The 72,089-nt window shown below is 30.9% G+C and overlaps 2 protein-coding genes and 1 pseudogene across 2 annotated transcripts; 2 read left to right on the forward strand and 1 right to left on the reverse strand.

Moving 5' to 3' along the window:
* Window positions 1–4,599: 4,599 nt before the first annotated feature.
* Window positions 4,600–7,226, forward strand: LOC130981259 (F-box protein SKIP1-like). Its single transcript, XM_057904862.1, has 3 exons — window positions 4,600–4,629; window positions 6,119–6,486; window positions 6,821–7,226. The coding sequence occupies exons 1-3, from the start codon at window positions 4,600–4,602 to the stop codon at window positions 7,224–7,226; spliced, it is 804 nt and encodes a 267-aa protein (XP_057760845.1).
* A 14,790-nt stretch (window positions 7,227–22,016) lies between these two features.
* On the forward strand, window positions 22,017–23,740 carry LOC130982391 (1-aminocyclopropane-1-carboxylate synthase 7-like). The gene is made up of 3 exons (XM_057906382.1): window positions 22,017–22,274; window positions 22,360–22,643; window positions 22,742–23,740. Exons 1-3 carry the CDS (start codon window positions 22,089–22,091, stop codon window positions 23,604–23,606), a joined length of 1,335 nt encoding a protein of 444 aa, XP_057762365.1. The 5' UTR covers window positions 22,017–22,088; the 3' UTR covers window positions 23,607–23,740.
* An 18,905-nt stretch (window positions 23,741–42,645) lies between these two features.
* On the reverse strand, window positions 42,646–42,759 carry LOC130983453 (U6 spliceosomal RNA; annotated as a pseudogene).
* Window positions 42,760–72,089: the final 29,330 nt, after the last annotated feature.

The raw sequence follows: 72,089 nt of genomic DNA on the forward strand, positions 1-72,089 counted from the left end.
AGTAGATTAAAAATCAGCTCATTATTTACATTATTTAAATTTTTCATTATCTACTAGCAAAATTTATATATAATTGATCAGAAAATCCCGTGATCAGACTATGTATTAATCATGTATATTGTTTGCTGGAATATGGTTGAATAGGGACATAGGTACGAGGCATAAAATATATCCATCCAAAAATGCAATCTTTGGAGCATATGTCTGGCAACATTTTTGAATTTTGAAGGGGAAAAAAAGAACAAATTGAATAAATAAATAAAGTTTAAGACAATAGGAGGGATGATCTAAAATCTAAATACAAACGCAAGTTGGAGTTTTATTTTTTAATGATATAATAATAATGAATTAAGGCTGAATTTGGTTCATGATGCATTAAATAGAGCGAATGAAGAGATCGACAGAGGTGGTTTAATTATTCCACACCAAACTCTATTCTATTTTTAAAATGTGGTTAAATATACTTTAAAAGTAACTATATTTTTTCTAGATAATCATAATATTAATTAAATTTTTGTTTCTGATTATTTTATTGCACAAATTAAATAAAATACTATTACTACTTCTAAAATATGACTAATATTAAAAAGATAAATTTCATGATAAATTTAGAAGTAATCAAATTTATATGTGTTTGATTCTATAAATAAATGAAGATTTTGAAAACATTATATAAATTAATTATTTTATTTCTAAAATATGTTCAATTGCATTTTTAAAAATTTGTTAAATTAAGAATATTTTTTTTATTGGTTACGATATCTCCAATTCAGCAGGTAATAAATTGTTGTATGATTAGGATTTAGGACAAAATTCAAAATTTTCACACTTATTTAAACAAATAAATTAATTAAATTGACTAACTCAAATTGATTAGTTAAATTAAAAATATATTACAATGCATTCATATAATTAAATGAGGATATAGATATGATTGTCGTTTACATATCATTAATAACTTATGGATTAATATTGGGTTAGTTAAATAATAGAGAAATTTATTTTTTTCTTTAATGCTAGCATTAAGTTTGACCCTGAATGTGATTATATCATTATTTTTAAAAATTTAAATTCATAAAAATATATATAAATAATTATATCTTTAAAATATTTTATTACGCAATGGTATTTTTTTTGGAGGTTTGCATAAATTTTTACATATACATATATATATATATATATATATATATTAATTTGTTATTATTTTTTTATTAAAAAAATTATTTTTTTTAATTTTTAATTAATAAAAATTTTGATACTATATTATGACACTATTTTTAAAAAAAGTTTAATAAATTAATAAGGAGATAGGTACAATCTATCAGATTATATTGTTTCTTAATCATATATATATATATATATATATATATATATATATATATATATATATATATATATATATATGCAAAGTTTCTTAGTATTTATATATGTAAATCAGATCATTGAAATACATGAAAGTGTATCCAAATATATAAATCCTCATTTTAGGGAAGTATAAGGTGTGACGATATTAATATTAAACAAGTATGTATTATTACTAATAAGGTTAGAGGCCGCATGAGTGGACAGGGTTTGGCCACACATGTTGCTTAGCTTTTCCAATAATTGCATCTAATTAACAAATAAACATTAATACAATCAAGAACAGAAATTGTCATATAAATCCCAGAGACAATTGGCGCTGGCATATTGAACTTGTTCACGAAAACGTGTAAGTTAATTGCTATACATTGAATTACCAAAAGAATTTTGTAGTTTTATGCCTGCATTTGAATAGCAAATAATATATTTGCCAATACTTTTAATAATTAGCTCAATATTTTTAGTTTATCAGTTTAATAATATATTTTTTATTAATATTTTTAAATATTATTAATTAACTAATAAATAAAAATAATAAATTTTATTAACCTTCTAATATTATTTTAAATAATATCCAAATATAAAATTGATGTTATATATATAAACGTTTAATAAAATAAAGCAGAGTGGACTCTTATAAATGTTTACAAAACATATAGAAGTTATTATATTATATTAGATAGTAGAAATTACTTGCCTTAGGATATAAATATTTGCATGGTTGGATTTCCATCTTCTAAAATGAAAAGATGAGTAAAGTAATTAAACGAGAATAATCTCTCTAGGTGAATAATAAAAAATGCAAATAACATAAATAATAGATTGTATTTTAGGTCTATTAATCATTTAAAATAAAAATTATTTTTTATATTTTTTTAAACAAAAAAGTTGTTAAAGTTATAAGTATGAGTATTGTAATAAATTAGGCTCATATAAAAAAAAAAGTAGTGAATAGTTTATAAGATGAGAAATTTATTAATTTAATATTTTAAAGTTTTGAGTTGGATATAATGTCAAGACTTTTTAAATTATAAATGTGAGGATTGTAATGAATTAGATCCACATAAAAAAAAGTATTCTCTCAGTTTTTCTTTAAAAAATTTTCATAGTGACCCAACGAAAGTAAGTATCATTATATTATAAAATTACTTCTTCTTAAAATTTGAGCAGATAGAAGAAGCCATATAAATAATTAGGGTTTATCTATAAAAATGTTTTTTATTAAAAATATAAAAAATTTAAGTTTTCAATGTATTTATTTTATATTCATTAAAAGAAAATATCTAAAATTTTTTATTAGTGATAAACTTATCATATGATTTAAATTTTTAATGTATTTGTTTTATATTCATTAAATAAAAATATTTAAAATTTTTTACTAGTAATAAATTTATTATGTGTCCTTAAAGCACATATTAGCTAAATTCAAATAGTTATATCTCTAACATTTTCTTACACAAAAATTTTATCTTTGAATTTTATGTAAAATGTGCATAGTTTTTCTTTTTTTTTTATTTGTCTTATGTTTTTTTTGTTGGAATTTAATAAGAATTGAAAATTTTTTTGTCATAAAAATTTTGATATTATATTATAAAATTATTTTTAAAAAAAAATTAAATTGATAATAAAAAATACTTAAATAATTATATCTCTAGTTATTTAATTAATGATTTCCATTGTAAGTGAATGTGTGTCTAATAGAGTACAAATAAAATGTTATAAACCAAGCAAATAAAAATGAAGGAAATAAGCTAAGTTTGTTGAAACAAAAAAGGAAGAAACTTGCAAATAATTTAAAAGACAACAAAAATAAAATTAAAAAAATATTCTATTAACCTTTATAGTTATATTAAATCTATAATTAAGGTCCTATACTTTTTAACGTTTATTATTAAAATTATTTAATTAAAAATTAAAAAAAAAGAAACTAATGAAATAGTTTAACCAATAAAAAATAACTGAATCTGACTAGATCAATAGCATATATTTGTCTTTTAAACTTGCATTAAGATATTATTAAAATGCCCACTACGAATATGCTTAATTCAATTAATATATTGTAGAGGTAGTATTTGACCAACGTCTGACCAACTCAATATTCTATAGTAATCTCTCTCAGACATAATCCTAGCATGATTAGAACAAAAATTCCCACGTGGCATGCAATCATTGGCGCTATATCTTCTGAGAAGATTTTCGTGCCATTTAATTGGGATACAAATCATTACAAATTCCTTTGCCAGGTATTAGTTTTATTGGACAATTTTTTTTACGTACTTTTCAATTTGACCGATTTAAAATTAATTTATTTTAAATTTAAATTTAAATTTTATTTAAGAATCTGTTATTAGTTAATAAATTAATATATGTCTAAGATAAAATTTAAATTTTTAACATTTATTTAAATAGACGAATAAAATAGTTACTCAATCAATTTAAATTAATTTATTGGACAACCATTTTATTATCTTGCAGTTTAATTAATTCTTAATTTTCAACCCCTTTTCCGGTTCCATACATGTACTAGTATGTATAGTGTAGTATTAGCACTTATCCTCAGTATACTTTATTTCAAGCAAAATATAATTAGATTCTTTCGTAAACTTTAATTTAGTTAACATTGCATGCATGTTTACTTCACATGTCAGTTTGTGATTAATTAATTAAGCTAATAAAGTAATAATTAAACATAAGATTGTTCTTATTGAAACTAACACTAGCTAGCTAGGGTACTTTTACTTAATTAGAGACCCCAATAATATTCCAGTGTAGGATTAGGAATTTAATGATTGTATTCAATCCTCCCCCCTTCCCCAAAAAACTACTTGATAGAGGTATGTCAGGTGTGGTTTAGCACTAATATATTATATAGTTAACCAAAATACCAAATACAATTAAGTCTACAATATATGAAAATTGTCTCAAATCTACTTTTTTTTTAATTGCCATGGTATTCTCTAATCTTACCGTTTAAAGACTTCATCACAAATCGAAATTTTATTTAAGGATTTGTCACTTATTATAATTTATTGCTATATCATGTATGCACATTAAATTAATATAACAAATCTTAATCACAAATTTTATTATAATAATTTAATCAATAATTTAATAAAATATCTAACAAAATTTTAAACTCACAAAAAATATAAAAAAATAAAAAAATATACTAAAATGACCTCTGATAATGGCTATAAGATGGTGAAAGTGTGACGATGACAAGAGACGACAACGACAATGACAACGTGCATCTTCAATGGAGGAGAGGTGCGTGGAAGGGGAAGGGGAAGAGAGAGAAAGAGAGTCTTCGCAAAAGTGAGGGAGAAGAGTTTCACATTTAAATTTTACCCCGATAAATTTCTACTAGAAAAGTGCATAAACGTTACATTTCACTAAATCGTTATACCGACGTAAAATCCGTTGATAAATTTGGTGCTAGTAAAATAAGATTTTGCACTACTGAATACTGTTAGATTTAGTAGCAAAAAAAAAAATTGACAGTAATCAGCTTTGGGAATGAAATTTATTTGCTCGTATCCGACGCAAAAACCGTTGTTGAATTTGCTAATAATACTCGTTACTAAATTCAACGGTAAATTCGACGGTACTCATTATATTTTTTATAGTGAAAATTGAGTGATTTTTAGAAAAAACTTTTCCTTCTTCTATATCATGCTAGGTCTCACTGCATATGTTGTCTCGGTTGGAATCCAACCAAGATTATATACAAGATAGTAAAGTAAAAGGTTAAGACGTCAAATTAGTCACTAAAAGATAAATTGTTATTTAAATTTATTTTTAAAAGATTTTATTAATTAAGTTAATTTTTTAAAGATTATAAATTAATTATTTTTATCTTTTTGTCACTCTATTAATAATTTCTATCAATAATTGATGATGTAAAATGTTAATTGATAACATACATTATACTTAACATGTTCAACTGAATACTGAATAAATATTTTTACGAAAATTTATTAATTTAGTCGTTAGGTTATATTGGGATTAAGTTTATGTAATTTAAAAAAATGACTAAATTAATATATTTAAGCAATGTTTAATTGAATATACTAAATATTATGTATGCTGTTAATTAACATTTTATATTATTAATTGTTGATGAAAATTATTAATAAAATGATAGAAAAACAAAAATAATAATTTATAATTTTTAAAGAATCAATTTAATTCATAAAATTTTTTAAAAACAATTTCAAAAAGCAATCCGTCTTGTAGGGACCGTAAATAAGGCTGGAAATGAGTTGAGCTCAGCTGAGCTAGACCAAGTTCAAGTTCGGCTCACAAAAATTAAGCTTGGCTCACGTCTCGGTTCATTAACAATCGAGCCTATTTCGTAAGCTCAAGCTCGACTCAACGAAAGCTCACGAGTTGGCTCGAACTCACGAACTGGCTCAAATAATAGAAAGATAATCCATAATCCTATATCAATAAATTATAACTCATATATATTAAAAAATAAATTTAAGGTTTAATTACTCTGTTGGTCCCTATAGTTTTACGAATTTTTCAATTAGGTCCCTACACTTTTTTTTCTTTTAATTGGATCCCTGCACCTATTTTTTTTTTCAATTAGGTCCCTACCGTGACCAAACAGTTAAATTTAATGGAATATTCCGTTCCTAATTTAAAGATTCTATAACTTTCTGTGAAATCCCTAATTCTCTTTTACTCACATTTACCATTTTATCCTCCCACACTTAGCAATTGTTCGTTCTCTCTCTTCTCCCAAACTTAGAGAAGAAACCTGTTCACATTCACTGCAAAAGAACAAAGCAGCGAGTCAGGAGGACCAGACTGGGCCGAGTTGACTCACGAGTGCCTCACCAACATCTTCTCCCGACTCACCATCCAGGACCGATGGCGAGGCACCATGCTTGTCTGCAAGTCATGGCTCCGCGCCTTCAAGGACCCTTCTCTTCACACCATCTTCAACCTCGACCCCCAATTCGACCCTCCCCCCGAGCTTCTCACCTGGTGGGCCCCTGATTTTGAGCGTAAGATCGATTCCATGCTTTCTTCCATCGTCCGATGGAGCCATGGATCTCTCATCGAGATCCGCGTTCGTCACTGCTCCGATCGCTCTCTCGCTTTGGTCGCCGAAAGGTGCGAACTTGCCTCTCAATTTGGATTCCCATTTCCTTCAATTTTTTTTTCGTTTGGAGAGTCATGGATAATGGTAACCGTATGCATACTTCTGTTTTTCACCCCCTTTTTCTCTTTCTCATTATTTTGTATTTGGAGGTTCAAATTTTTGTGCTTTTAATTGTTCCGTGTGGATTTATGATTTGATTGTTGGAAACTTGAAATTGGGCATGCTATAATTTACTATTTTCAATAGTTTCTTATATGGTGGTTTCAAGTTTCTAGTTCAACATGTGAAGCTTTACCTTGGTTCTTGCTGCTTGCCTACTTTGAATATGATTGAACTGCATTTCAGTTGCTCAAATCTTGAGGTGTTGTCGATCAGGAGCTGTCCTCATGTTACTGATGACTCTATCTCTAGAATAGCTTTGAGGTGTCCAAAGCTTAGGGAGCTTGATGTCAGCTACTGTTATGAAATATCCCATGTTTCATTGGCATTGGTTGGAAAAAATTGCCCCAATCTTAAGGTTCTCAAGAGGAATCTCATGAATTGGCTTGATCCCTCTCAGCACATTGGGATCGTTCCGAATGAGTATCTAAATGCTTGTCCACAAGATGGAGAATCAGAAGCTGCCGCCATTGCGAATTCTATGCCTCATCTAGAGTCTCTGGAGATTATGTTCTCTAAATTATCAGCTAAAGGCCTTAGTTTGATATGTGAAAGGTGTTCAAACCTTGAGTTCTTGGATTTCTTTAAGTGAGGGTCATAATGGTCAAATCACACATTTTTAACGTTTTTGTAACGTTTTCTGTCAGTAGGGACCTAATTGAAAAAAAAAATAGGTGCAGGGACTCAATTAAAAGGAAAAAAAGTGTAGGGACCTAATTGAAAAATTCGCAAAACTATAGGGACTAACAGAGTAATTAAACCTAAATTTAATACATTGCCTATCTATCTATCATAAATTTTTTATGTATGTTTTACATCAAAATTATATATAAAAAATGACTATAAAATTTTAAACAATTAAAAAAATTAATATATATATAAAATTATATATTACTATTTATTATATATATTAAACTATATATTAATATGCATATTTTATATACATTTAACCTTTACTTTTAATAGTATATATATAATCGAACTAGTTTACGAGCTAATGAACTGAATTTATTCAAACTCAAGTTGACTCATTTAATTTATAAACTCAAATCTAAGTTTAAGTTCGACTTACCAACTCAAGAATTTAACTTATCAAATTATTAATAAATCGAACTCAAGTTTACTTATGAATTGACTTAACTCATTTCCAGCCTTATCGATAAAGTAAATCTTGGCAAAGAGAGTTTACTAACCAACATTTATATGTAATAATTACTAGCGAAAAATAAATCTTGAGATTTTAACCAATGAAATAACAACAACAAGAACAATGATGATGACCATAAAATGTTAAACTAACTTGATACTAATTAAAGATTGGGCTTATAATTTTATCGAGCTAACTTGATCTTTCACAAGTATCATGGAATTGGCAACGTGTAAATCTTTTAAAAGAGTCAAAGTATTTTTGTTATTTTTATTAATATTTATCAATAATAATTTATATTTATATTTATAGATATTTTATATATAAAAAATATATAATTTATATTTATATTTATCAGAATTTTATTAACATATATTAATACAGTTTATATTTATATTTTTTAAAACTTAGATACATAAATTAATAAAATTTATTTTTTTTAAATAATTTAATATTTGTATTAATTAATAATGACTAAAAATACTAAAAAATACTGATTTTTAAGAGTCTCTCTTTATTTAAATAGTTGATAAACCACAAAACACTATATAACTTAATTTATTAGTATTGAAAAAACTTTTGACTTAAAAAATTTGTATACTTATAGATCTATTGTAATATAATATCAGAATTTTTATAATTGAAATATTTAGAGTTTGATATTAGTTATTTCTAAAAAAAATAATAACACAAGACAGATAAAAAGATAAAAAGAAGATCTATATAAAAATTTAAATAAATATAAAAAAATTTTTATTTAAAAAGACATATTAAGGATATAATTATTTGTGTGTTTCTTTCTATAAATTTAAATTTTAAAAAACTTATTTAAAGAATAAAAAATAATTTTTTTTAAATAAGTAATTAGATAATCATAACAGCGAATCAGACGATATCACATCTTAATCCAAAATCTTAAGTCAAATACTCCATGCTATATAATTCTTATTTAATAACAGTTTCAACTGACGGGAGAATTTAGTTCTCACCCTTAATTTATAACTAATTAACAAGTAAGAGACAGCAAATGAAGCAGGAACTTTAATTTAAACAAATTGAACATACTTTGCATTGTAACTTTTAGAACCAACATATTGAGCAAATTAAAAGTCAAAACCTAGCTATATATAGGGCTTATTATTTTTGGTCCCTAGCTAGATCCAGTTGATGCTGTTGTCATCTGCATATATACGGAGGTTATAACCGAAAGCTTCAGGATTTTTTTTCTAATATAAAATAAAAAATTAATTAATTTTTAAAATAAAATATTTTATTTTTATTTTTTAAAATATTTTTTTTTATAATTAGGACAAGTTTGCTGTACTCCCAACAAACTATATATATAAATTATGGTAAATGCTATGGTGTCTAAAAAGTAGTTGCTATTTATTAAAGAGGATTAAGAATTATTATTTAATTTAAAAGATATAAGAATAAATAATTTTTAAAAAATCAAAACTTACTACAAAAAATTAGGTAAAGTTTAGGTAAAAACTCATAGGCACCATAAAATTGGCCATAAATTATAGAGTTCGCCGTACCCTGACGAACTCTATAACTTATATAAAGTTTGCCGCACTCCCAACAAATTATATGTTGAGTTCGGCACACTATAAAATGCTGGTGGGACTATTTTATTTGTCCTTTTCATTCCTTTCTTTTCTCAAAATTTACTTTGTTCCTTCTTTCTGTCTTTTGACATTCATGAAGTTTGTTATCCGCGACATTCTCAGTTTCAGGTCAGTAAATAATGTTAGTTAGAGTTACTCTTTACATATTAGTTAAAGTTACTAGTTAGAGGTTGTATGTTAGTTAGAGTTACAAATTTATTGTTTACATGTTAGTTAAAATTACTGTTTACTGTTAACTATTTACATGTTAGTTAGATTTTTTATGTTATTATTTTCAAGTATAGTTGCTGCTTATTGTTTATAACATATTAATTAATATAAGTTGTTAGTCAATTCTTAGTTAGTTTAAGTTGTGAATTACAAGATAATTAGTTGCATAATTAATTAAGTTAGATTAGAAAGAAATATGATTAATAAAATTTAGAATTCAATTAGTTATTAATTAGGGTTGTTTAGGATGTTAGTTGACGACGTCATCTTATTGGGTTAAATTTAAATTAGTAAGTTTATAAACTGAGTAAGAACTAAGGTTGACAATTATAGAAAGAAATATATTTTTTAACAATTTAGTTGACGTAAAAGGAACTGAGTTCAGTATATGTGATTTTATTTTACTAGAGTGTGGTTAGATGGAGCAGTAGTTATTGAGCTACGAGGAGATGATGTATAGATTGGATCAGGTTGAGCACATTGCTGGCAAGCTTGATCGAATGGTACAATTTTTTCACTGTTGCTTATTGTATTGCAATTAATAAACAATGAACTTGTTATTTTATGTGTTCACCGTCCCTTTTTTTAATTTTTTGTCTCCGTTTGGTAGGCGCCTCAGATCTTGCGCACCAGGAGAAATTTGATGACACAGCTGACGGAGCAGATTAGGCTATATCTTAGACGAGCCGGATTTGAGTATGTAGCCTATATGGTTGAGTTCGAACATAACTAGCCACTTGTATCGACATTGATTGAGAGGTGGAGGGTTGAGTCCCACACGTTTCATCTACCATGTGGGGAGATGACTATCACCTGCAGGACGTGGCCTATCAGCTGGGACTTAGGATCGACGGTGATCCTGTAAGTGGATGCATAGGTGGTTGGGAGCAGCACCATCAGAAACGGACCATTGAGGATTATGTCAGCAGCTTCTGGGTGTTGTTCCCAACGCAGATGACAGACAGTCACAGACCAAGTGGATTGTGAAGCTCACCTGGTTCCACAACATGGTATGCAGAGAGCTGGAGAAGGACGCCACAGAGGAGCACCTGTTGAAGTACACGAGAGGGTACATTATGCATCTGATAGGGGGTATCCTATTCCCAGATGCATCTGACTCTCGGGTGCATATCAGGTGGCTCCCCCTACTGGAGGACCTTGAGACATGTGACTGGTTATCGTGGAGCTCAACTGTGTTGGCATGGCTGTACCGCCAAATGTGCCATGCCACGGAGCATGGTCAGCGCAATTTGGGTGGGTGCGTTAGCTTGCTGCTGTCTTGGATCTATCACTATATTTTGCTGCTACGGTCCGATGGCTTTGATATTCGTCGATTTCCACAGGTCGAGAGGTATTATAAATACTTGTAATAACCCTTAGTTAATTTATTAATTAGTTAATGAACTTGAGAGATAATGTGGGATTGTGTTTGGCATTGTAGGTGGATTCAATACCAGCCAGACAATGTCAGAGACGAGAGCAGGCTTAGGCATTACAGGCGTACCCTGAATGAGATTAATATGCTGAATGTAAGTGATAAATATTTAAGTATTACAAATTTATTTTAATTAAATACCTATTGCATTTGAAATTTGAATGTCATCATTAATTTACGTTCTATGAACAGGTTGACTGGACGTCGTATGCTGACCCACACTTGATTGATTTAGTTCCACTGGCAACAGAGACTATATCAGCCCGCCAACTCACTGAGCCGAGGAGGTTGGCTAGACAGTGGGTCTCTTTTAGGACCTGTACCCAGAGACTACTTGTCCCTCAGACCCCCTAAGTCACATCAGTCTAAGACTGGACCAGTTAGCAAGGGCAGAGGCCGGAGGCTAGTGTTCGTTTTGACCTCGGGACACAGTTTCAGTTGCCATTCAGCTCATCAGAACTCGGAAACCATTCCACTCCCCTCTCCTGAGAGATATTAAAATGACACTCCCCTCCCATCTATTTATAAAATGTACATTTCTCTTCATTATAATTTTTAAAAAGTATCCTCTTAATAAATCTATTTTAATTTTTTTTGTGTTAACTAACGTTAATTTTATCTATTTTTCAAGAAAAAATAAATTATTTTTTTACAAAAATACCCTTTAATAAAAATTTTATTTTTTTTGTCATTGAATTTTACTTACCAAAATACCCTTTAATAATTTTTTATTGATTAAATTATATTTTTACCAAAATACTTTTTTAAAAAATTTAATAATTAATTTTTTTTTTAAGATACTCTTCAATAAATTTTTTAATGATCAAATTGTGATTTTACCAAAATTTTCGTTAACCATTATAGTTATATTTTGCTATTAATTTTCTGATATCAATATAAATTATTTTAATATTAAATAAAAAAATATTGGTAAGATTATTTTTTTATACCAATATATATTAATTGTTATACATATTAACAGTGGTAAGATTTTTTTGTTTAATATTAAAATAATATATATTGATATAAAAAATTAATAGTAAAATATAAAAATAATTGTTAACAAAAATTTTGGTAAAATCACAATTTAATAATTAAAAAATTATTGAAAGGTATCGTAAAAAAAATTTAATAATTAATTAAATGATATTTTGGTAAGTAAAATTTAACGATAAAAAATAAAATTTTTGTTAAAGGGTATTTTTGTAAAAAATAATTTATTTTTTCTTAAAAAATGGATAAATTTAATATTAGTTAACACAAAAAATTGTAAATGAATTAAAGAAGAGGTTTTTTAAAAGTTATAAGAGAGAAAAATATACATTTTACAAATAAAGGGGGAGAAAAGCGTCATTTTAGCATCTTTCGGGGGAGAGAAGTGAAATTTTTCCTTATTTTTAAGTATGACAGCCTAATGACTAATCTGTCACATATCTTAATTCTATTTAAGTGTTTGCTGCTAGCTAATATGCTATGATGTATGGATACTGACACGAACATAGAATACGATACGACACGGAACACGCCGACATACAAATTTTAAAATCTTATAAGACACGGGGACACACATATATATAAATTATGAAGTATTTTAAAAAAAATAGTAATGATATTTTATTAATATTAAAATATTAATTAATTTTTTAATTATTTTTAATATATTATGTTGATTATATAAAATATTTAAAATATTTTTTATTTTAATAAATAATAATATATATTATTTTTAAATTTATTTTAAGAATATATGTTAAGAATAAAATTGAACATGTTAACACGTGATGATATTTAAGTGCGTTCAAATGTGTTTAGAGAAAATTTTTTTATGTTTTATTAAGACACAATCAAACATAATAGACATAAGTATCAATGAATGTCGTATCCAAAATGTATCTGATTTAACAACTTTTTTCTTCTTTCAAATAACCATGTTTTTATTATCACATCCGGAAAGAAAACTAACATAAAGTTGATCTGATTAGAATATTAGTTATTTTTTTTAATTATTGACATCGAATTTAGTCTTAAACATGCAATATGTGAAAACTCATATGTAGACTCAGTGACGGATCTAAATAATTTTGACAATAAAGACAAAATATATATAATATAATAATAATTTAAATTTAACTAATATGTGTCCTAAAAACACATAACAAATTTAGTATTAGTGAAAGATTTTAATTTTTTTTGTTTAATAACTACAAAATAAATACATTAAAAATTTAAATTTTTTATATTTTTAATAAAAATATTCTCAATTTGTAATATTAATATGTACCTTTAGAATACAAGATAAATAAACTCTAATAAATTTTATAATAAAAATATTATATTACATAAAAATCAACTATCTATAAAATTGTTTATGAACCATAATGTATTTGTGTATAAATATATTTATTGTTTAATTCATTTTCAATATGTATTTTGTATTTCAATATGTATTCTATATACAAATAGTTACTTTTTATGTACATATAGCATAATTATTGTTATAATTATATTTTGTTATCGTAAAATATGATTAGTCTTCAAAATATATAATTTATAAATTAGAATACTAAAATAATAATATATAATTTATAATTCTATTTTTTAGGTTTCATATTTTTAAAAAAATTGAGTAATATTTTTTTTAACAATACAATCTAAATGTCTCTTTATATATATATATATATATATATATCACTAAACAATTATTTAAAAATTCACTTCTCATATAATCAAAAGCCAACTCTCAGTGATATTCATAGTTAAAAAAAATTCGATTAATATAATTGCTACAGAAAAAACTATAACTAATTTAAAAAAAATCTGTTGAGTTCATTTTTAAGAAAGAACGCTAGTCTTGTTTAAATTGAGACTATTAAGTACTAAAAGTTGAGTAAAAAATTATTGCGAAGTCAAATTCAATAATTTAATGGGGGCAAATAAATATTATTATCATATACTACTCAAAAAATTTTTAAATTGTAGTATTCACATGAAGTTATTTTTGAATGGCTGACGCGTGTTACTATTTGGTTTGAAAAAATCGATTTATTTTATACAAATAGTTTTAAAAAAAAACCGGTTTGGATAAGATCAAATAACCACCTTTAAAAAAATTTTCAATTCTTTCTGTATGTTATCTCTAAATCCCTAAATGATGAATTTGGTACGTTCTTCTTCTTCATCTTTCTTGACCAATCTTTCTTTAAATTTATCTTTTACTTTTATTTATTTAATTTTCCTCAAATATATGTATATAAATTGTTTAAAAAAGTAAAGTTAAGTATTCTAAAAAAACAAAATAATTCACATTTTTTGTCTGTATAAGAATCATGAAAAAGGAAAAATTAGAAATTGAAAAAGAAATAGGAAAAAAAATAGAATTTACATGGAAGGAAGAAATTAAGTTTACGATACGAATAAAAAGTTATAAATGGCACAATTTGTCTCTGTTTTTTCTGTTTCTATTTATGTATTTCTGAGGAGCTTTGTTTTGTTTTCAATGACTCAAATTTTCAGTGGCTAAATTCCTTCTCTAATACATATTTTAAATTAAGCTGTAAAAATATGTTCAATTACAAATTTACAGTTAAATTAAATTTCATGGTAATCAACCAATTAGCTTTCACATTAGTTATAAAAAATTGAAAGAGAATGAATTTCAAGAGCGTAACGAAGAAGAAGAGAGTAAAAGTAATTGTTTGTTCTAACTTAAATTGATTTTTTTCAAACCAAATAATAACACTGTATCAGCAATCCAAAATCAATTTCATGTGAAGTCGACTGTAAATAAATTTCTGCTAAAGCAATAACTAACTTAAGGGAGTCATGTCCAATAAGAAGATCTCAGATGATTACCAAGTTCAATTTATTGCTCTCTAATTCATAAATAAATAAAAAAGAGATAACAAATTAAGATTAAGAAGTGAGAGTCCACAATGCAACTACAAGACCATTATAAATTAAAAAAAAAAAATGGATGCATGATATGGGTATGTAGACCTTGCTTGATATAGTTGTGTTACAGAGCCAAGTAGCCGCCCATATATCGTCATATGATCCCTTGAGTCACGTTGTCTTTAATAACCACTAAGATTCACCATCTCAACTCCATATCTATTCTTGATCCTCTCTTCTACTTCTAGCACATGCATATTCATCGAGCCCCACGTCCTTAATTTAATTCATTATTTTTTTATAATTAACCATATACATATTCTTCTCTTATCATGTCATGCCTTCATCATTTTTATTATTACGTAATATAAAAAGAAAAATTCTAAACCACCTAATAATTATTCCAAAAAACAATAAAATTCTCAACAAAAAGAATATTATTTTTATTTTTTATTTTTATGAGATTGATTAATTTTTTTATTAATATTTGTTTGAATTAATAAAACATACTTATGTGAGATATTAAATTGATAATTTATTTATTAAATATTAATTAAAATTAATAGATTTTTTTGGTTGGAGACATCGTTGTCTGAGAGTAGTTGTCCGAGGTTATTTAGAATTTTTTTATTCTTTAGTTTATTATCTTTTTTATATATAATTGGTTAAATTTATCATGTAAGAATTGAAAAATATTAACATCTTTATTTTTTTATTTATAGAAATTAAATGAAAGATAATATTTTTTTAATATTTTTACTGTTATTTAAAAAAAGTTGTAATATATTAAGATTATGTTAAGTTTTAGGTGTACTCAATTTAAATTAATCATTATAATTCATATACACTCATTAATATTAAAATACATATTTTATTTTATAATAAATAATAAAAAAGATGACACAATATTTTATCTAAAATAGATTCAACAAATAAGTGTATTTATGTAACTAACTAGATACATATAGGATTAATTTCTACGTGGAAGTGTTTTGCGTTTACAAACTTTACAAGTTTGAAAAAAGCAAAACCCATTAAACGCGCTGCTTATGTTACGTATCTCTTTAACAGACTTTTAAATCAATTCAAATCAATTAACGCGCAAATATATAACTTCTATTTTTTAAAAGATTTCGTTTTTTTTTTCGAATTTCTTGCCAAATTTGTTGGATCTCCTTCTTACTTCGGTTTTTTTTTTTCAATTTTCATGATTTCTGAAACCAAGCTTTGAAATTGTTTTGAAGATAATGGAACTTCAGAAATACACTCAAACGATTACAGAAATATACCAAAATGATTACAGAAATACACCCAACGGTTACAGAAATACACCCAAAGAATTACAGAAATACACCCAAAGAATTTAAGAAATACACCCAAAATATGGGGGAGACAATATATTTCTTCTTGAAATCTTTTAATGTTTTGCTGGTTAAAGATGAGGCACATGACAGAGACAATCTAAAAAAACCTAGAAAAACAGTAAAATAGTACCTTGAATAATGTTTCTTCATTTTTTCTAGTGATTTTTTATGGAGATTTGTATCTTTTCTTATTGATTTCTTCAACTCTTCGCGAAGAATTGGAACATGTCTTTTGTTTCGAATGTTGCTTGAATCTTGACGGTTTGCGTTTTGATTGAGGAAGAAGAAGAGGAAAAGTGCGAATCTTGACGGTTTGTATTTTGATTGAGGAAGAAGAGGAAGAATGCGGCATAATGAACGCGTGCGTTGGACGCTCAATTTTAAAGGAGTGGTGCGCGTGTTTTTTCTTGGACACCAACTTGTATAGCTTGTAAGGCAAAAATGCTTGTATGTGTAATAGGCCTCATAGATATAATATTAAAGAATTAAAATTTAACTTTTTTAAATAATTTTTAATAAATAGATAAGACTAGTAACAACAATTAGAAATCTCATTTTTATTAATATATATATTTTATTCAATTTCTATAACTAGAAAAATAAAAATTACTAATATTTAGCAGTTTTTATATAATAAATTTAATTAATGTATAATAAAAAAATTATAAAAAATAGAGAATAAATTTTAAATAATTCTAACAATTATTCCAAAAATACAACTAAGTCTCTGACAAAAAAATATGCGACTCTTAATTGGCACATAAGGAATAAATCAGTTGATTAATGAACCATGTAAACATGCTTTATTAATTAAAAAAAAGATTGATAAAAAAATTAATTAATCTCATAAGATTAAAAGTCAAGAACTGAAAAGATTTTTTTTTTTTTTTGAATGGCTGGTAATCCTCAACAAAATTAAGATTTAGCTAATATATATTCTAAGAACGCACAATAAACATATGATTAGTAGAAAATTTTAAATATTTTTATTTAATAAATATAAAATAAATACATTAAAAATTTAATTTTTATATTTTTAATGAAAATTTTCTTAAGTTATAAATTAAAATTAATTGTTAGCTAAACCAAAAAAAATTTATTAGGAACCAGATCGGTATTCACCCTGCCTAATATTAAACAACACAATCCCGACAAATATCTTTAGTTTCCAAACCCCTAAGCCTTGTTCGTTAGTTGTGCATGTAGATATAATAAATTAATTTTTTTGTATATCCATATCCAAGTGGATATCCTAGTTCCTAAGCTCCTAATAATTGCACCTTTATAGAAGGTCAAATGATCATTAAGCATCATTGGATCAGTCTTAATTGCAATTAGTGGAATATTCACTCACTGTTTAATTCTGCTATTTCAATAATTAATATTGAACTTAGGCCTACTTACAATTATTATAGAAGAACCAAAAAAGAATTGCACGTTTTGTTAATTTTCGGACACATAATCTGGCGCTAGATACTTCTCGACAGCAGTATCCAAAAGAAATTCACTTGGCAACCATCTTCTTCCTTTTTTTTTTTTTGGTTAAAATTGTTTTCAGATTTATCGATTCTAATTTTTTTTACTAATTTTAGTATCTTTTAAATTTACATAAATTTTTTATATAAATTTTTTTATTAGTCTCATACTAAATTTTTTTTCTTAGAGTCAACAAGAATCGAATGGTAGATATTTATATCATAAAAAATCTGATATTATATATAAAAATATTCTTTTTAAAAATTAATAGTAGAAGATATATTAAAAGTTGTATTTTTAATAATATTTTTATTAATTGTTTAAACTTTTAAAATAAATAATTTTAGATTAATTATTCTGTTGATCTTTATAATTTTACTAAATTTATAATTAGATTTTTATAATTTTTTTTTCAATTAGGTCTCTATACTGCTTTTAATTTTGTAATTATATCAAAAACCTAATTAGATCTTTGACTACATATTTTTGAAAAAAATATTCCGTTAATTCTAACGTTTTTGATATGAAAATGAGTTAATTATTACAAAATTAAAAGTAATATAAAAAGTTAATTAATATATATATATATATATAAATCTAATTATAAATTCAATAAAATTAGAGAGACGAATAAAATAATTAAATCATAATTTTATAATAATTCTCTCAGCATAATAATGTAAGTATGACAACATAAAGAATAACATCACTAGACTTCAGTGACCTATATATGTGTATTACATAAATATTTTTAACCTATCATATAATAATAATAATAATAATTAAAAGATGTGTTAAGTGAGTTGCACGTAGATGCTCCAAGCGATTTGTTTTGGTATGTATTTGATATCCTTTAGAAGTTTAACCAAAATAGATTATAGTTTCTTCTCTAAATTAAACCTTGATCCGGTTTCCATGACAGGAGAAGTTTTAGGTGGATAGAAAAATTATATAGTGTGAATCTTCATACGAATATAGTAGTTGTTAAATGAAATAAAGTAGAAATATGCTATTTGTTTATCCACAATTATATATACTCTTAGGTCTTTATCATCTGATTTGCAAGATCAATGTAGTTATTTATTCATTTAAATTAAAAAATTTATAATAATAAATCATTGTGGTATATGGGAACTTGATTACATTTTTTTATGTAGAAACATGATTAAATATTTTTAAACTAGAGATCGAAACCTCATTAAAAAATTTAATTAATCATAAAAAATTAATCAATTTTTTATACTTAGGTTTACAATCAACAGTATCACCTTAATTACAATAAAAATTAATCAAATTATTATTAGATACGAGTATAAAAAAATTATAAAAATTAATTAAGGTAAATTAATCAAATTATAAAAATTTCACTCTATCTAATTATTATTAAGGTAAATTAATTATTAGGTTTACAATTAATTAAATTATAATAATTATTATTAACCTAATTAGATACGAGTGAAATTTTATGCATTGTTAGTATAAAAAAAATTATATAAATAATTAATTATGTATTATTAGATTAATAAAAATAATTAATTTTAAAATATATTATTTAAAAAATCATATAAACTTATAAATATGATTGAATAATAATTATATAAATTTTTTTTTATTATTTATGTATTAAATTAAACCATTTAAATAATATTTTAATGTTATCTAATAAATAAATGTGAGACAATCAAGGATATAAAAATTAAACCAATCATTAAATCAATAGTAAAACTATAAGTTTAAAGGTTCAAAAATTTAATCAATATTTACCTGAGATTAAATCTGATATAATAAATAATATATTTATATAATATATATTTAAAATATTTTTTATGTATTATTATTTTAAATAAACTAGTAAAATATTAAAAAACAAATTAATTTTGATTTACTGATTTTTTGACCTTTTTTATTTTTACCGATTTTCTCACAACTATTTTTTATCCTAAACCAAATTAATTTAATGGTCCGTATTTGATTAATCTGATTGAACTCTCGATCATAACCATGGAGACAATACATTAGAATTAGTTTTCCTTCTAATAACGGGAGCTCTTGTTTGTACTTGTATTTGAATATACATGCATAAAAGCATACTACTAGTTTTAATTTTCTTTTTTTCTTATAAGAATTGTTATGGGTGTATGTATATCTACATGCACAAAGGTAAAGTTAACGCCTATGATGGGTTTGACTCAGCTCCCTGCAATCTTGCAAAACAAACAAATAAATAGAAAATTTATTGCTACAAAAATTTAGGAAGTGAAGGAGTAAACAAGTCAACTAAAACAAGTAGCACCCCGCATGGTTATTGATGCAATGCAACTTGATGAATTCTACAACTCTTAGATAGATATACAAAATATACAGCTATAGTCAATCCCGTAATTAAGTTACTTATAATTCACATAACAAGGTAGGGAACTTTTAAGCTTTATAAAAGTTATTAAATTCTGTTGTTGTGTTATTAATGCAATGTGGGGTCGGAATATATTCCTAAAGAGCTTCTATTTTTGTCGTAGCTTCTTGCAAAATCAGAATCTTAATCACTCTTTTGGGTTACGTGGTATCTTTGTCATGTCATCAAGACACTTTAACTACTATATATACCACTAATAAAATAGAGAGATAGAGCTCCTCAAATTAAATCCTTGTTTATTAATAATAATTTGTATTATTAGAACCTCGTCTTAAGGACCTTGATGCATGATTTGGTTTCAAAAAGGAACTTTTTGGTGTTTGTTTGGTAAGGAGATTTGATTACCTAGTCATAGGTTGAGAATATTACCCGTTTTTTTTTTTATGGAGAATTAAACTCACCCAATTTTTTTAAATGATTCAACAATATAATTATTATATTAAATAACATTATAACACAAATTATTAACCATTTGAATATTGGATATAAAATTATTCAAAATTCTATTTAATTATTTAAGCTTTTTAATAAACATAATTTTATAATATGATATTAATTAACATTTTTATAACAAAAATATTATTTAAAATTTAATCTTTATTATCAATTAGCTCTCATTATTCTTAATTAAAATAAAAGCTCATAAAATAAGCCTGACTTTTGAATTGTCCATATATGGTTTGTATCAGAAAAAACTCTTTACAACAAGATACATTTAAAATATAAGATTATTTATATATAAGATGATTCAATTTTTATATATAATATCTCTCAATTTAGTCAATTAAAAATTTATTATTAGTTAATAAATTATTGTATATATAAAATAAGATTTAAATTCTTTAATATTTTTTTAAATGAACAAGTGAATTAACTACTTAATCTAATTTATAACCTTAGATGAATTGATAGAGTGGTATTAGTTGTTTGAATTTTTTTTTTAACAATACTTACGAATTTAAACTAGTCCTTGTGATAGTAATTACATTTATATTCTAAAGCCACATCTAAGATTATCAATTGAAAATTTTTTTTACAAGAAACATATAAAATTTAAACATTTTTATAAATAATTTTTAGATTTTCACTTTGAAAAGAAAATTTGTTCAAGATGTAATGTTGATGACTTAATGAACCAAACAAAGAGAAAGAGTGAAGGTTGAGAGAGGAGAAAATGAACTCTTCTTATTTTTTTAAAGTTTTTTAAAATAAAAACCTAAAAAGTATTTATTAAGTAGTTACATTTATGTACTTTTTGTGTACTCATATTATAAAATTAATTATAATTGAATTTACATTATTGTTAATAAAAAATAATTTAGATAACATGTAATGTAAACTGTTAAAATGTAATTACATTTATATTCTAAAACTACCATTAAGATTATATATACTTAATTGTATTTGTGTGTGGATCTTAAAGGTTGAACCTATATAATAGCATGAAGAAAATCAAGCCTCAAACCACTATATATTTTCTGTGTGTGGATCTGGTATGGCATGCAGATTGCAGAAGTTAGCCACACAGTTGTCACAAAGTCTCTCAAGTCTTAACAGATAAACTATTTTTTGTTAAAAGCCTTAAAAGGCATTAGTAACGCTCTGATTTGCTCACACTACAGAATCAATCAATCAATTAATTAATTAATATTTAATATAATATATTTTTTTCCTTTGGATTGTTTGTTCTCAACGCGCCATCCAAGTTGAACTAGTGATCCCTTTCTTTATGTCTTAGGTCACAGACGCTATATATATACGCCAAAACTTGCATATAATTTTCATCATTCATTCAACACATCCTCTCTTGTTTCTCTCTCTTATAGACCCACTTCAGCTTTCACCTTTCTGAAATCAAAGATACACACTTTTTGAACATACTCAATCATGGGTCTTAAAATTGAGCAACAACAACATCAACAACCTTGTGTAGAGCTTTCAAAAATTGCTATCTCTAATACACATGGTGAAGATTCTCCTTACTTTGCTGGTTGGAAAGTCTACGATGAAAATCCGTATGATGAATTCACCAACCCCTCAGGAGTTATTCAAATGGGCCTAGCAGAAAATCAAGTAAGTTTATTAATTATTTCCCTGTCTTTTATTATAGTAGTTTTAACATGATAATAATAATAATTATTATGATGAATTTTGTCAGGTTTCATTTGATTTACTTGAGAAGTACCTAGAAGAACATAAAGAGACAAAAGGAGCATTAGAAACAAATTTTAAAGAAAATGCATTGTTCCAAGACTACCATGGACTAAAATCATTCAGATCAGCAATGGCAAGCTTCATGGGAGAAATTAGAGGGAATAGAGCAAAGTTTGATCCTGATAGAATTGTCCTCACTGCTGGTGCAACTGCAGCCAATGAACTCTTAACCTTCATCCTCGCAAACCCGGGAGATGCTCTTCTTGTTCCTACCCCATACTACCCTGGGTAAGAATAAGAATTCGAATGATTTCAAAGTTATACTTTAATTCTACTTCAATGTGAAAGACATTAAGACTAATGATTTGATTGGTCTAATTTTGCAGATTTGATAGAGATTTGAGATGGAGAACTGGTGTGAACATTGTTCCAATCCATTGTGATAGTTCAAACAACTTTCAAATAACAGAACAAGCATTGGAATCAGCATACAAAGATGCAGAATCAATGAGTTATAGAGTGAGGGGAATTCTGATAACAAATCCTTCAAATCCTTTGGGCATAACAATCCAACGTTCAGTTCTAGAGTTGCTTCTTAATTTTGTCACAAAGAAGAACATCCACCTAGTCTCTGACGAAATCTACTCCGGCTCGGTATTCTCCTCGTCCGAATTCGTCAGCGTGGCAGAAGTTCTTGAGTCGCGAAACTACAAGAACTCTGCTGAAAGGGTTCACATTGTTTATAGCCTCTCGAAAGATCTTGGCCTTCCAGGATTCCGTGTTGGAACAATATATTCTTACAACGACAGAGTCGTTACCACTGCTCGACGAATGTCGAGTTTTACACTCATATCATCACAAACACAGAATCTTTTAGCTTCAATGCTGTCAAACAAGAGCTTCACTAAGAGCTACATTAAGATCAATAGAGAGAGGTTGAATAAGAGGTACCAGATGATCATTGAAGGATTGAAGAGTGCAGGAATTGAATGCCTTAAAGGGAACGCAGGGCTGTTTTGTTGGATGAATCTGAGCCCATTGTTGGAAGATAAAACGTCAAGAAAATCTGAATTGGAGCTATGGAATGCAATTCTTCACGAGGTGAAGTTGAACATCTCACCTGGTTCTTCTTGCCATTGTTTAGAGCCTGGTTGGTTCAGGGTTTGCTTTGCAAACATGTCTGAGAACACTTTGAAGATTGCATTGGAAAGAATTTGCAAGTTTATGGAAAGAATAAAATCACAACAGTAACAAATTAAATAATTATTAATCTGTTTCTCTTTCCCTTCTTAGAGTCCTTTTTTTCAAATGGTTGGTGGCCATTTTGATATATCATAATTCTTTACTTGGGTGATTAATCAGTTAATTAAGGACATATTGTGAAGCTAGCTATATATCCTATGACTTATCATCAGTTGAAATTAAAAGTGTATTTGTCTTTATTTGCTTGCTTATTTGGTTAAGCAAGTTTCTCATCAATGATAATAAATTCTTCTTTTTCTTCTTCTTATTAATTATTAAGTTGGTGGGTTATTAGTTATTACTATGTTAATTAATTTTATGAATCTATCAATCTTTGTCTCCAAACTTTAAATTTTGAATTATTTTATCTTTGACCGAGTATTATATATACAAATCTAGCAGCCACTAGTAATCAATATCTTTGATTCTGAGTTGGGAGTTTTGAGAGTACATAACAACTAGCATTTAACTTTGAATTTTTGTTTAAGATAACAGTGGTAATATAGAAAAATAAATATAATATTTAAAATTTTATAACCAACAAAATAGAAAAATGAGATTCTCAAATTTTTACAAAACAGGTACAATTGATAGAAAAAAATAACATAAAAAATAGATAGAAAAAAATTTTAGGACATTTCGGCAAAATCTATGATGCACGGATACTGAGACTGGACACGTTGACACGCGAATTTTAAAATCTTGCATGACATGGGGACATGCATACATATAAAATATAAAGTATTTTTTAGATAAATTATAATAATATTTTGATATTTTATTGATATTAAAATATAAATTAAATTTTTTTATAAATTAATAATAGGTTACTTTTTTTAGTCCCAATTTTCTTACTAAATTTATAATTAAATCCGTATAATTTAAAAGCTTTTAATTAGATTCTTGTAATATTTTAAATTTTATAATTAAGTCTTTGTCGTACAAAAAATATTAGAATCAACAAAATATTTTTTTAAAACTGAAAATACCTATATTTAACCACTAAATCCTTAAATTTCAATGTCTTTTTATTTTTAAAATATTTTGTTAACTCTTACATTTTTGACTTGATAAATATCTAATTATAAAATTTAAAATAGTATAAAAATTTAACTTAAAATTTTTAAATTTTAAAAATTTAATTATAAATATAATAAAACTATAGAGATTAAAAAAATAATTGAACCTTAATAATATAATATACAATAAAATAAAAAGATGAATATACAAATTTTTTTTGATAAAACTACCTTATCTTGATGATTCATATCTCTGACCTGAATAGGGCCATCATTTATATAAAAATGGCAAAAATATTTTTTTTCTAAAATTGTTTATTTGAACAAAACTAAAAAGAATTCTAAAAAATGGGTTAATAATAAGAGTGTGAACTATGAATAAAATTGAATCAAAAAATAAATTAAAAAATCTAAAAAAAATAATTAACTTATTCAAACTAATAGACCAAAAAATAATAATTCTAACTAATATTAATTTAAACAATTAATGTATTTCTTAAATTAATATAAAATAATTTTTTAAAAATCTCAATTTTATAATAAATTTATTCAAAAAATTCAAAAATAAAATGAGAATTGCTATACCAAAAATAAAACCATTAGTAAATTTATAAATAAAAATAAAAATTCACTTCTTAAAAAAATATTAAATTTACAAAATGAAAAAATATCAAAATAATAATAAAATAAAAACAGAAAAGATAATGTTATAAAATTTATATAAAAAATTAATAACAAGATTAAACCATCTTTTGATAAAAATGTTATTAAAATTTTAAATTTTAAATAAATTAAAAAATTAATATAAAAGTTAGAAATAACAATTTTAAAAATATAACTACATTTTTTAATAAAGACAATATTTTTAATTTATACTACGTGTCAAAAATTTAATACATAATAATTTATTTTATTAATAAATTCAAATATTCTTATTTAAAAATATTTTAAACGTTTTTATTTAAATTTCTGCCATGAATAATTATCTATTTAATCATGCTATATACTTTATTGTAAGGATATCTAAATTGACTAAGATATATATTATATTAAATTGCAATATGCTCTGCCCCTATTGTTGTTGTGGGGTATAAATTCAATAGCAAAATTAAAATTAAAATGGTCTACTATATGATATTATTGTCTGAATAATTAAGACTAATGTATTATATTAATTACAATGCTAATATCACCACAAAATTTAGGTGTTTATGTTAGGAAATTATTTAATTTTCTGACTTATTTGTGGGCAATACATATATCAATTATAATCACAAATGATGCTATTTCAAATTAAATGACTTATATAATGATGATCTCATTTATTGTTATAAATGCTAATTGAATAAGTCATTATTACTTTTGATTTGGAATTAAATGAGAATAAAACCGGATATTATCTTTTGTTCCTTAGATAATTATCTTTTTGGATTTTAGATATATTATCTTTTGGGCTTTAGATACTATTTTATTTTGGGCTTAAGGGTTTAATGGGTGCCATGCTCAAATATAAATAGACCTTCAGGATTTCGGTCCCCAATATACCAAAGCCGCCTTTGTTACTCTTTCCCCATCAAAAGAGTTGCAGTACAGCCTCCTAGGAATACAGAAGGCTTTGGTTGAGGAAGATCGAAAGAACCACAAGATCCAAACTCTTCCGATCATAATTCATGTTTATGAATTCAGGTACGCTTTTGGTGATTCAATATGGATGATCTGGGTTATTGAAAATTAATTATTCCAACAGTTTATTGATTGAAAATTAAAAAAAAATTGAATAAAAATATGAAAAAATAGAATAAAATAAAAAACATATTTATTTAATTATTTGTTTCTAAAATTTTCAGTTATGACTTTTAAACGATTTTAATTTCAAAAATTCTAGTTTTTGTTTTAACATTTTGAATTTTTATAACTCTTTTTTTATGGTTATTTTTTTCTATTATTAATTTTTTAATTTATTTTCTGTGCTCATGTATTATTGCTAGGTTTTCTATTTTCTAACCAATTTATCCAAACATCTTAAAAAGGTGAAGATACATGTTAATATGTTGATTAATTTTTTTAAAAAAATAAAATTTTATTAATTATTTTTATTAAAGAAATAACATAATTTTTTAATATGAATATTAGAATAAGATGAGATCTCTCAAATTTAATTAAAAAAATAAAAAACAGTACAAAATTTAAAAAAGTAAAAAAAAGGAAATAAAAGTATTAAACAAGTATATTTAATTGGTTAGAAATATTTTGTTTAGTATTGAGCACGTGTTCACTGAATTAAAAAAATTATAATAAATAATAGATTAACTTTTAGTATTTTCTAATCTTATTTTTTAATGATAGATTTATATAAATACAATTAATTATCTTAAAATAATAATTTATTTCATGTTTAATATTGTATAAAAATAAATTGTTAACTTAATAAAATACTTAAATAACTAAAATTATATATTTAATAAAAAATAGAATATTATATTAAAAATATATTTTAAACATAGATCAATTAAATATATTTTTATTATTTTCAATGTTTAAAAAATAAATTTTCTTTTTATAAATTAATTATATTTCTTAAAAAGTGAAAAATTAAAAACAAAAATATAAAGACAAATAAAAAATATTTTTTTAAATCAATTGGTACTTCAACTTATTATCGTAGAATAATTCATGCAACATACAACCGATTTCTATTTATCATCATCATTAGAATAAATAATTAGTTAATTAAATGTTAACTATAAAACCATGATTATCACATATCTTTTGATTGAAAAGGTCATATAACCTATTATATTTTTTGTAAATTTATCGTTACCACGTGGATGAAGCTACTAACACACTTGGTTAGAGTGTATTTTGACTTTTGTTTACTTATTTTTTTTAGCAATTAGAGGACGCTTCACGCTTTGACTTTTAAAGATCCTAGTTTAATTAATTAATAATGGATATATTTAGAAAGTCATATTTATTAATAAGTTTTAACATGAAATACTACTAAAATTTAATCATATCATATTATATTTATTAAATCTATCAAAATATCTCTAAAAATAAAGGTTAGAATCCAATAAAAAATAGTCAACAACCTTCTTTTGCCAATAGAAAAAATTAAGAATATATAAAAGAGAAATGAAATAGAAGAAGTTGTAGGGCTGAATAGAAATTATTTAGTCAGACTCAAATGTTGGTCAAAATAATCACCAAAAAATGTTGGTCAAAATTAAGTTTATCTAATTTAAGGTATATAATATTAATTTAATTTTAATATTACTAAGAACTTGATTGGTACCAATATTAATAAGTTGGTGGACATCTCCATTTCTTAAGTTGCTTGTATGTAGGTAAAATGATGAACACAAAGAATGAAAAACAATTTAATAATGAATTAATAGTAATTCAGTTTCTAGACTTTTCACCAGTCCATTGGAAAATGAAGAAAACTATGTCCTAAAGTCCTAGTGACATTTTATAAAGACACACATATACATATATAAGAAGCTCACAATTCAGAAAGTCTTAATAGAAAAAAACATCTAAAAACTAAGAGACAAAAAAAATATTTAATGACGTGTATGGCCATAACACAAATGATAAATTTTTTTTTCAACATATATAGAATAATGTATCAAGGTAGTTGTTGCATGTGAAGAGAATTTTAATTTTATAATTTGATAAATATATTTTAAAAAATATAATAATATCATAATAAATTAGTTAAATAAAAATGAGAATTTAATCATTATTTTTTCTATTATTTTAATTTAAAATTATTAAAATAATTTTTGAAAATTTTCATGATAAATCTCATGACATGTATGTTGTTATTATTTGAATAAAAAATGTATATATAAATATATGATTGTTAATTTATTTTTAAAATATTTTTATTTTAATATGTATTTTATATAAATAATTAATTTTTTTTTTTGTTGACAATTTCTTGGCACCTAGACCAAACCTTCTCTACATTCATGAGAATTGTGTGGTGTATATTTTTTTACATAGAAATGAAAGTCAACCCATTATGTGGTAGCTAGCTTGCTTGAAAAAATGAGCTACTGAACTAACAAAAGACCAATCATAGAACACCAAAGCAGCTCCATGTGGCTCATGAACTCGATAATAAAATTACTTAAAGCATGCAAGGGAAAGAGAAATTTTGTGAGGAATTGGATTCTTGTCATAACTCCCAACCACTTCTTTGGACTTTAGCTTACAAATGATACCGTACTAACACTCGTAAAATTCTTCACTAGCTAATGTATAATGCAACAGAGTCCAAGGTTTTAAATTACCGGTTGTATTTCTAGATGAAAAGATTTGATTATACTTGTGGTTGTAAATAAAATTAGTAAATATCTATGCATTTGTATCGTAATTATTATTACTAGTTTATTAATAAGTATGTCAATTTATCTTTTACAAATCAAATATGTATATTAATAATAACTGTAAAATTAGTCAAACTAATAAGAATCTTATATTATTTTAACTAAAAAATTAAATCTATAATTCAAACATAAAAAATAGTGAAATATATATAAAAGAGTATTTTAGAAAAAAAAATTAATTATGAACCAAATATTTTTCATGTTTCATTATTACAGGATATGTGCCTGTTATTAACTTTTTACATGAAATGAACAAAAATATGTTATAGCTTAGCTTATACTCTAATTAAAATTTATTTAACTAGTTATAATTTAATGGAATTAGGATTTTAATGGTCAAATTGTTAAGATGTCAATGTAACCATAATTTAAAAGCTCTAACAACAGAGATATAGACATTCTCAAAACCACTGTATTAATTAGATTACTATGGTCACAATTACAGTTGTCAGTTTGTAATTTAAAACCCTGAAAAGGAGTGAAATGCAGACCAAATAAAAGTTCCGTGATGAAAACTGCCAAAATGCCAGATACTACTACTGTCATAAAGCTCATATATTGCGAAAGAAAGAGTTTAGCACCACAACAATGAAGTTTGTTACAAACAAACAAAAATAAAAATAAAAATAAACATAAAAAAAACAAAAATAATGAACACATACTCTATATAATACGGTGTACTCTATATCTTAGTCCAAGACTTTTGTCAAGTTCATGTACATGTTATTTTGTTATTCTAAATCACTCCCTTTTTCTAATTGTAAAAATATGTCATTGTAAAAAAAATTATGTATGTAGATATCAATCTTAACTAACTAATTAACATAAGAATATATATATATATATATATATATATATATATATATATATATATATATAATGATCCCTGGTTAGTGGTTAAAGCAGTTAAATAGATGTGCTAGCTTATTATAAGAAACCAGTTAAAATTAAAAATAGATAAATTAATTTAGTTGGTTTTTTACAATAAAACATTTAGTTGGTTCAATTCAATTCGATTAGATTTGTCTAAACTAATTAATTAAATAATTGACTTATTTTTTAATTATTTTAAAAAAATAAATTGAAAAAATATTAAAAAATTTAATAATTTTTTTACTTAATATCCAAGTAAAAAAAAAAACTATTATACATGTGTATCTTTTCATATTAAATTTACTAAAATCTAACCATATAGTTAACGAATTAGTAGTATAGTAACAAATAATTTATTCAAAAAATAAATAACAAATAATAAGAAGTTATTTTTTTCTATAAAAGGCCTAAATTTACAAACTTGTTCTGGCTCAACTCGAACCCTTTTAATTAGTGAAATCTGCCACTTTCTATCACTAATCTTGTAACATTAAAAATATTTCATGTTGAGGAGATTGCGACGTAAATAAATAAAATGAGTGTGAAGAAGTAGTATGAATATATTTAGTATTGAATCGGACATTTTTAATTTTCCATTGTACAAATATTTCATTAATTTCCTATACTCCTTATATTTATGTTGTTGTTAAGCGTTCGAATAACTATTCTAGAAAGTACTCTTTCTTGTTACTGTTATATGAGTGATGAAGGATGCGCATGGATGAGAAAAATAAAACGAAGAGGTAATTGTCTTCAAACGAATTGTTTGGGAGGGATTTTAAAACTAAAATTAAGGTTAAGAACAATTTTAAATTCAAAAAAATTTTATGAACAATTTTGATTTTCAGTCAAAATTATAAAGACTAAAATAATACTTAGTCTATCCTTAAATATATATAGTTAAACCTAATATTTTTTATGCTTATGTAACAATATACAATTTAAAGTTTATTGACCCTTACAACTTCTTGTACAAATTGAATGGTTACATGCCTGCAAAGATTTTTTTTATACCTCACTATGCACTAGAAATGCATTTAAGTCTGGATACGTAATATATATAAGTTGGTCAACTTGTACCACATATTGATGGAGTGTTTTCACATTATTGTCACTTGGTATTATTGTAGAACTAGCATCGCTGTGATTCAAGTGTGTTTTTGAAACAATTAGTGTATGTCTTCGCACTCTATACGGAGTAATACATAAAATTATATAAAATTTTTTTATTAAAATTTAAATGAAAAATATATATAATAATAATTATTATAAATATTTTATAATTTAAAAATATTAAAAATAATTAATATTTATTTTAATCAATTTGGATTGGTTGAATAGTTATTTCATTTGTCTGTTTAAACAAGTATTTAAAGTTCGAATCTCATCCTTAATAAATAGAGCATCTATATGTGGTGAATTAATTCTCGACTTGTTGAGTTAAAAAATTCGTAAAAAAAAATTGTATTTATCATTAAAATAGATTAATTTTTCATTAATAGCAATGCTTATGGACTTTTGTCTTTATTAAAATTTATTTAGGACAATTTTATTTGTTGGTATTGTATTCATTCTTAAAATCTAAACAATATGATCAACATTGTTACTTGTTAAAACTTCACATTTTATGAAATGATTTTTAAATTTTTAAATTCATAAACTTATGTCATTGTAAAAGTTATTAGATCGATTAATATTTCTTGATAACATGGTGTAGCGAAACACTATCGTTGAGTAGTTGAGTATTAGTTAGTGTGAAGAGAAACCAATAATAACTTTTGTTATTCAATATATAATTTATTCTATTGAAAAATAAATTAATATTTTCTAAATTTATAAATATATTTTCTTCTAATTTCTTACACCATTTTATTTGATAATATTTACCATTAAAAAATAGCAAATGTCTATACTATCCCACAATATATATATGATGTGCAAAATAATTTCTTGTTTTGAAATTAATTCTGGTTAGTTAAATAAAATTTAAAATATTTTTTATTTTCTTACTCAAATTTAAATTTAAATTTAGAATTGATTAATGGCTCATTTTTTTAATTTCAATAAAAAAATAAATTAGTTAGACGTAAAATATTTAGCATTTAATAATTTCAATAATTTAATTTTAAATTTTAATTACAAAAAATTAGATTAAAAATTAATTATAAACTTAATAATCGATAATATATATTATATTAGTACATAAATAATAATATTCAATATATTAATCATTTATTTTTTTGACAGAATTAATGTATAATCTATTGAGAATTGGTTTATTATCCAAAATTTTTTTCATAAACTTTGTAATACGTAAAAATAGTGATCTTATTTGTTATTATTATTTAAACAATTTTTTATAATTTTTTAATTAGATAATTATTTTAATTAATAATCTTTATTATTGTTTTTATACTAAAAAATATCATTTTATACTATTTACATATTTTTCACTACTATTAAATAAATAAATAAATATATATTTACACTATTATATTTATTGTCTTAGATAATTACTTAAGTTACTTATTTTGTATGTTAATTTATTAAATATTAAGATAAAAAAATTGTTCAATAAATTATGTAAATAGTTATTACAGAAAAAAATTATATATTATATATAATAATCCTTGATATATATATATATATAATGTTATGTATATATTAAAATTATCTATTTTAATTATGTGAATTATTATTGTTATTTTTACTTTTTCGTTACATTAAAAAAATAATATTTAAAACTAAAAAAGAGATAATTAATTTTTTTAATTTAAATTAAAAAATGTCTTATAAATATATTCAACTTTTACATATACTACGTGTTATAATATTAAATAGTATAGTATTTGTTATAACAATGACTCAAAATATTAATCCAAGATATATTTGGGCCTAGTAAGACCTCAATGCAAGCAAGATTAACTAAAATTCATTGTTAGGGTCCCAAATCTGACTTAGGTTCATTACCTTAAAGGCCCAATGCAGATGAAGTCCACGCGTCCCCTCTTAAATCGACTTAGATTGGATCTCCGTTGCTAGTTAGATATAGTAATGAGTACTCAGAGGAGCGTGAGAAGCCCCCTTCCCATCTACTCTTATTTTAAAAAAAATGCCCCCCTTTATTTTCCATCATTGCAAGTTCTTGTTTAATTACCCCTTAGAGAATGCATATCTCCTCGGTAAACTTTTGAAAAAAATTAATACAAAAAGACATAATATAATAATCATAAAATAATTAGTTCAATATAATTCACCACAATTTATAACATATTCGTTATGAAAAATAACATTTCAAAAGGAGAAAACATAATCCAATATAATGATATTACATAATTTTTTGGGACGATACTGAGCGACGTAGTGACGGACTTGAGAGGCAGAGAAAGTGAGTTAGAGAGAGAGGATCGAGGCTGAGAATGAGTTTGAAAGAAAAAGGAAGAATTCGAATTGGAGGCAGAAATTAGGATTACTAAATTCAAGAAATGAATTTATGTATATATAAATTTGGATAATTAATAATTTTATTCCATAGGGCGGATACTTATGTCTGTGTCCCTATTAAAGATGGCAAATAGGAAAGCCCGCCCTATCTCGCCAAAAGCCCATGATCTAGTGGACTAGCCTGTCCCGCCCCGCTTAGTAAGGCAGTTTTAAATTTCTCTCCCATCCCGCCTAATAGTAGGCTGGCGGGCTCTCTTTTTTTATAAATAATTAAATATTAAATAGTATATATAATTTCACAATAATTTCAATAAATTTATAATTTCTAAAAATATAAAAAAATTATAATTATAAATATGTAATAAACATAATTATAAACCAATTTTTTTTAAATAAAATAATAAAATCAATATTGTCCAAAGCAAAAAAAATATTGTCCAAAATATATAATTAAACATCTTCAAGTTTATAATCAATCAAACATAAAAACATAATCCAAAATATAACTTAGAACATCTTCAATTATCATTTTCATCCTCTTGTAGATTAATAACATTATAGAAATTTGTAAAAAAATGGTCTTGACAAAATAAAAACTTGGCCAGCGAGAAAACTTGCACCGTCCCACCGAAACCCGCCAAAATTCATGGATTAGGCGGTGCGGGGTAGCGGATTTTTTAAATTTGGTAGTCTCAAATTTTCAGCCTAACCCTCCTTTTTTGTCAGGTTATGTGGGTCAGCCCGACGGATTGTGGCCCGTTCGCCATCCCAAGTCTCCATCCATTTTCGGATGGCAAGTTGTGAGAATTTTACGAGTCCCCATCTAACCCCAAAATGCGAGTAATCCCTGCAAATACCTTTTTTGGGTGTTTTTGTGATCATCCCTATTGCTAGCATTCATTCGTTTGTGACGTGGAGCTATTTTAGTCACTCAATAAATTCTCAGATAATCAAAGTTTAGGTTATATAATTTTTATACAGTCACATGTATCCTTGTTATAACAATTTTAATAGAAGATAAATAGATAAACACTAAGCTATTGTTTGAATATAAGATAAAAAATAAGAGAAAATAAAATAAAAAGAAAGAAAATGAGAGGAAACAAAATGAAAAGAAAAGTATATTTTTGTGTGTGTGTTTAGATGAAGAAAAAATGAATGAAAAGAAAATAGAGGAAAAAATTTTTTTTGCTTGGATGGAAGGAAAAGTAAGAAGAAAAAAAATTATAATAAAATAAAATTATATTAATGTTTTTATATATTATATATAAATTATAATTCAAATGATAACTCTATATTTTAACCAATGTTTGCACTTGTACATAAGTTTTCTTTGCAACTTTAAAGAGAAAAAATTTACGTGAGCTCTACATACATTTTTATGTTTTTCATTCAATTTTTTTTATCCAAACAATAAAAAATTATATTTTTTCATCTATTTTCTTCTCCAGTATTTTATTTTTTTACAAATTTTTTTAATCCAAACAAAGCATAAATAAGTTACATTTTTCACACACACACACACATATATAACAATAACTAATATCACATATTAGGTTAATTTATATTGATAAACCAAAACCACCCCAAAATTACCTAATCCCCAAAATCCAAAAACGTTATCTAGTTATCTCCATTTACATTTTTATTTCCATTTAGGGTAATAAGTAATAAATCGAATCTATAGGATTCGAATTACTTAACATTGTGATTCAAAAGTAAATTGAATTCAATGAATTTGAATTATGTCATCCCCTACTAAATCGAATCTATAAATTTCGATTTATATGGTCCATGCTAAATTGAAGCAATAAGGTTCGATTTATACTCACTTAAAAGTAATCCAGCTCATTGTAAATCGAATCTCCTTCATTCGATTTAGTAGCATAGATAGCATCCAAATTCGATTTACTACGAAAACACATAATTCGTACTCCATAAATTTGATTTACATAGATATGTAATTGAGACATGCGCGTATTTTTTTTTTACTTTGGTAGATATACGTAAAATTGGTTTGCAAATGGTTTATAAAAGTGATTTACTCCACATATTATAACTTGTGAAATCATAATATTTAGAGAAGTGATGTATAGATAACTTAAATATTGATAAGTCTGAAAAATTTTAGAAAAAATAAAAATATAAAAAAATTACACGTTGATTTATAAATTTTTTTAAAAAAAATTTATTCATACTCTATGATTAACAACTTTAAAATTATATATATTTTTTATTTTTATTTTATAGAGACTTATAATTTTGTTATTAGCGATATTAGTGGTTATAGAGAAATTTTTACCTTTAAATAAATTATAAAGAAATTAAAAACAAAATTAGTTCCTATTTTTCTGACAATTCATTTAGTTTTTAGTTTAATTAAAATTAAATTATATATTCAATTTATATTTATTTGTTTATCCTAATGATTGTATATAATAGATAATATATTTAAGCATGTTTTGAAAGAAACTATTGAATTTTATATAATTGAAAGTTAACTATGAAATTGAAGTTAAGATGAAGTGAAATACAATAAATATATGAGGAGTGAAATTAAAATAAATAATTAAAAATAAGTAAAAAAAAAGAGCAGAAAAATAATGCATGTAGTTGATAAAAATACATTGTAAAAAAATTAGTATAATCAATGAATATAAAAGATGAAAGACAAAAATTAAGATATATTTTTATTAAAAAATTCAAGAAAAATATTGTGAAGAAGTATCTATGAATCAAGTTTTATAAAAATATTATAAAAAATTTAAAATATTAATAAATAAAATAATAACTCCTTTAAAAATTATTAATCAAAATACATAAAAATACATTCTGATTTTTAGATAGAGTAAACTACCATTTCTATCCACGAAAGTTGAAAACGTTGACATATCTACCCATAGAAAAAGAAAATTACCATTTGTACCCATGAAATATGGATTTCGCATAACAAAATTATCCAAACACTAAAAAATTATCTAAAATCTCTAAAATACCCTTATCTTTACCACCACACCACCTCCTTCACCCAATCACCTTTCTAATCCTAACCCTCTTCACCCAACCACTACCCCTCTTTCCCTTCCTAATCTCAAATTCCACCACCACTCTCTTCACCCTGCCACCACCCCTCTTTCCCTTTCTAACACACTCTCACCATTAAGTCGAAAACCTCAGCTTCATGTTCTGCGTAACAGAGCCCCTCTCTTCTTCTGACTAAACTCAACTTCAGGGCTCAGAGCTTGAGCTTCAATGACACCGAAGAAGCAGGACGATGGAAGCACCAAGAAGAGGAAGCAGATTCCAGCTTCGGGCTCTAATGCCGAAGCATCACATGAATCCCTTTCTAAGGCTCCTAAACTCTCTGCCTCTAAGAAACCCTTCAAATCCCTCAAAACACGCAAACCAAACGCCGTTCCTAAAGACAAGACTAAGAAGGATCCCCTTACAGGTCGAGAACATCGTCTTCATGCTAAGGTCTTAAAACGTTACCAATTTGCTTTCAAATGCATTTGAATTTGTGTTTTGTTATTGGTATGAATCGGTGGAACATTTTGTTATTTGATTTCAGGAACTTGCGGAGGCTAGGAAAAAGAAGAGGAAGCGCCATTTCACTCTTGAGTAAGTTTTACTTTGGAATTTTGTATAACTCAAGGCTGGTGATAGAAGCTCTGCAAAAGATGAAGGTAAAAATTCCTGAAATTGCAGACCCGCCTCGCCATCTACAAAGTCTGTTGAAACGGCAGTTGCTTCAACTCTGACAATCTCGCAGCTTTTGATGCCACCGTCACCGACGGCGTCCACGTTGTCTCCCTAAGTGTTGGAGGCGTGGTGGTGCCCTACTACCTGGACGTTATCGACATTGAGAGAGATTGATAGAGAGAAATAGAGAGAGAGAGAGGAGGGGGAGGAGATGATAGTGGTAGTGATGGAGAGAAGGGTAGTTTAGGGATTTTATTTAATTTTTTAGGGTTTGGATAATTTTGTTTGTAAAAATCATTTTTTATGGGTACAAATGGTAATTTTCTTTTTCTATGGGTAGATATACTAGCGTCTTCAACTTTCGTAGGTACAAATGATAGTTTACTCTTCTAGATATAAAAAATAATAAAAAAATAATTCAAATTAAATTCATTTATTTTATTTATTTGTTTATTATTTATTAAGTAATTTAATATTTATTTAATTTTGGTCAAATCAGATAATATAATTATTAGTTATAATTAATGTTGTTCACTCTAATGGTTTAATTGAAACATATTGAAACTCTAAAGATATAATTAAAACTAAATATTAAGGATAATATAAAAATAAAATTGCATTTTCTATCTTGAATTTTTTTTAATAAAAATTTTATTTATACATCTTTAAAATGCATCACATTAATACAATAATATTTTTATTAAAAATAAAAATTGTGATAAATATCTTATATATTTGTTAGTAAATTATATCCAAATATTTTTTGAAGTATATCATTTTTATTATATAAAAATAAATTAAATACTTTTAAATGTGATTATGATAATTCATTAAGTATTATATTTTTTTTACTAATTTATATTTAATAATTTATCTTTAACTTTTAATTATAGTAAAAATGTAAGATATGATGCAAAAAAAAAAGCTAAAACGACATAAATTTTTTTATTAACAAAAAAATATATTTTTTATTTTTTAGACACATATCTATTTTTTTTAATTAAGTTATACATTTTAATTTATATAAATTAATGACAATTAAATATATAAAAAAATACTAATTAATAAAAAAATAAAATTTAAGATAAACATGTCCTGAACAAATTGAAATAAAATAAAGACTTTTAATTATGATTATTAATTATAATCACATATATTTACTTCAAGATTTATACTTCAAAAACTCAGTATATTAATATTTTGTATTTTTATTTTTTAATTTTAGACTATCACCAACATTAATTACTCTCCAATAATAACAATACTTTTAAAAATAAACATAATTAAATGATCTTAAAATTATATAATAATTTTTAAAATAACAACAAAATATATAATTACTTAAAATATAATATTTATGTAGTAATTGAAATTTAATTACCAATATAAAAGTAGCATATAATATCATTTCGTAATCAAATAAGTGTTTAATTAAATAATTTAATATTTATATATATAATAATATGACAAAATAAATAAAAATTTGAGTTTAACCATAATATAAATTGTAACTGATTTGATTTAATAATTTAAAAAAAATTGAATAACCCTTTTTAGAAATATGCCAATCTAAATAATATAGATTGAAGATAAAAAAAATATAACTAAATTATATAATACAACATAATATTCCTAAAAATTTGTTTTATAGCAGATCTAATATTAAGATATTTATCACCATCTGTGGTATAATCTAATTTTACAATTATTTAAACATTGTTTTTATGAAAAATCGCATTATTTATTTTGAAAAAAATATTTATTCATTATTATAATTTAAATAGAATATAAAATAGATATTAAATCAATTATTTCTTTTAATAATTACTCAATCACAAATATCCATCAAGGATATAAGATTTAAGAGCATACAAAGTAAATATAATGCTTACAACTTTTACACTACCACGATAAGATGATTATCACAAGTCTTTTTAGTATAAATTAAATAGAACAACATATAATAATAAAAAAATAATTAAATCCAAAAAAAATTATAGAACACCTGTCATACACTACGACGGTTAGTATTGAGAAAGTTTTAACCATTTATTTTTTTATTGAATAAATTACCATTTGTACCCATAAAAGATACAGATGCTGACAAATGTACCCATATAAGAATAAAACGACAATTATAACACGGAAGATGGCTTCCGTATGCCAAGCATACCGGGACGTTGGTTACACAATTGGTCCATTAGGGTATTCTTGGCACACAGAAGCTATCTTTCGTGGGTACAATTGTCGTTTTATTCTTATATATAAGGATACATTTGTCAGCGTTTTATATTTCATGGATACAAATGGTAATTTATTCTTTTTTTATTAGCTATCTTTTTATCTACTCTGTACGTCATCTACGAATATGTTAAGGACTAAACCTATGCTTCAACCTTTCAAAATTCCATATATTCTTGCCAAACACAATATTATTATACTTTTTTTTATAGAAACTATTTAATGGAAGAACCTTTAGTAAAAAGATGAGGTTTTCTTATAATATATATGACTTTTTATGATAATAAAATAAAAATAAAAAATATAGAATAATATTGTGTATATTTAAGTTCACTTTAATCTTTTTTAATAACCAAATTTGTCATAATGTAACTGATAAATAATGACAGTTAATACGGATTGGATATATTTTGAGTATGCTATACATTTTATGATTTTGTACGGAACAATATTAATTTTAATTTATATATTTATTATTAGGTATTAAAAATAAAAAGTATTTGTATTGTTTGCATTTTTCAAACCTTCCTCAACTCTGATGTGATTAGGCCTAAAAAATCACCTACCTCGTTGGACATAAATGTAATCCAATCAATTTTCATCTGATAGTGCTATACATTCGCATAATTATAGGAGAATTAACTTTAGCGAGATAACAATATGGTATTTAGTTACCACATAAGTATTTTTATATATAGAATTATCAATCAATTATGTATGGCTTCTGATGAAAATAATATATTCAACATGGATATTGTTTGTTAGGTAAAAGATAACAGATTGACAAAGAAAATTAATTACAATGGGTATATTCATTTGAAAAAATATTTTTTTATATAATACTATAAAAATATCATGGTCACCCTGAATTACTACTGTAACAGCTCAGACCACCCGCTAGCACGATATTGTCCGCTTTGGCACACAAGGCCTCACGATTTTGCCTTTGACGATAGGGATGATAGCCGAAGCCCTCCACACTCACTCGTCAAAACGCGTCATGCTAGGGAGAGGTATCCACACCCTTATAAGGCATGCTTCGTTCCCCTCCCCAACCGATGTGGGACCTTACAATCTACCTCCTAAGGGAGCCCAGCGGCCTCGCTGGCACATCGATCCGGACTCTGGCTCTAATACCATCTTTAATGAAGAAGTTACATTACCTGGAAGTTAAGTAAAAATGAGTCAAAATCTGTTTTAGAAACCAACAAGGTTAGTACCTTTCAATTTGAATAACTTTTATTACAAAACTCCAATTAAGCTAAATTTTGGTTTGGAAACTCCTAGCTCATCCAGGAACAAGTGTGTCTTGGTTGCAACCCAATTGATATTCAATTCTAAGAGTTACAAGCATTGGAAGTTGGTGCATAACTTGCTGAAATCTATTTCTTTTCAGCTTTGACCACCAATATTAAAAAATTCACAACTCCCAATCCTCAACTCTTAAAATTTTGAAGTTTTAGGGCAATAAAGCAAGTTAATCAAATTTTATAACAAAATTAGTTTTGCTCCAAAACTCAACTCGTAGAAGTCGCAGCAAGACAAACAAGTTGCTGCCCTGTTTGACCTTTTCTGATGCTGGACAGATTTAACAACCTAACTTTAAAATTTTGCCATAAATTGTATATTTAACAAAAAGGTCCCAAAATTTCCAGTTTATTTCTTTATATTCCGAGGTTTAACCAGGACTTAGCTCCACACAATTCTGGTCATCACAGAATTAGTTACAACATATGTAATACCACCATAACACAACTCTACATCCTTGCCCTCAAAACTTGCATATTGCTAACATATCTAATTCCAACTTATCAACAACCACTTCAAGCTACCTTTAACCAATCCAACCAGCCACAAGTCAATTTCACAGTCATTCCGATACATCAGATAACTAAAAACAACAACAAGCACTTACTCTCAATGACTAGAATACAGCCACACAACTTAACTAATTCAGTATAATCACATAGAATCAGAACTTTTCAAGAATTCCATCAAAATCAGAAAAACCAATATCAATTACAGCATTCAAACACTCACAACAAAGCCCAAAAACATTCACAGCCATAACCTGAATTCAATACTCCAATTGAAACATTAAAACATCATCAAACTTAATCCAAATTTCACAACCTCAAACCAAGCTTATTTCTATCAATTAGTCTCTCATAACAACAAAACCAATTACATTCACAGCAACAATCCAAACTCAATTCATCAGTTATCCATACGACAGCTTTTCAATAATTAACTCAGCATATTTCAATTTAATAAATTATGCTAAATTAATCATTATTCACAACAGCATCTAAATTCAATCACAGCTCAGAATAACCACAACAACTAACTAATTTCAAATGCGTTTTAGGTCATTCATGTCAATTAAGAAATTCTTAACCATTGTTAACCATTTGCACTTATCCAAATAACTTTGTAGGCATTCTAAATTAAAAACATTTAACTTAAAAATAAATCCCCTACCTCGATGTTGAAACTCATGAAAATTGCCAAACACAGCAGCTCTGTTAGCGATTCTAACACTCATTTTGTTTCCTGGGCAGCAACCAAAGTGGTTTTGGGCAGCTCCAATATTGCTTCCGAGTGGCCGAGGGCTCTGGTAACTACGAAATCTGAAGCAGAGGCTGAACAGAGCAGCACAAAGTAGTTAAGAGCAGCAGCAGTCTCTTCTGTCAATAGCTCCTTCCCCGGCAAGCTTCAATGGTGACAGTGGTAGCGTCCTCCTCCAAATTTGATGGTGGCAGAACAGCGACTCTAATGGTGGCAGAGGCTTCGGAAACTCACAGAATCCAGAGGCAGAACAGAGGATAAAGATGAGCAGTGACATGGATGAATTACTTCAGAATCAGAACAGTATCCTCGGCAAGCTCCAACAACCTTCCCGGCGCTAGCTACGGCGACACGGTGGTTCGGTGACAGCACTACATCCCTTGTCGAGCTTCGGCGTCATCAACAGTGATGCCTCTCAGTACCATTGCGTTCTGTTCGCGATGGCCAAACTTCCTTCCCAGCGATGGCGTTCGGGCTCCCTTCCTCAGCGACGGCTCTGATGGCGATAGCAAGGCACAATGACGGCGGTAAACCCTAGTGTCAGCAACGATGGTCAGCGGCGCTTCTTGGATGACTACGCGTGCGATGGGTCCAACGGCGGTGGGAATAGCTGAGACGACGGTGACCGTAGCGGCTCACGACCCCTCGAGAGCTCCTTCTCCTTTCTCGCACGATGACGGCAATCGCTTAGTGGAGGCGACAGCGTAGGCAAGACGCAGGGGTGGCGGCGAGCTCGATAGCACAAAGTGCGGCTCCGATCCCTCTTCTTCTCCGATTCTGAGCTCTTTCTCTCTTCTCCCTTTCCATTTCTGCCTTTCTTTCTCAGCTATGTGTGTGTTGTCCTTGCGTAGGGGCCATGCTAATCTTCTCTGTATCGTTCCAATTTTAGAGGAGATGCTGCCCAAATTTTTATAAAATTGGAGACTTTGTCTAAAAATGATTATTTAGAAAGATTTATATTTTCAAAGATTTTATAATTTGATTTTTGGGAATTATGAAGAAAGTTTACGTTTGGTGCTTGATTTATTTAGAAAAGAATGAATTATATTTTGAATCTGAATTATTGAGAAAAGTAACAAGTGGTATGATGAGAATGAGCATGAGAGTGAAGATTGATTTTTGAGTGATTTTTTGAATAATTGAATAAAAATGAGGATGAATGTGAAAATGAGATATGAATTAGTATCGGAAATGAAAATGATAATTACGAGAAATTATTGAATATATTGAGCTTGGGGTGTTGCCCCTATGTCAGCCGGGATTTTTCCCGTGATTACTATTGAGCTTGGGGTATTATTTTCTCCATGTTAGCTTGGGGGAGGAAGAGAGCTCCCTAATCCTCACTCAAACACCACCTCTCAATAACTTTTGATCCGAAACTCTGATTGACGAACCGTTTGCGACTACACGTTCACCACGACGAGCTCTATGAAATCCATGGAAAGGCACACTCGTTCGATATGGAAAGGCACTCTTCTTCGTTTATGATCCTCCTGGAGATGCACAACCTAGAGACCAATGTCTGGGTTAGCTACTAGATGTGTCGGGCTCTGGCAAAATAACCGACACGTGAGCTCACGGCCAGTAGGATAGACATTCATCATATGCATATGCGTGCTTTGTTTGCTATGCCTTAATTGGGAATGCCTAATTGATATATATCACCTGATACTTGTATATTTGCTACTTGTATTATCTGTTCATTACTTGTGCTTGAACTTGTTTGGTTGTTTGTTCCTGTTGCATTATGGATGATGGAGGGATGGAGGAAATGGAGAAATGGTTTGGTGATAGGTGTGGATTGAAATTGAGTAAGTTAGGTGGATCTAGAATACCTACCCCTGTTTATGGTTTTTGTTTAGTAATTAAGTTGGATAATTGAATAATGAAGTTCTAGGATTGCCTATGACATTTTCAGGACCTTATTTATTATACGCGTGGCACTTTTACCATGCTGAGAACCTCCGGTTCTCATTCCATATTGTATTGTTATTTTTCAGATGCAGGTCGAGAGGCTCCTCGCTAGGCGTCTGGATCCTGGGAAGCGAAGTAGTCCTTGGGTGTATTTTGGTTTTCTATTTGTATATATGTATATATGTATTTAGCTTATTCTCCAAGTAACTTATGTATGCTGCTCCTCTTAGAGGTTTAGGGAGAGATAGGAGTTTATTTTGGTATTTTGGGGATACCTATGTATGTTCATATATATATATATATATATATATCCTCTGGCCAGCCTTAGCTTCGCAGGCTGAGTCAGGGGCTAGTTATGCTGTTTCCTTGGCTTTCCTTTATTCTTTTGCTTATCTTTATCATGTTCCTATTAGGTTTCTTAGCACGCAAGTAATCCTTTCCTGAGCGTTGCACTTTTTATTTTGCGATTTTGTTTTACCCCTGTTTCAAGGCTCCTAGTTAAGTATCCTTTTCTCTATTATATTACTATTCTTAGAGGTCGTAATACCTTACTATAGTTAATTCAAACTTCTCAAAATTTAATCCCAACAACAACTTCTATTATACTTTACTAGACCATAACATAAAAGAAGTTACCTACGCGGTATAAATGATCATCCTGCTCCAAGCATAGGTTCATTAAGTCTATGCTGAACCAGTCAGATACTTTATACAAAAATAGGCCTTAAACGTACTAGTCACGGCCTCAGGCCCAAACAACTCAATCAAGATCCAATCACCACAATCCAAACAATCAGTTACAAACACGGGTAATGAGGTTCAAACAACCAAACAAGTTCAAGCACAAGTAATGAACAGATAATACAAGTAGCAAATATAACAAGTAGCTGGTGGTATATATATCAATTAGGCATTCCCAATTAAGACATAGCAAACAAAGCACACATATGCATATGATGAATGTCTATCCTACTGGCCGTGAGCTCACGTGTCGATTATTTTGCCAGAACCTGACACATCTGGTAAGTTGAGATGAGAAAATAAAATTAACTGAGAATTAATTCAAACACATAAAATTAATTCTCTCATGTTCTCAGTCAAAATAATTTTGGGCTGACCGGAAAGACCGAACCGGTTGAACCGAGGTCCAAATTGGACACGTGGGTCCAACCGGACCCATACTTAAAAAGGGGACAGAAGCTCTTCTTTCCCATTATGCATCAAACACGCCAAAACAGGTTGGGGGAGGAAGAGAGCTCCCTAACCCTCACTCAAACTTCACCTCTCAATAACTTTTGATCCGGAGTTCCGATTGACGAACCGTTTGCGACTACACGTTCAGCGCGACGAGCTCTACAAAACCCATGGAACAATTTGGTAGGTAACTCATTATTTGCGACCAATTTCCTGCTATTGGTCGTTATAAATGAAGTTGCGATATGTGAAGCACGTCATGCAAGTTCGATAGATGTAGTGGTAAAGCGATCCTACATGCCATTGGTCCAATTTCCTTCAGGATTCCTAACGGCCCAATGTAATGGGGATTTAACTTCTTAGTTTTTGATTGCTTACCCGATTCTAGTTCGTTGAAGTAATTTTCAGAAATAGGTATCTTCTTCCTTCCCACTTGATAAGTCTTCCTCTTAGATCTGCCTAATTCCTTTGCCGGCTTCCATAGTGAGAATTCTAATTCAGCTTTGCATAACTTCTTCTCCGTTGTCTCGGCTATCAAATTCAGGAACTAAGACGTTCGATGTTCCAGTTTTTATTAATACGGTAGTATTTAGGGCTCTGTGAAGCTCCATCTTCTCCTCTAGTCCTCGACAATCTAATACGAAATTGATAATTACTCTTCCTTACTTCCGATGTAGAATCTTCAATGGTTGCAGCATTTCGAATAGTTTCTGATGGTCCTCCTTTACTTTCTCATGCTTCAACACGCCATTACATGCATTGCCACTTTATTCTTTATTTCTGATAACCTAAAAACATCTTCTTTGATTCATGGTACGTCTTGGCAGCTTCACGGTAACTTCAAAAATCCTTTCTCGTAAGTTTCAGACAGTAATTTCTCGTCTCAATTTCCGATTTAAACATATAACTCCTTCTTGGTATCTTCTTGATTCAACAGGTTTCAATACTTTTAGTAGTTCCTTGTCACTATTTTTGCGCTCCCTCAGTCCTTGACTCTACGATCTTTATTCCGTCATTGGACATATAAATCTCTTCTTAATTCCCTTTTGTTTACCAAACTTCGACATCTTTGACGGCTCCTTATTATCTCGTTATGCGTCCAAGAATCTTTTAGAAATTTCTTGCTTAGGGCGTCTATCACAACCTCATGACATTGCATCTGCATGCATCTTAAGTTTTTCAATAATACATCGTAGTCATTCCCTAAACGGTTTGTTAGGCTCAAGTGATACGAGCATTGGCATGAAGGTCAATCTTTTTTCTATGGCTCAAAGGCTTTCATCGGATCCTGGTAATTCATTCCCACGGTGTACCTCATTGCATCTATTTAGTCACGAGCGATACGATTGGTGAGGATTAAGGCTCTAAATTCCCTAGTAATGTCACAGGTTCATTTTGCGTTCAAAGGTCTTGCTCTAAGAAATCAATGTCTCTCTGGTTACAGCCGGGATTCATACGCAATACTAATATAGGCTCGAGTTGATTTTCAAAGAAATATTAAGCTTGAAAGACAAATAAATAGTGTGAACAATGTTCGTGAGAAAGTAGAAAGAGTTTTATATACGGTAAATCAAAGTTGTATCAAAATAATAGAATGCACAAGAATAAGAATTTAGGCGCATCTCAAGAAAGAAAACCGGACCAAAAACATTTGATAGTATGGATTAGTGTGATGTCTCACTTCCTCTATGCAAATAAAATTTCAGGTATCAGTTTCAGTTTACCTTTTCCTTCTTGTGACCCACCATCATCTTGGGCCCTCTTACGTGAATAAACTATTGTACCATTCCCCTGATTCACTTATCTCTAAGAGTCTTGATTATTCATCCAACGCCAACTAAAAACTTCACTAAATTCTGCAGGCTTTGACGATAATACTCTATTCGGAACAATTTAGTTTGGTTCTAAGTTTTAACCTAGGTTTTTCTTCTCTATCTTAGACTATGAATAATCATGGTATCCTAGAATAATTCATTGCTTCTCAAATCCAATCATTGCATTTACCTTAACCTGGCGATTGTGATCTATCTGTATCATGAGTTTTCACCACGTGGATTAGGATAGTCCTTAACTAGATGCCTGGGTGATCCGCACCGGTAACACAAACCTTGCTTGTCATTTTTATGCTGTCTATTGGGTCGGTAGTTCTCAGTCCTCTTGAATTCCTAACTCCTTGGTGCTAAATTCTGATGGTGATCTCTTCGGTGGGATGATGATTAGATTTTTGATGGTTTAGAATTTCACAAATGAAATCTCGTTGTAAAGTATAGTCTCTAAACCAACAATAATCCTTTCATACAAAAATTTGTTTGTCACAAGTACAAACCCCTAAAATCTATAAACCAAAGTATTTATACCTCGGGTCGTCTCTCAAAGGACTTGCAGGGTGGTGTTCTTGTTATTGGTTATGGATTTATTTATTTTGGGGTTTTAAATGAGAAACATAAATAGTAAATGGTAATGAAATTCTATTAACAAAATGGTATTGGCAAGGTTTTGGCTGTTGACGTTAGGATTTTTGCTAGTAAAGAATTTTATAAAAATATAGTCAAGTTGTGAGTATAGATTCTAAACCAACAGAAAATCCCTTCGTACAAACGTTTTGGTTGTCACAAGTAACAAACCCCTAAATAAATTGATAACCGAAGTATTCAAACCTCGGGTCATCTTCTCAAGGAATTGCAGGGAAGTATGTTCTTATTATTGGTTATTTGCATAATAAAAATAAATGTTTGGCAAGGTATGAGAAATTGGAAGTCCTATCCTAGTTATCCTTATCAATGATGATGAACTGATGAAAAATTAATTCAAAAAATAATCTGTAACGTAGAAGAATTCTAGATTAAATTGAGAAGATAAATAAAAAGGAATATGGAACCTGATGAAAAGAGATAATCCTGAAAGCAAAAGAAATCCTAATTTTAAATCCTAGAAGAGAGAGGAGAGAACCTCTCCCTCCAAACTACATCTAATTCATGAATGATGAGTTTGGAAAACTCTAAAATAATACTTGTGATGACTAAACATTATTAAAATAAATAATTGCAAAATTATTAATCTGATTTTCATTTAACATATTTTGATTAATAATTTTGTTGCAGGTTTTATGTTGGGCCGAGAAATGAGTTTCTGACTTAAGCCCAACAATTAGCCTTGTTGCATGCATTATATCATGAGGCTGAAATTTTATATTAATGGGCCAGAATAAATAATAATGTTGCAAGCCCAATGCTCCATTGTTTGCTTTCCATGCTTGATCCGTTACACAATTTTATCAGGAAAGCAAATGCTTACCAAATGGGCCAGCTTTGATCACATTATCACAAGCCCAAATTATGCTAAAGAGAATAGGTTCCATGCTTGGTCCGAAATAAAAGAAAAATGAAAGCATAAGTGCTTCCAACGGAACCAAGCTTTAACAAAGTGATGGATTTCAAAATCTATTACATTGTTAATTAATGCATGGGGAACATGAGAGAGAAAATACAGCTGAATTGATTGATGGGTGTTATGTCAAACACGCCACTCTATGCTAAGGGAAGTAAAAGCAAGCTATGCTTAATTAATTTGCTTAACTTCTTTGCATTGCTTTTCTTTTCTTCAGATTCCTTCATTCTCTCTCATCTCTTTCTTCTTCTCTATTCGGTCCTTGTCCAGGAAACAATGGACGCCGAGCTCTTCAACGAAGAAAAGGAAAGAGTTGCATGCTTCAAGACCATCGAGCAAATGATGGCAAGAAAACATACCAAAAGAAAGATGAGCTGTGGCTAAGATACTTACCAAATGTGGTTAGATTTGGGAAGCTATCTTGAGCCTTTCATGCTCAAAAATGGAAGAAGAAGATTCGGCCAGCTAGAGGAGATTCTTGAAGAATGGCTTGCGTTTGATTCTGCTCAACCACCACAGGGAGTAGCTAGAGTGGCGAAGTGATGGTTGAAGGCAGGGATTGAAGCAGATGAAGTCATCATCATCATGAGGCATCAAGGGCCAGAAATCCATCTTGGAGAGGAAGCCAAGGATGGAGAGCCCGGATTGATGAAGGTTGATGATCAAGGAAGGACTAGAGGTAATTGCATGTTGGTTAATGCATGGTTATCTCTTCTCTCTCTGAGTGGCCGAACCGGTTTTATGTTTGTTGAAGGAGGAAGAAAGTTGGTTCAGTTTTGGCTTCAAGTGTGGAGGCTTTCCTCTTCTTTAAAAAGGGGGAACAACCACTGTTTGAAGCAAGGAGAAAATTTGAGAGTGCAAGGCACAGAGTTCTCAGAGCTACCTGAGCTAACAGTTTTCTCTTCTCCTTCAATGTATTCTGTTTAGTATTTTTCTGTTTAATTTTGTCATGTCTTGAGTCTCATGGTAAAAGGCAAACAAGTGAGGTTTGTAATGAAAAAGCCATAGAGCGGAAAAAGACAGAGAGTGCAAAATTAAAAGAAAAGCCATTGATGTCTTAGAGTTCCTTTGTACATCTTTGTTGTGTATCATGATTCTGTGGGAATCCCCTTGTAAGTTGGGTTAGCACTTTACAAGTTGTAACAGATTGATTATAGTGAAATTCCATCATGTTTGTGATGGAGACTGGATGTAGGTTGCACTGCACTTAGCAGCCGAACCAGGATATATCTTGGTGCAATCTTCTTCTCCTTCTACTCCATTTCTGTTTTCTACTATCCAGGAGCAAAAGCCAGAATTTTCTCGTGTCAAGTGACGAGACAAAACAAAAAGTCTCGTAACAAGGGACGAGACAAAACTGAGTTGCTCGTGTCCAGTGACGAGCAAAAATAGAAAAGTCTTCTCTAAAGTTCAGCAAGTGCCAGCATTTAAAAAGGGGGCTAAGATTCAACCCCCCTTCTCTTAGCCACTGAAACCATCAATTGGTATCAGAGCTTGGTCTCAAAGAGATCAAGCTTTGCAGCTTGGAGTAAAGATCCTCATGGGAGAAAACAGTGGCACAAATGTGTTATCATACAATCTGGCTGAAGGTCAATCAAGCAACAAACCTCCCCTCTTCAATGGGAAAAATTATACCTATTGGAAGGAGAGGATGAAGATATTTGTTCAAGCCGTGGATTACAGACTTTGGAAGATCATCTTGGAAGGTCCTAAATTTCCAACTACCACTAATGCTCAAGGAGTAGTCTCTCTTAAACCAGAAGCAAGCTGGACCGAGGAAGATAGGAAGACGGTGGAGTTAAATGCCAAGGCAACCAATCTGCTCAACTGTGCTATCAGCTTTGAGGAGTACCGACGAGTATCACGGTGCACAACGGCAAAGAAAATCTGGGACAAATTGTAAATAACTCATGAAGGAACTACCATTGTAAAGAAGTCTCGGACAGATATGTTAAACAGGGAATATGAAATGTTTGCAATGAAGGAAGGAGAGTCCATTGATGAACTGTTCGAACGGTTCAATATCATCACTGTTGGCTTAGATGCTCTTGGAATCACACATTCAGAATCTGTGCTAGTGAGAAGAGTGTTGAGATGTCTCACAAAAGAGTGGGAAACAAAAGCCTTAATTATCTCTGAGAGTAGTAACTTAGATTCTATGACACTTGATGATTTGAGAGGAAACTTACTTGCTTTTGAAAACTCCTATTTGAAAAAAGATTCAAAAAAGAAAGGAATTGCATTTTCTTCTGTGACTAACCCTCTGGATGATGAATCCAGTGATAACTCTTCTGAAAATGAGTTTGTGTTGTTTGCAAAAAAATTCAGGAAAATGGCAAAGCTCAAAAGCAAAGGCAGCGGCTCCAGGAGGACAAAGAAAGATCTTAGCAAAGTAACCTGTTTCAATTGCAAGGAAATGGGTCACTTCAAATCTGATTGTCCCAAGTTGAAAAAAGAAGAAAAGCCGAAAAAGGTGAAGAAGAAGGGACTGATGGCCACATGGGAAGATTTGGAAAATGACTCAGATGATGATGAAGAGTCTGAGACTAAATCACAGCACTGTCTCATGGCAAATGAGATAGATCAGGTATCATTTCAAAACTCTAACACTGAAGACCTTCATCTCATGATAGACCACCTTTCTGAAAAAATAAGATGTTTTCTAACTGAGAATCAAGATCTTGAACAGCAAAATTTCATTCTTAAAGCTGAAAATGATTTCCTCAAAGAAAAACTAAGAGAGGCCGAAACTGCTTGTGATCTTGTGGAAGAAAACAAGCTGTTAAAAGCCCAAGTTAGAAGCTGTGAAAGTGATCATTCTATTCTTGCATATGTGAACTGTTTTAAGCAAAATGAAGAGTTGCACAAAGAGGTTAAAAGACTTAAAGATGACTTAGCCAAGTTCACCCAAAGTTCTGAAAATTTGAACCAAATTTTGGCAAGTCAAAAACCTCTTTATGATAAAGCTGGGTTGGGTTTTTATAAATCTGAAAAATCACATTTTGAAAATATTGCCTCATCTTCAAATGATGTAACATATCAAGACCCAACTCACTTTAACAAAGCTACAACTCCAAGATTTTGTAGAATGTGCAACCGAAGTGGTCACTTTCCAGTTCAATGCTTCTTTGGTGAAAGAATGATTGGTGACAAAGTTTACAAAGTTGTTTTTGATTACAATGATTTGGGACATAAGAGATGGTTTAACGTGAAAGGATCCAAGAAAATTTGGATACCTAAGGTCACTTGAGTTTATTTTGTAGGTCTGCCTAGCGTCCAATAAAAGGGAAAATATGTGGTACATGGATAGCGGATGCTCTAGGCATATGACCGGAAAGACAACCTTCTTCATAAAGCTTGATGAATATGATGGAGGATTTGTTACTTTTGGTGATGATGCAAAAGGAAAAATAGTGGCTGTTGGGAAAGTTGGTAAAAACTTTTCTTCTTGTATAAATGATGTGCTTCTTGTAAATGGTTTGAAACATAACTTACTTAGTGTTAGTCAATTGTGTGATTTAGGTTTTGATGTTATCTTTAAGAAGTTTGTTTGTTTGGTTGTTTGTGAGAAAACTGGGGATGTTTTATTTGAAGCTAAAAGATGCAATAATGTGTATGGATTAACTCTTGAGGATTTAAAAGAACAAAATGTAACATGCTTCACCTCTCTTGAATCTGAAAAATGGCTTTGGCATAGAAAGTTGGGACATGCTAGCATGTACCAAATTTCTAAGCTAGTCAAAAAGAATTTGGTTAGAGGAATTCCAAAAATCAAGTTTGATAAGGACCTTACTTGTGAAGCTTGCCAATTGGGCAAACAAGTAAAATCCTCTTTTAAATTAAAAGATGGAATCTCAACCAAAAGGCCATTGGAAATGTTACATATTGATCTTTTTGGTCCTACTAGAACTCAAAGTTTGGGAGGTAAACATTATGGTCTTGTTGTGGTTGATGATTACTCTAGATTTGGTTGGGTACTTTTCCTTGCTCATAAGAATGATGCGTTTTATGCTTTTTCCACCCTTTGTAAGAAAATTCAGAATGAAAAAGATTTGAGAATTGCCCATTTGAGAAGTGATCATGGAAGAGAATTTGAAAATCAAGATTTTGAAAAATTCTGTGATGACTTAGGGATTTCTCATAATTTCTCATGTCCTAGAACACCCCAACAAAATGGGGTGGTTGAAAGAAGGAATCGAAGCCTTCAAGAAATGACTAGGGCCATGCTATGTGAGAATGAAATTCCTAAATTTTTGTGGGCTGAAGCTGTGAACACAGCATGTTATATTTTGAATAGAACAATCATTAGAAAAGGGCTAAAGAAAACTCCTTATGAGCTATGGAAAGGAACCCCTCCAAATCTTAAGTATTTTCATATTTTTGGATGTAAATGCTTTGTGCTTAATAATAAAGAAAATCTTGGAAAGTTTGATCCAAAATCCTATGAAGGAATGTTTGTTGGATATTCCACCACAAGCAAGGCTTATAGAGTTTATCTCAAAGAACATAGGACAATAGAGGAATCCATACATGTTACCTTTTGTGATTCTAACTTAATTCCCAGTACTGTGATAGATAATGATTCAGATGGAGAAGGAGCTGGAACAAGCAAAGAAAATCCCAAATCTGTTCAGAATGAAGAATCTGCCAGTCCAGTTTTGTCTCGTCAGATTGAAGGAGAAACTCCCGATTTGTCTCCTGAGCAGGGACGAGAAACTGAAACAGTGAGACCACCAGAAGTTCATCAAAGCTCAACACCTGTCCGAAAGCCTAGAGAATGGAAGTCTATGAAGGGTTATCCTCATGAATTCATCATTGGTGATCCCTCTCAAGGAGTAACAACAAGATCATCCACCAAAAGGCCAACCGAACCTAGCAATCTTGCTCTCCTGTCACAAATAGAGCCCAACAATGTCAAACAAGCTCTTGAGGATCCATCATGGGTCAAAGCAATGAAAGAGGAGCTTGCTCAATTCGATAAGAATAAGGTTTGGACATTAGTACCTCATCCGGATGGTAAGAAGGTAACGGGTACTAAGTGGGTTTTTAAGAATAAACTTGGTGAGGATGGACAAGTTGTTCGTAACAAGGCTAGATTAGTGGCCCAAGGTTACGATCAAGAAGAGGGTATTGATTTTGATGAATCTTTTGCTCCGGTAGCTAGAATGGAAGCAATTAGGTTGCTTCTTGCCTATGCTACCCATAAGGGTTTCAAAATGTTTCAAATGGATGTTAAGTGTGCATTCCTTAATGGTTTTATTGATAGGGAAGTGTATGTGGCTCAACCCCCCGGTTTTGAACATAAGGAATTTCCAAATCATGTTTTTAAATTAACTAAGGCTCTTTATGGTCTTAGACAAGCTCCAAGAGCTTGGTATGAGAGGCTTAGTGCCTTTTTGTTGGAAAATCATTTTCAAAGGGGAACCACCGACACTACCTTATTCATTAAGACATCTAATGATGATATCCTTCTTGTTCAAGTTTATGTTGATGACATTGTATTTGGTTCGGCCAATATTTCCTTGTGTGAAGAGTTTGGAAAACTCATGACTAGTGAGTTTGAGATGAGTTTAATGGGAGAGCTTACCTTCTTTCTTGGCCTCCAAATTAAGCAAACTCCTAGTGGTACTTTTATTCACCAAGGAAAATATGCAAAAGAACTTATTAAAAAATTTGGCCTAGAAAATTCCAAATCAATGGGCACTCCTATGCATCCCAATACTAAACTTGAAAAAGATGATGATGGCCAAGATGTGGACGAAACAAGGTATAGAGGAATGATAGGTTCACTCATGTACCTTACCTCCTCTAGACCGGATATAGTCCAAAGTGTGGGTGTATGTTCAAGGTTTCAATCAAATCCAAAAGAATCCCACCTTACGGCTGTAAAATGCATCATTAGATACATTAAGGGAACTTGTAATTATGGATTATGGTATCCTAAATCTGATGACTTTTGTGCAGTAGGGTTTTGTGATGCAGATTATGCGGGAGATCGGGTGGATAGGAGGAGCACCTCCGGCATGTGTTGCTTCCTTGGAAGCTCACTCAACATGTGGTCAAGCAAGAAACAAGCCACAGTGGCTCTATCCACTGCTGAAGCCGAATATATTTCCGCATCTGCTTGTTGTTCACAATTAATTTGGTTAAAAACACAATTGGAAGATTACAAATTAAAAATCAATAGTATACCCTTATTCTGTGATAATATGAGTGCTATAAACATTTCAAAAAATCCTGTTCTGCACTCAAGAACTAAGCACATTGAGATAAAATATCACTTTATTAGGGAACATGTGCAAAAGGGTACTATTGATATTCAATTTGTAAAATCTGAAGACCAAATTGCTGATATTTTTACAAAACCTCTCTGTGAAGACAGATTCTGTACCATGAGAAAAAGTTTGGGAATGTTTGATTTAAGTTTCATTGAAAATCTGTGAATTTGTGACTCTGTTCTGTTTTGCTCGTAGGTTTGGACGAGATAAAAATAAATGGCACAATGGAAGAGCTGTGGTCTAGGGGGAGGGAACACAGAATTCAAATTTAATGGGCCCCACCAAAATTTCCATAACCCTACCCTAACAGTTTTGTTAGTTATCTCTCTATGTACTTAAGAATCTTCCTTCTTGTGTCATAATATCTTCTTGGAAGTGGTTCTTGTCAAATCAAATCCTTCTCTCCATCTAATCCCTTGATTTAAGGTAACCACTTTTCAGTTTTTGATTTCAAAAGTTAAAAGGGAAATCATTTTTTTTGGGCAATAACCGCCCATAATGGTCATTAACCGCCCACTAATGATCATTATTTCCATCATTCTCTCTCTCCAAGCCACATTTAATGCGTCACCCACCTTGCTTCTCTCCCACTCCACTCGGTTATCAACCACACCCTTTCATATTCTCATTTCTCCATTACTATGAAAAAGAAAACCGCGCCAAGAAAGAGTAAGAGAATTCTTCTTTCTCGGAAACCATCAACACCTCAAACCCACACCCATATCCACATTCATTCAACCTCATCATCTTCTCCTTCACCACCATCCAAACAAACAACCACCATGAGAAAGAAGGTGATTGCTCACAAGAGCTCAGGCCGAGGAAAGAACAAACAACCCGCAGTTGAAGAAGAAGAGCAAGAATCTCACACTTCTCCTACTCCTTCACCTCCTCCCTCATCACCAAAGAAGACAACCCCCGGAAAAGACTCAAAGAAAGATCAAGGGTTTGCACTAAATGACACAACCGAACCTGCGAACTTGGAATCCATGGAATTCCGAGACAAGTTTCGCAAGTCTCACTCCCACTATGATCCAAGCAGGTTTAACTCATGCACCTCATATGAGTTCCATAAAGAGGTTATGGAGAAACGCCATCTATGCACTACATATCTTGTCAGTCTCGACAATCTCAAGAACACCAACATTCCCTCTCTGTTTGAACTTCTCAACTGGAAACCTCTGCTCCTTATCAAAAAGCCAGTATACCCAAGTCTTGTTAGAGAATTTTATGCTAACATGCGGCTCATCGATGGCACCCTTCATTCCTATGTCAAGAGGGTTCAAATAGCCCTTGATGCTGAGACTATTGGAGCGGCTCTGGGCTTCAAGGATGAAGGACCGAAAGCTTACATGGTGGAAAAATGGGACACACAAGTCGGCATTTCTCACAAAACTGTTCTTCAGCACATTTGCACAAACCTTTCCGGATTGCATGGAACCACTCCAACTCACAAAGCGCTTGGACCGGTCAATTCCTTGCTTCATCGCATCATCACTCATATTCTGACTCCCCAAAGCGGCTCACACAACCGAGTAACATTTTCTGACTGTCTCATTTTGTTTGCTTTGGTTACCTCTACCCCTATCTCTTTTGGTTACATTATGATTAGACACATGTGGGATTCTGTTAGAAGCACCAGAAAGGCTAATCTGCCTTATGGTATGTTCTTAACTGGAATTTTTGAGTACTTTAAAGTTGATTTGTTGAATGAGAAGGTAGAAAATGATGTGTCTATAATCCGTGGTGGAGGCGTGACTAAAGAAACCAAAGGGAGAAAGTCGGACAGTGAGCATGATGGAAGGCCAGAATCTTCCAAAACAATCAGGTCCTTTCAACAGATCTTGGGAGAATTCTCAAACATGGCTGATATGATGTTTCGCTCTCATAAAGAAGCCCGGAAACAGGCCTATGAGAATGAGAAAGCCTGGAAAAACTGCAAAGAAAGGGTGACCTTGATGCTGGAACATCTTAACAAGGATTTGGGAGAAGAGAGTGAAGGAGGCGTTGAAGAAGAGGACATGCATTTTTCTGATGATTAGTGATTTTGTTTTGTTTGATATTGGCTCCATTAGGCTCAATCTTTTTTTGTATAAGCATGACTTCATACTCACTGCTTTAGGATACTTTGATACACTTTTGCTACTTTATCTTGAATATTTTGTTATGTTAATCATGGCTTGTGCAGGTGCCCCTTTGATGACAAAAGGGGGAGGAAATCTAGGTTCCAAAATTGAAATTGGAACGAAACAGGGGCTGGAAAAACAGGGGTTGAAATTTTCAGTTTTGAAAATTCATGATTACCCTTGTTTAAAGAATGCATGTTGATATTGTTTTGATTTTAACATGAACATTGCTGTTTGAACTGCATGTTGTTGTTTATCATGATTAGTCTATTTTGGCATTAGGTTTATAATGATGTTTGATTTATTTTGATGCCATGGCTGTTGATTCATCATTGATAAATTTGTTGGATTGAAAAATTTATTTTTGGCAGTTCCTTTAATTGTGTAACATATCAAAACTGCCTTGTTTTTGTATTCAAATATCTTTCATTTTGTTGTTTTGCTCTGATAGGAAAATATTTGAAAAATATTTGGATATTTTTTGAAAGTTTGAGCAGTAAATCAGTTTATGATATCAAATGAGTTTTGATTATCAATTAAAACTGCTCATAAATCAAGCAATTTAGCATTATAAAATCTGCTAAATAACATTGTTACTTGAAGCTTGATTTAAATGTTACAGGTTTATGCTTCCCTTGGTAAAATAGCATATATAAAGGGGGAGCCATGTGACATTATGAAAGGGGGAGAAATTCAAATCAAAGGGAGTATTACTTACTCAATTTTTAATTTCTTTTCATTTCAATTTTAATAATGTTTGTCATCAAGGGGGAGATTGATGAGTTTGGAAAACTCTAAAATAATACTTGTGATGACTAAACATTATTAAAATAAATAATTGCAAAATTATTAATCTGATTTTCATTTAACATATTTTGATTAATAATTTTGTTGCAGGTTTTATGTTGGGCCGAGAAATGAGTTTCTGACTTAAGCCCAACAATTAGCCTTGTTGCATGCATTATATCATGAGGCTGAAATTTTATATTAATGGGCCAGAATAAATAATAATGTTGCAAGCCCAATGCTCCATTGTTTGCTTTCCATGCTTGATCCGTTACATAATTTTATCAGGAAAGCAAATGCTTACCAAATGGGCCAGCTTTGATCACATTATCACAAGCCCAAATTATGCTAAAGAGAATAGGTTCCATGCTTGGTCCGAAATAAAAGAAAAATGAAAGCATAAGTGCTTCCAACGGAACCAAGCTTTAACAAAGTGATGGATTTCAAAATCTATTACATTGTTAATTAATGCATGGGGAACATGAGAGAGAAAATACAGCTGAATTGATTGATGGGTGTTATGTCAAACACGCCACTCTATGCTAAGGGAAGTAAAAGCAAGCTATGCTTAATTAATTTGCTTAACTTCTTTGCATTGCTTTTCTTTTCTTCAGATTCCTTCATTCTCTCTCATCTCTTTCTTCTTCTCTATTCGGTCCTTGTCCAGGAAACAATGGACACCGAGCTCTTCAACGAAGAAAAGGAAAGAGTTGCATGCTTCAAGACCATCGAGCAAATGATGGCAAGAAAACATACCAAAAGAAAGATGAGCTGTGGCTAAGATACTTACCAAATGTGGTTAGATTTGGGAAGCTATCTTGAGCCTTTCATGCTCAAAAATGGAAGAAGAAGATTCGGCCAGCTAGAGGAGATTCTTGAAGAATGGCTTGCGTTTGATTCTGCTCAACCACCACAGGGAGTAGCTAGAGTGGCGAAGTGATGGTTGAAGGCAGGGATTGAAGCAGATGAAGTCATCATCATCATGAGGCATCAAGGGCCAGAAATCCATCTTGGAGAGGAAGCCAAGGATGGAGAGCCCGGATTGATGAAGGTTGATGATCAAGGAAGGACTAGAGGTAATTGCATGTTGGTTAATGCATGGTTATCTCTTCTCTCTCTGAGTGGCCGAACCGGTTTTATGTTTGTTGAAGGAGGAAGAAAGTTGGTTCAGTTTTGGCTTCAAGTGTGGAGGCTTTCCTCTTCTTTAAAAAGGGGGAACAACCACTGTTTGAAGCAAGGAGAAAATTTGAGAGTGCAAGGCACAGAGTTCTCAGAGCTACCTGAGCTAACAGTTTTCTCTTCTCCTTCAATGTATTCTGTTTAGTATTTTTTGTTTAATTTTGTCATGTCTTGAGTCTCATGGTAAAAGGCAAACAAGTGAGGTTTGTAATGAAAAAGCCATAGAGCGGAAAAAGGCAGAGAGTGCAAAATTAAAAGAAAAGCCATTGATGTCTTAGAGTTCCTTTGTACATCTTTGTTGTGTATCATGATTCTGTGGGAATCCCCTTGTAAGTTGGGTTAGCACTTTACAAGTTGTAACAGATTGATTATAGTGAAATTCCATCATGTTTGTGATGGAGACTGGATGTAGGTTGCACTGCACTTAGCAGCCGAACCAGGATATATCTTGGTGCAATCTTCTTCTCCTTCTACTCCATTTCTGTTTTCTACTATCCAGGAGCAAAAGCCAGAATTTTCTCGTGTCAAGTGACGAGACAAAACAAAAAGTCTCGTAACAAGGGACGAGACAAAACTGAGTTGCTCGTGTCCAGTGACGAGCAAAAACAGAAAAGTCTTCTCTAAAGTTCAGCAAGTGCCAGCATTTAAAAAGGGGGCTAAGATTCAACCCCCCCTTCTCTTAGCCACTGAAACCATCAATGAATAGTAACTAAGTGGAGATTCCCTCCTTTAACGGATGCATTCTCCCACTTCATAACCTCTGATCTGTGCCTTCTGGACTTGGATTTGGGCCAAAAAAGGCTTCAGAAATCGCTGGGAGCATTTTCTATAATTTCTGGTGCGTGGCCTCTGTCACGCGTCCGCGTGGGTCATGCGGTCGCGTCATTTGGAGTTTTCCTTGTCACGCGGTCGCTTCAGTCATGCGTCCGCATCATATGCGTTTCGCTTATGGCGCGCGATCGCGTCAATCACGCGATTGCGTCACTGCCATTTCGTGCTGGCATGCGGCTGCGTCGCCCATGCGATCGCGTCGCTGCCAGTTTCTTCAAAAACTCCACTTTATGCTTTCCTTCCATTTTTGCATGTTTTCTTTCCATTCTTTAAGTCATTCTTGCCTTAGAAGATCTGAAATTACTCAACACACGAATCACGGCATCGAATGATAATGAAGGGAAATTAAAATTATTATTTTTAAAGCATAGTAAACATGCTTTTCACATATATCTCATAATAAGGAAGGGAAAGTAAAACCATGCAATTTATATGAATAAGTGAGTGAAGGATTGAATAAATCACTTAAATTAGGCACAAAATATATCATAAAATATGGGTTTATCAACCTCCCCACACTTAAACAATAGCATGTCCTCATGCTAAATCCAAGATAAAGAGTAAGGTAAGGTTCAATTGGTGGAATCTCATGCAATGCAATCTATTCTAAATGCAACTACCTAAATGAATCATGCAATTCTAATTTTTAATCACTTGTATATAAAACTTACATGTAGTTAAATTAATTCACATTCTCAAGGAATCATATATGCATAGCCAAACCTTAGATAATGATAAAGCACTTTTATAATTGAGATGGGAAAGAGAATTGTTTTACAAACTTGCAAGACAATCAGCAATTTAAGCAGAGATATATGTTGATGAGCTATGGAACCCTCACTGGATTTTGTGTTTACTCTCTAGTCACTCTGTATTTATTGGGTCAATCACTCTATTCTTCTTTTTATCCTTACTTTCGATAACTTTGTTCTTCATCTAACCAATCAACAATCATAGAATATAGGCATACAAAAATCATGAGGTCTTTAATTAAGGTTGTAATGGGGCCAAGGTAAAGGTAAGGGTATATATATAAGGCTAAGTGAGTTAATTAAGTGAATCCTTGATTAGTCTAAGATCTCACCTAACATACATATTTTGTAAAGCAAAGCTTCTTTACCTATTTTCTAATATTTTCCCACTTTTATATCACATGTTCATATTTTAATTTTTATTTATTTTTATCCCATGTGCATCGCTTTTTGCAATTGGAGAATTCTTTTTGTATCCCCTTTATTCAAATACTGAAACACAAATATTTTTTTTACACATGGTAATTAAATTATTTTGATTTCACATGAGAATGCTTCCCAAAACTTTTTTATAAAATAAGAAATTTTATTCTTTTTAACTTTCTACCTTTTTGTTTCTATCATCCATGTTCCCATAAGGTTCCCACACTTACACAATACACAATTTCTATCTTAAGCTAACCAAGGATTCAACTTGGGATTTTTATTTTATTTTTCTGCTTAAGGCTAGTAATGTGGTTATAAAATAAGAGGGGATTTAAAGGGTCAAGGGGGCTAACAAGGGTGATGTAAAAGGTAGGCTAATTTGGGAATGGTGAGCTAGAATCAAACAATGGCCTCAATCACTTTCTTGGTATGTATCTATATTCTATAATTGGACATATAGATTAAAACAAAGTAAAGAACACCAGAATAAATAAGAAGAGCGGAACACACAGGAATAAAATATTATGGTTTAAATGTAACCATGCAATTAAGCTCAAAACTCACAGGTTGTGTGTTCTCTAACTCAAAAATCATATCTCAGTTATATATGTCAAGCAAGTAAAAATTAAGAGTTCCCATTATTCTCAATGTAAATCTTAAGGTGGCTTTAAAGTTTTAGTGTTTCTCCTTGATGAAATGTTGTTAACTAACTAACATGTAATGCTATATATACAAGGTGTGGGTTGTTTTTATTCTGTTAAAGTTTCTAGTTTACTTCCTTTTTATTTTCAATCTAAGCTAAACTATCATATGCTAAAAAAGGGTAAACTATACTAATTAATCCACATATTCTATAACTAATAAGTTAGAGTTGCAACTAAACTAACTAGCTAAAATATGAACTAAAGTGCAACATGCAGAAATATAGTAAAAATACATGAAGATAGCAATATATAAATACTGGGAAAATAAAAAAATAAAAATAAAAAGAAAAAAAAATACAGAAAAGTAGCAAAATAAAGTAAGAGAGTTTGTAGTGGTTCACCAAAAAATACGCTAGAGATGGCGACCTCCCCACACTTAAATAATAGCATCGTCCTCGATGCTCACTCAAGCAGGGTGTGACGAAGTGTCATCTCTGGAAGGATGGGCTGCTGGTGTCTCGATGGTAGGCTGAGGATCTACAGTCGCTGTGAGGATCGGAGGAGTGGTCTGCTGAATCGGGGGCTCTGTCCGTAGAGAAACCTCCGGATCTGCGGTCTGTAGCTGGTGGTGCAGTGTGGCCGGGACCTCCCTGCTCAGCCTGGGTAGGTGCCTCCTCCTCGTGATCGCTCACCTCCTCCTCAGATGTGTCGGAGGGCGTGTCAGGCTCGGAGGGAATGTCACCACCAGAGCGGATCATCAGCTTGAGGTGCTCATAGCGTCGCTTGTGGCGACGCTCAGACCTCTCAAAAAGTCGCCTGGTGCGACGGTCAGATATCTCAAACTGCTACTGGTGATGGCGCTCCATCTGATCTAGGCGGTCAAAGAGGCGGTGCACCAAACGGTAGACGGGCTCAAGAGCAGGTGGGGGCGCAGTAGGTGGTGTTGGGCCAGTGGAGGCAGAAGGGGTAGCTGAAGAGGTGGCTGCCTCAGTAGTGTCAGTGAGAAATGGAGGGCGGTAGCCCAAAGCCAGAAACTTCCGACTGTGAGGGATGATCTTTCGGCACTCTGCAGCGGGGGGCTTTTCATCAACAGCCTCCCAAGGTACCTCAGCTCAGCGACCCAACTGAGTAATCAGGTAAGGAAAAGAGAGGGTGCCTCTAACATGGACCCTGGCCATGTAATGCCGGATGAAGCGAGGTAGATAAAGGTCCTTACCCGTCATCACACACCAGATGAAGGTAATCATAGCAGCTGGCACCTCCGTCTCATGAGTGCTCGGCATCACATAGTTGCTCAGAATCTGTTGCCATAGTCGAGCCTCATCATTCAGATATATAAGCCGGATTCCCTTTGGTACCAATGTGCTTGTTCCCATGACCCAAGAAACAGTAGGATCAAGAGTGATGTCCTTCTTTACTGCATCCCAATTAAACCTCATGAATCTCATATCTTCCTCAGCTTTTTGGTAACCATCTGGCTGATCTAATTTAGGTGAAAGGTGGAGGATTTCTTCAATTGCTTCCTTAGTAACCAGAATCTGTTTGCCTCTGAGCTGGACTGTATCCAGGGAAGATAGATAGTAGTTACTGTAGAATTCTCTAACCAAGGATGAGTTGACCTCAGTTAGGTTCCTCTCCAGGAAGAACCAGCCTCTCTGTTTGATCTGATCTGAGGTATACTGCTGGAGTTCTTCTGGAATTTTGAGGGTCCTTTCCAGGTGTAGGTTCCTGGCAGTGGCAAAGGTTGGGTATTTCAGCTCACAGTATTTGTTGGAAAATTTTACCGGGTCAGCTGAAGGTACCAACTGATCAGCCTTTTCCTGCGGGGTAAAGTTCTTCTCCCGCCAGGAATCATCATGTAAGATGCCAAGGATGGAACCAGAGGATTCACTTCTTTTCCGTTTGCCAGTGGTGACTTTGCCCTTTCCCCTACCTTGAGAGTCAGACATCCTGAAAAATAGAATAGCCAAGATATAATTGAGGAGTAAAAGCAGAAAAATAAGTAGGCAAATAACAAGATAAGAAGTAAGTGGCAAAGGAGCAGTAGAAGAATGAAATGAGTTAAGGAAATGTATATTCTGGATTGTGTTGGAGTTGAAAGGCTGAGATGAGAAATCACATTCCAAAATATGTTAGAAGTGGAAAGCTTGTTAATTAGAAAAACAATAATCATGCCGTGAGTGAAATTAATTGAAGGAAGTAAGGAAAAAGTAAAGTGGGAGAGTTAGAAAGTTAAAAATGGGTAAAGTTGAAAAAGAGGTTAGAAAGCGAAAATCAGTGAGTTAGTAAAAAGAAAGGCAGAGTAAGTGGCATGATGATTTGATCCTAAGTAACAAGAATTTCATAATTTGTAAGCAACGGTCGACTCATATTTAAAAATATCAGGTTATTGACGATGATAAAAATAGAAAAAAAATTAAAATCTAATCATCAATAAAGTGATTTATCACCCGGGAAAGAAGATGAATAGGAATGCTAGCCCGCGCATGCATGAATTGGTTTGATCAAAGCCAAGGGGTGCCAAATGCAAAATGCCAAAACCAAAACATGAATGAATATCAAGACAATTTACAGAAAATTGGGCAGCATTCCGGCTAAAATTGGACGTTCCCGAAAAATAGATATCAAGAAAAATAGTTCATATGAGATTAACAAATGCTGCAAACAGTCACCAACAGTAGGAATAGTAAAGAATAGTCTAGCAGCACGAACATAGCAGATGAACAGTATGAATAACACAACCCGAATAAAATTGCAGAACAGATAAACAGGTAACAGGAACGGTGCAATTATCAGGCCTAAATCCACTATCCATATCCTAACTACCTAACCACCTAGAATCCACTACAAACATGCATCTCTATCTAGCCTATGCGGAACAAAGATTGAAAAACGAACTAAAGAGTCGCAAGGATGAATCGCCGTATGGCGAAACCTGGTGCGTAAAGAGCGAGGAGATGGGGCAGAGATGAGGGCAGATGGGTGATGATGCGGCGGCGCTGGGTGAGGCACGGCAGCGCGGCGGTGGGCAGTGGCCGTCGGAGGCTTGGCGCGGTGAGGTATGGTGATGGAGAAAAGTGAGAAAGGGGAAGAAGAAGGAGGAAAGAAGAGAGGGTTGGGGTCGCGGCGGGTCTGGGTGGTTGGGGGTAGCGTTGCGGCTATCTTGCTGGTCGGAGGTGGTGGCTGGGGTGGTTGAGAGAGAGAGAGTTGCAGAGGTTAGAGAGAGAGAGAGGGTTGGGGTTTGGGTCGCGCGAAGGGTAGGGTTCACGTGACTTGGGGTTAGTGATCGCGAATCCACGCGAACGCGTGAAGCGCGCGATTGCGTGACTAGGGTGCACTAGGGTTGACGCGGATGCGTGGTCGACGCAATCGCGTGGGTTGGTTGTAAGATAGGTGACGCGGACGCGTGAAGCACAACTCTCTGTTTCCAGCGTCGTTTCAGCGTAACTCTCTGTTTGGTTTAGGAGGTCATAATATCCGCGCGACGCGATCGCGTCGCTCACGCTTTCGTGTGGGATGGGTGTTTTGTAAGAGACGCGTTCGCGGGCGGGGACGCGTACGCGTGGGTTGTTGGTGCTAAACGCGCAATAGCCGCACGATTCCAGCCCAACTTTCTGGGCGTCGAATCTTGACGTCGATATCCATATCACGCGTTCGCGTGGGTGACGCGGATGCGTGGGAGGCCCTTTTTTGCAATTGACGCGATCGCATGGGGAACGCGGTTGCGTGGAACAATTGTGTTAAAGGCACACCTCCAGCCTTGCTTCAACGTGACTCTCTGTTCACTTTCCTATTCTTTTAATGCCCTTGCGACGCGGACGCGTCAGCGATGCTGTCGCGACGCGTGCTCTCTTTTTTTTTATGCAGTATGCAGAATGCAAAATGCAGTGAATGTCATGCAAAAATTTCAGGTTCAAACAAAATTAAAAAAAAATAGAGCAAAATAGAGGGAACGATCATACCATGGTGGGTTGTCTCCCACCTAGCACTTTTAGTTAAAGTCCTTAAGTTGGACATTTGATGAGCTTCCTGTCATGATGGCTTATGCCTGTACTGATCCAGGAATCTCCACCAATGTTTGGAATTCCAACAGCCTCCGGGGTCCCAAACGAGGCATGTAAAGCCCTTAGGTGAGTTCAAACAGGCTTCAAGACTCCCGGGGTGTTGAATGTCAGAACAGACTCCAGGATCCCAAACTTTTCTTCTATACCCGTCTTTGTCTTGATCTACATTTTTCCAGCCGGGTGGTGAGTAGTATGAATTCTCTCTGCAGTGACCAAACAGCTTCTGAGATCCTTCCAATTGAGCTTGACACTAATTCCTGCACCTCAAATTGAAGTGCAAAACCTCATTGAATCTTGCATACCAGCGCTGAGTGCGAGTCATTTCCCTTTTTCTCTTAAAGCCGCAAAGAGCTCTAAGCTGACCATCTGTCTCAAGCAAACCATATTCAAGTGGAAAATTAAAGGTAAAGGTCAAGAATTTTACCCACTTGAAGTTTGTGTTGGGTGGTAGTGGCCTTGGGATCAGTGTTTTCAGTGGTTCTGCAAGCTCTACTCCCTTGTGATCTTCTGTAAATTCCTCCACTTCTTGGCAATTTTCTTCTAATTCAACCATGTCTTGATCAAAGTCACTGATATCTTCCTCATCACTTGAGTCATAATTGGGAGGTTGAAAAAAGTCAACCTCTGCATCATCTTCGTATTCACTTGGGGAAGATTCTTCTGTCTCAAGAAATTCACTTGCGGATGCAAGTTCAATACCAAGAGAACTTGACTTGTGATCATCATCATCAAGGAAACATGTGTCTCGGGTAATTCCGTCTAGTTCTTCATAAGATACCTGCTTTGGGGGTTGTGCACTATCCTCCTTAGCATCAATTATAGCGTCCTTGACAGAATTCTCCACAACTCTAAATTTAGGTGGAGGTTCGGCATCTCCTAAATGTTTAACCAACTCTTCTTCTTCTACAATGACAGCGTCCTCTACTTGTTCTAGTACGAAGTTATGCTCTATGCTGTCCACTGGAGTTTCTAGTGTCTTCTTCATGCTATGTTCTTCATTAGATTCTCCACATGAAGCCATGGGAGTCTGTTGAATGTCTGAACGTCTGGAAGATAATTGATTTATTGCTTGCTCCAGTTGATGAAGGGTTGCATTAAATTGGTCTACTGATTTTTCAAAGCGAACCTGTGATTCTTGGCTTGATGGATATGGACATGGCGCATAGGGGAGTGGTGGTTCTTGGGAGTAATTGGATAGGCGTTGGAGTGGATAAGGATCATGTGGTAGTGAATGGTGAAAAGAAGCTTGTGAGTGTGGTGGTTCAAAGTTATGTTGAGAGGATGGTCTCTGAGCACAGGGTGGGGCTTGTTGGTAGCTACGAGGCGGTCCACCAAATCTATCAGTTAGGCATGCATTGTAGAATGGTCTTTGTCCATGATATCTAGGAGGATGTTGTTGCCTAAAGGGGTGATCAGATCCTCGTGGCTCCATCCATCTTTGATTGCTTAGACCTTGATGCATAGTCCTGTTATAGCTTCCATTCCTTGCAACAAAATTAGAACTAAACTCAAAGCGAGAGGGGTGAGAATTCATAGTAGTTATCAGAAATGAGGAGGGAAGAGAAGAAACAAATAAACAAGTAAAAGAAAAATATTTACAATAACCAATAATAAGGCACACATTTGCAATTCCCCGGCAACGATGTCATTTTGACGTTAGGATTTTTGCTAGTAAAGAATTTTATAAAAATATAGTCGCGTTGTGAGTATAGATTCTAAACCAACAGAAAATCCCTTCGTACAAACGTTTTGGTTGTCACAAGTAACAAACCCCTAAATAAATTGATAACCGAAGTATTCAAACCTCGGGTCGTCTTCTCAAGGAATTGCAGGGAAGTATGTTCTTATTATTGGTTATGAAGATTATAAAAATATTATTGGTTATTTGCATAATAAAAATAAACTTTTGGCAAGGTATGAGAAATTGGAAGTCCTATCCTAGTTATCCTTTTCAATGATGATAAAAATTGAATCTTAATTCTACTTAGTTAACCTTTGCTAGTGCAAGGGAAGGTCAAGTGACTAATTAGTTTGATCTTCAAATCCTAGTTAATTCCTAGAAAAAGATTGGGATTATTGAAGTTCAAGCTAATTAGCAAAGATAGCAATTATCGATCACGTTGAGTCTAATAACTCCTGAGTTATTGATTTCTTAACCAAGACCAAAAGGAGAAAAGTAAATCTACTGGAATAAAAATGTCATCGGATTGGAAGCAACAGTAACATAAAGAAAAGAGAGTAATAATAAACTGAAATACCTCAAATAACATTAATTCAATGAATAATCTGTAACGTAGAAGAATTCCTAAATTAAATTGAGAAGATAAATAAAAAGGAATATGGAACCTGATGAAAAGAGATAATCCTAAAAGCAAAAGAAATCCTAATTCTAAATCCTAGAAGAGAGATGAGAGAACCTCTCCCTCCAAACTACATCTAATTCATGAATAGTAACTAATTGGAGATTCCCTCCTTTAACGGATGCATTCTCCCACTTCATAACCTCTGATCTGTGCCTTCTGGACTTGGATTTAGGCCAAAAAAAGGCTCAGAAATTGCTGGGAGCATTTTCTGTAATTTCTGGTGCGTGACCTCTGTCACGCGTCCGCGTGGGTCACGCGGTCGCGTCATTTGGAGTTTTTCTTGTCACGCGGTCGCTTTAGTCATGCGTCTGCATCATATGCATTTCGCTTATGGCTCGCGATCGCGTCAATCACGCGGTTGTGTCACTGCCATTTCGCGCTGGCATGCGGCTGCGTCGCCCATGCGATCGCGTCGCTGCCAGTTTCTTCAAAAACTCCGCTTTATGCTTTCCTTCCATTTTTGCATGTTTTCTTTCCATTCTTTAAGTCATTCCTGCCTTAGAAGATCTGAAATTACTCAACACACGAATCACGGCATCGAATGATAATGAAGGGAAATTAAAATTATTATTTTTAAAGCATAGGAAACATGTTTTTCACATATATCTCATAATAAGGAAGGGAAAGTAAAACCATGCAATTTATATGAATAAGTGAGTGAAGGATTGAAAAAATCACTTAAGTTAGGCACAAAATATATCATAAAATATGGGTTTATCAGTTGTCAAGGGTCTTCATCATTATTACTAGCCACAATTATGATAGTTGCAATGATTAATCGCACTTAGTCATCCTTCAATCAAATAGCAAAGGAAAGTCAAGTGAGTTATATCAATCTAAGTCCATAAATCCCAGTGTTCCACTCATTGAATTAATGAAGGCTAGAGTCAATGGCTATCACTATCAATCATTTGGACATTAGTAACTCAAGAAATCCTAAGTTACCTTCCCAAGCCAAGAATATAAAATCCTACTCTAACATCCTTCCAAGCATTTCATCAAACACTTGGAAGGCACAAAAGAAAAGTATAGTAAATCACAACAAGAATGAATTATAACAACAATTGAATGCAAAGAATTAACAACAACAATCAAGGAAATCACAATTATCATGAATTACCTCAAATTGCATTATTAAAAGAAAACAAAAGAACAAGAGTATCTCAATTACAAAACCTAGAAACAAAATTAGAGAAATTACAACGAGAGAATAGGGATAGAAAGAAGAACCAAAGTGTAGCAATCACCAATTGAAGGTAGAAGTAGAAGGAGACTTGAATTAAACCTAGAACTATGAGATCCTAATCAAACCCTAATTCCTAATCTTAGAGAGAAGTGAGAGCTTCTCTCTCTGAAACTAACTCTAACTACTAAACTAAGCTAAACTAAACTAATAGTCAAAAGTATGTTGATTTCCCTTCAATCCTTGGCTTAAATAGCATCAAAAATGAGTTGGATTGGACCCACAAGGCTTCTAAAATCGCTGGCCACGAGTTGCATTAAGTGGATCATGTGCCACCATCGGCGCGTCCATGTACTGTGCGCATGCGCGATGCAACTATGGCAAATCTTATATCGTTTCGAAGCCCCGGATGTTAGCTTTCCAACGCAACTGGAACCGCATCATTTGGACCTCTGTAGCTCAAGTTATGGTCGATTAAGCGCGAAGAGGTCAGATTGACAACTTTTGCGATTCCTTCATTTCTTCGTGAGTTCTCCATTTCTACATGCTTTTATTTCATTCCCTTGATCCAATCTTTGCCTCCTAAATCTGAAATCACTTAACAAACATATCAAGGCATCTAATAGAATCAAGGTGAATTAAATTTAGCTATTTTGAGTCCTAAAAAGCATATTTTCACGCTTAAGCACAATTAAAGGAGAAGTTATAAAACCATGCTATTTCATTGAATAAATGTGGGTAAAAGGTGATACAATCCCCAAAAATCAATACAAGATAAACCCTACAAATGGGGTTTATCAACCTCCCCACACTTAAACCAAGCATGTCCTCATGCTTAAGCCAAGAGAGAAAGAAAGGGTATCAACATTTATTCAATGTAAATAAACTATATGCAACCTAAACTATATGTAAATGGTTTTACCTACTTGGTTTAAAATAAATCAATCCTCCAAGTCATACATGCACAAGTAGGGCTAAGGTCCCATGACGACTCATGAATCCTACCCATTTAAATATCAAAATGAAGTTCAATTAGACTTGCAAGAAGAAAGCTCATGAAAGCCGAGAATCATGGAATTGAGCATCGAACCCTCACCGGAAGTGTTTGCACTCTAGTCGCTCAAGTGTATGGGGTCGATTCTCTCAATTCTCCCCTAATCATGCTTTCTAGGATTTATTTTTCTTCTAACAATCAACAATTATTCAATGCATGCATACATTCATCATGAGGCCTTTTCATAGGTTGTAATGGGGCTAGGGTCAAAGTATGATTGTATATGGTTAAGTGGACTAGAAATTTGAATCTTTGATTGACTTAAGTTTTCCCACCTAACCTATATAATAACCTATACAATTAAGTGCTAACCTAACTACCCATTCTTCACTTTTTCACATACTCATGCATTTTTGTTTTTTTTTATTTCACAACACTTATGCATTGACTCTTATTAGACTTCACTTTGGGGCATTTTGTCCCCTTTTATTGTTTTTCTTCTTTTTCTTTCTTTTTCTATTTTTTTTCTTTTCCATATTTACTTACTTTTTCTTTTCTTTTTCTTTTGTTTTTCTCAATTTTTTTTCTTTCTTTCAAGACTATCAATGCATATGATTTTACATTTAATTAACACATGAGTATGTACCCAATTCCCAATATTTACAACAAATAATACAAAACTACCTTTTTATTCACCCAATGTCCCAAGTTTTCCCACACTTGAATGATACACACACTAGCCTAAGCTAATCAAAGATCCATATAAGGACATTTATTATTTTTCGCTTTAAGGCTTGTAATGTGCTAAAATAAGAATAAGTGGGTTAATCGTAGGCTCAAATTTGGCTAACAAATGAAGATAAAAGGTAGGCTATATGGGTAAGTGAGCTAATGAAATGATGGCCTCAATCATATAAGTGCATGAATACATAAGATAATGGACATAAAGAATCAAACAAATCAAAGATTACATTCATAGAAAGAGAATAATGCACTCAAGAAGGCTCAAATCTCACTAGCTTGTGTTCTTAGCTCAAAAACTATGTTCCAAAATAACTTCATTCAAGCAAGTTCCACAAAAAAATTTTTCAAATTGGTAGGTTGCCCTAAAACAGTTTCTTGGACAAGAAATCATTACTCTAACCAAGTAGTCTTAATAGGAAAGAAGTGGTAAAAATATGTACAAATTGTAACTAACATGCAACCTATCATGCAATGCAATAACTAACTAACATTGGTGTTGAAAAGAAAATTGTTACCCACGGAGATCGGTCGAACGACGTCCCCACACTTGAAGATTGCACCGTCCTCGGTGCATGCAAAGAAGAGCAAGGTGGACGGGCTGCTACAATTGATGAACTCCTTCAAAAGGTTCTGTGGATGACTTGTTTGTTGCCCCATTTAAAAGCTTTTCCTTTCTCCCTTTTTGGTGGCCAACCTAAAAAGAAAGAAAAGGAAAGAAAAATTAAGCCTATAACAAAGATATCAAAGCAAATAGAACCTAGGCGGGGCTAATGCCAAATAAGAGTAGGATTCTCTACTACATGGTAGCTAAGCATGTGAGTGAGAAAACAATGTAAACTAAGGCATATCATTAAGCTTGATGCAAGAGTAAAGTTAAAGTATGAAGAGTATATTGAGCATCAAGTTCAAATGAGAAGAAAAAAGTGGGTCATGAAAGACAATATGAGGTCATATCAATGCACAAAGACACAAGAGTCATACAAGATGAAGCATTAATTTAAAAGTTTCATTACCCAACAATATCAAACAAGTCAAGAAGTATCAAAGCAATGCAAGAATGCTCAACAATTGAGTAAGAGAAATCAACACCATTATTAAAATAAGAAACTCAAAAAAATGAAGATAAAAAAAGCTATAAGAACAAATGAAAATGCATGTATGACTTTTTGAAGGAGTCTAAGAACTATGCATCCCAAGATGTTCTTCAGATCTAAAGTGATCAAAAGATGTCTAATACAATGGTTAAATGTTCTATTTATAATAAACTAGCTCCTAGGGTTTACATGAGTAAGTATTTGATGCATAAATCCACTTCCGGGGCCCACTTGGTGTATGCTTGGGCTGAGCTTGATCAATCCACGAGCTGAGGCTTCTCTTGGAGTT

The sequence above is a fragment of the Arachis stenosperma genome, chromosome 5, assembly GCF_014773155.1.
Source record: "Arachis stenosperma cultivar V10309 chromosome 5, arast.V10309.gnm1.PFL2, whole genome shotgun sequence".
Classification (NCBI taxonomy): domain Eukaryota; kingdom Viridiplantae; phylum Streptophyta; class Magnoliopsida; order Fabales; family Fabaceae; genus Arachis; species Arachis stenosperma.

Coding starts and splice junctions, on each gene's coding strand:
- LOC130981259 (XM_057904862.1), top strand. CDS start 4,600: ATGACAACGTGCATCTTCAATGGAGGAGAG. Junction 4,630..6,118: donor GCATCTTCAATGGAGGAGAG/GTGCGTGGAAGG, acceptor TCCCAAACTTAG/AGAAGAAACCTGTTCACATT. Junction 6,487..6,820: donor CTCGCTTTGGTCGCCGAAAG/GTGCGAACTTGC, acceptor ACTGCATTTCAG/TTGCTCAAATCTTGAGGTGT.
- LOC130982391 (XM_057906382.1), top strand. CDS start 22,089: ATGGGTCTTAAAATTGAGCAACAACAACATCAACAACCTTGTGTAGAG. Junction 22,275..22,359: donor TGGGCCTAGCAGAAAATCAA/GTAAGTTTATTA, acceptor GAATTTTGTCAG/GTTTCATTTGATTTACTTGA. Junction 22,644..22,741: donor CCTACCCCATACTACCCTGG/GTAAGAATAAGA, acceptor CTAATTTTGCAG/ATTTGATAGAGATTTGAGAT.